General features: G+C 32.0%; 1 protein-coding gene and 1 long non-coding RNA gene across 2 annotated transcripts; both read right to left on the bottom strand.

Moving 5' to 3' along the window:
* Window positions 1-10934: 10934 nt before the first annotated feature.
* On the bottom strand, window positions 10935-12603 carry LOC127702992 (uncharacterized). Its single transcript, XR_007982625.1, has 2 exons — window positions 12146-12603; window positions 10935-11325 (listed from the first exon to the last, which is right to left on the bottom strand). It is a non-coding gene; the product is annotated as an uncharacterized LOC127702992 (long non-coding RNA).
* A 6105-nt stretch (window positions 12604-18708) lies between these two features.
* On the bottom strand, window positions 18709-21129 carry LOC127702989 (forkhead box C1-B-like). The gene has a single exon (XM_052207354.1). It carries the CDS (start codon window positions 20406-20408, stop codon window positions 19020-19022), a length of 1389 nt encoding a protein of 462 aa, XP_052063314.1. The 5' UTR covers window positions 20409-21129; the 3' UTR covers window positions 18709-19019.
* Window positions 21130-72089: the final 50960 nt, after the last annotated feature.

A 72089-nucleotide genomic window follows, 5' to 3' on the forward strand; every position in this document is an offset into this window, starting at 1 on the left:
GACCCCGCCCCCTCATTCATGGTCTATTGACTTTGAAACTTTTTCTTAGTTTTCATGTATTAGTTTGTGATTAGGTCAGTTTAAGGGGAACTGTTAGTGGTAGGTAAATGATAATTGGTATGCAGTTGTATAAGCATTAGCACATCTCATTTCCATGGAGAATATTTGGTCCTTATCCCTCAGTCATGGTTTATTGACTTTGAAACTTTTGCTTAGTTTACATGTGTTAGTTTGTGATTAGGTCAGTTTAAGATGAACCACTAATGTTAAGTCAATGATATTCAGTATGCAAATGTATTGGCATTTGCAAGTTTCATTTCCATGAAGAATATATAGCCCCACCCCTGATCATGGTTCATTGATATTGAAACGTTTACATAGTTTACAAGTTAATGTTTGTGTTTAGGTTTGTTTAAAGGGAACGACTTATAAGTCAATGGTATTTGGTATGCAGTTGTATTAGCATTCAATTTGGCACATCTCATTCCATGGATATTGTTTAGCCATGTACCTTCAGTCATGGTTCATCGACTTTGAATATTTGCATAACTTAAATGTTAAAGTATTGCTATATTGATTTCAACATTTGCATTATCAAAATTACAAAAAGGCGAGACATATCTCTGTGATAACAGTTTATTTTAATTTGCCTTGGAGTTTCTTTTAGGTATTTTTGTTATACTGTTTTACAGCCAATGGAGAAGATTGTATTTTTTCTTCGTTATTCAAAGAATATTTCTAACCGTGTGAAACACCTTAATCACTAAGTTGAATTAAAACAATTTTACCTATGTAATTGTCAGAAAATCTAAATTGTAGAAAATATACTCACAAGTGGTTTGAAAATTATGTTTGCCAAAGTAAAGGTGTCATAAATGTAAATCATACCAAAAACCAATATGGTGTACTCTGTTGAGAAATACGTTTATTTAGATAAACATACGCTTTTTAACAACGAACATTTCTATTTATACGAGTTTGTTCTGAAAAGAAAATTGCATCTGTTTTGTGGTAGTTTTTCATTGAAAAACAAAATCATCATTGACGACATCAAAATTGACCCAAAGTTACATGCTTAGCTTCGATGCATTGCTCGGCGTTGTTTATATTTTTTGTGTTGTAAGGAGTATAAGCTCTTCATTTTTTTAATCAGTTTTTAATTTTCAAATATTTTTACCTCGATCAAACTCTGAAGAGACATTTTACGTCGAAGTACGCATCTTGTACAGTTAAAAAACTGGTACCGCTAATGGTATGACAGTAACGTCTTAATGTTTTACCTGACGAAATAGTTGATACAACTAATTGTGGATAAAAAAAAAAACATTCAAATCAATACGAAAAACAAACCATTCAACATTATGTGAACCTCTAACGCTCGATCGGTGTGTGCTCACTGAAAAAAACAAACATTTTCATGTGAATAGATTTAAAAATTGTACTAGCATCTTTTTATCAAGAGCGTTGGTTTTTTAAAGATGTAGAACCAATTTCCCCTAAATATTTGTCGCGCCAAAGTTAAAATTTCTCAATCTTTAATCAAATTCCCAGTATTATAGATTTGCATGTGTTCTTTAATCTTTCGTAATATTTTTATGTATTTTCTACCAAGATACAAATGCCAAAAGATGGCTAAATTAACATGAACGATTCCAATTTTACTGCATACGATAATAAAGATTTTGGCAAATTTTCGTATTTATATTAAAAAAATTAAACAAGGACATCATAACCAAAACCAAAACTCCGTGAAAAATACCTCATTTTGGTTTGTGTACGTCCTTCGGTGCATTTTTTTTCTCTCAAAAACTTGACACATTAGCATTATTGTCTTCAATAGAAATGGCGTCCTGAACAGGCATGAAATAGTTGCCACTGGACGTAAAGCAACCAACAATCAATCAATAGAAATATGTAGCGCTGAATAACATGTTTTATTAGTTGAAATATGTAAATTTGTTGATAATTTATGTGAGAATATTTTAGTTTCGAAAACAACCTTTGGACCTATAATTTTTAACTGTTTATATACATTGTGACTTGGATGGAGAGTTGTCTCATTGACACTCATACCACATTTGCTTATGTATATATTGTGTGCCACACCGTTATTTACATTCTTAACTCTTTGATGTTTTAAATAGAGTTGCAACAATGTGTTTCCGTAGATATGCACTTAAGGGCTAAATAATGGCAACATTAGTATACTTCTGTTCAATAGTCATAATTCGATTAAGCGAAAAATAAATCCGGGTCTCAAACTAAAACCGAGGGAAACATATCAACTATAAGAGGAAAACAACGGAAAAACAGAAACACTGAACTACAACAAAAGCAAACGCCAACATATATATATATGCATAGAAACGGATAATGATAATAATAATAATAATAATAATAATAATAAATTCTTTATTTAAAGAGGGTAAACACAGTAAGTTACAATTACTAACCTTCCCTGAGGCCCTCATAAACAATACAAGTAAAAAAATAATAAGAGAAAAAAAGCAAACATATGACATATTAACACATAGTCAGTTCACAATGGTATAGTCATGGTAGTTCAGTGTACATGTACCATTAAAACATATAAAACAGTTACAGAGTACATGTAGCAAATAGATATTATATACAAATCAAAATCATACATTCTAAAAAGTAATAGTTGCAATCATTTCAAGACTGCATATTGGGACTGCCTCAAGTATCGTTTTATAATTTGTTTAAAACAAAAAGTGTTTTGCACTTTACGCATTTCATATGGTAGTCTGTTCCATAAAACTGATGCAGAATAAGCAAAAGATTTTGGCTTAGGAACTATCAAATTACCTTGATAAGACATTAGGCACCTGATTTTCTACTATATATTGGTTTTAATATAACATAGTTGCCCAACCTTAAATGTGTCATAAAGACTTGTTTATCCAAGAATATAGAAAAAAAGTAAAATAACAAAAATATCGAACTCCAAGGAATATTCAAAACGGAAAGTCCCTTGTCAAAGGGCAACATCAAAACCTCAAACACATGAAACGAATGGAAAACAACTGTCATATTCCTGTCTTGGTACAGACATTTCCTTATGTTTTGAAACGAACCTGAGTAGGATTTATCTGATACTATGGACTTTTTTCTTTTCTTTCATTAAAATTGTAGAATAACAGGTAACAGAAAATCGAATGTATTGCACAAGATTGCGCATAAAGTAAAAAATCATTATAAGTGAATGACAGTTTGACATAATTCATTTCCACGCAACACGATTTTTCCATTGATTCTTTTAAGAAAAAGATCGGATTTCTTTCTGTTCTGAATTTTTCCCTAAATGAAGTAATACAGTCATAATTTAGTATTAATCCAGCCCCATATCCGGTATGTTAGATATGATTTTAAGCATTTTTTGTGTGTTTTTTTTTTCTTTTAACCTGTTATGAAATATGGTCATCTTTTTCATCTTTATTCACTATGGATAAACTCATCATATATACCAGGATTAAATTTGTATACGCCAGACGTGAGTTTCGTCTACCAAAGACTCATCAGTGACGATCGAATAATAAATGTTAATTAAAAGGTCAAATAAATTACGAGGATGAGGCCACAGACCACAATTAAATTCTCTATTAGTTCTTTATAACGTTTTGTTTCATTAAAAAAAATGCTCCGGTTCTTTTTGTCAAATATTTTGTGTGTGTAAAGTACAGTACTAGTCCAAACAAATATCAAACATTCAGAAATATCGCTCCCCAGCATCTTACAAATTTAGCCAATACACATCCATACCCCTATGGACAAGTCAAGAGATGTTCCGAAAACTGTAAATATCACCTTTTTGCACCTGGCCTAATTACTCTTTCCATATCAAAATCAGTTGAAATACAACATCCAAAAGTTTATTTCACCTCTCTTCTTTCATTTCCATCCAAAAAAATCTAAGAAATGAGTGAGGAAGGGAAAGAAAAAAAATTAAGAAAAAATACACTCTAATTAAAAGGAACTATATTCGTTGAGGACCCAATATTCCGAAAGATTTTGCCAAATACAGTTCAGCTTATCTATTCCTATTGTTTCCTATCACTATCTGTCCTTTGTCAGTCTGTAACCGGTTTTTTGGAAAGAACACAGTTGATGGGATAAAACTTGGCTTAAATGGTCATTTCAATGTCCCGATACTATATGGTTGTCTCTACACCAAGCCAACCATTGAAGGTGGCTCAGTAGTGTGGACTGAAACAAAAACATCTCACCAAATAGGACAGGAAAAAGCATTAGCTGATGCACAAATTGTGTTAATAGTAGTTGGTATAATAAGGCTTTGGTTTGAATGAGATCTGATAGGAAATATAGACTCGGTTTATAAAATTTTACCTGCAGGCTAAACAACATCATTTTACCACTTCGCTCTGTTTTGGTATAGAACCACTAATTAAGGCCCGGTCGGAAAGAACATACAAGAAAGTAGTACATATTTTAAACAAAATAGTTCCTACGCATAGCTGTATCTTTGTCAATAGGTGGAATATTTGGGTAGTTTTGGTATCAAATGAAAGCTTGGGGACTTGGGATTACTGTAGAACCCGTGTTGAAAGTTTCTTTTGAATAATAAAGAAGTATATACAATTTTAATAGGAGGGCACATTTGCCCTGTTGTTCAGATCAGAAGTACCTGTTTTTGTACTATCAAACTTCCGGGAACCAGTACGCTCTAAAATGCAATTAAAGGTATGTTGAATTTTTCAGCACAAGTCAGGATAAGGTATAGTTTTGACATGAAATAACTGCTACTTTATTTGAACTTAAGACAAATTAGCCATTAATGCTTGAAATTGCAGAATTTAACATAGAAAGCAATGGGGATATGAATTAGTGGTTTTATACCTATTACTGAAAGGCATGTGAAATTCTATTTTTAGAAATGACACCCTTTACAATGAAAATTAGTCACATTTGTTGTCAGTAATCATGTTACATTATTTTTTTTTATGTAACAATTATGTTGGTGTCAAATTACAACCCTCAAATTGCTACAATAAGGTATATCAGCCTTTTTTGATCATTTAGCATGCACGCAGTTAAGATTTTACCTGCTGTTTGAATTTTTGCATTACCTAAGACTGAAACCAATGAAACATGTACATTATGACTAGTTAATAGTATAAATATTGCTTTTGGTCAAATTATCTAGTGAGTGTTCATGTTTTATTGGGTTTCTTAGTGAATCATTTATTTCAAATGAAATTGATGTATACTTATATAGGATTTCCCAAATCTCACTTGAAATGCATTTTATAACCAGTTTAGCAAGTTGTCTAACTGGGAGATACATAAATTGCTCTTGTTGATCCATGTTTATACATAAAAGTATGGTTTTTACCAAATCACTCTCCTTTTTCAACATGTAGAAAAAAGGGGGGTCAAAATTAATTATCTATTATTTTTTTATGTTTGGACCACTGTATTTATATTCAAGGAAGAATCTTTGATAAAAATAAGACAGATATGTAAGGACACTGCTATTTGAGTAGATATCAACAAATAAGAACTGGTAAACATTGAAAAAGTGTCATATCTGTCACTATTAGTATCCATATGGAGTTTTCTTTGTATAACGCATATATTACTACCAGTCCAATTTGAGCTTGAATTCAGTGATATTGTGTTTTGACTAAAGCTTTATGTGTTTTTCTATGCTAGAAATAGATCATAGAAAGAAATTAAGTCAAGCAGAAGTCAATATAACAAGTTAGGTGCTGTTATAGGTATAGAACCACTAATTAAGGCCCGGTCGGAAAGAACATACAAGAAAGTAGTACATATTTTAAACAAAATAGTTCCTACGCATAGCTGTATCTTTGTCAATAGGTGGAATATTTGGGTAGTTTTGGTATCAAATGAAAGCTTGGGGACTTGGGATTACTGTAGAACCCGTGTTGAAAGTTTCTTTTGAATAATAAAGAAGTATATACAATTTTAATAGGAGGGCACATTTGCCCTGTTGTTCAGATCAGAAGTACCTGTTTTTGTACTATCAAACTTCCGGGAACCAGTACGCTCTAAAATGCAATTAAAGGTATGTTGAATTTTTCAGCACAAGTCAGGATAAGGTATAGTTTTGACATGAAATAACTGCTACTTTATTTGAACTTAAGACAAATTAGCCATTAATGCTTGAAATTGCAGAATTTAACATAGAAAGCAATGGGGATATGAATTAGTGGTTTTATACCTTTTGCCTTTTTAACTTTGTGATTCGAGCGTCACTGATGAGTCTTTTGTGGACGAAACGCGCATCTGGCGTACAAAATTTTAAGCCTGGTTTTTATGATGAGTTTATTATAACTTGCTTGTATTTCTTGACTTTGGACTTACAGAATTACAGTAACATGTGATTTTAGCACTGGATATAGATTTCACATTGTTGAGTCTCATGTATTGGTATATTCTTATTCGTCTTGACATGATTAATCATTGATATGTTCTTTCATTTTTATTTTACTTACTGTTTATAGAATGTCGAGTTATTAGATATACAAAAGTTTTTTTTCAATTTCCAGACAAAAAATTACCTTTTCCGTGTTATGCACAACTTTTTATTTGGTGTTAGTCCTTGACTACTTGAACCAGGCCTGCTAAATATATTCTTGAAAACTAATAATTTTGTCAACAAATTTTGTCTTCGTGTTGATAGTTATAACTGTCCAAGGATTGTTGATTTCATGCGACGTACACTTTTCCAAAGGCTAAATGTTTGAAATAGATCAGGACGATTTACACGGCATGTAACCTGAAAATCTTATGTTTGGAGGATACTCGCTACCTGTCAAAGAGTTTCTGTAATGAATCTGTAATAAAAGTGACATGTTGTAGGGATATTTCTGGTCAAATCTTTTCAAATCCTGTAATTACAGATTTAAGAATATTGATGTCCAGTTCAAATTGGGAGTACAATGTATCTCCAGAAATGTGTTGAATAATCTAATTGGTAAAGTTGTACTAATTATACTTGTCATTTAATGAATGCAATAAAAAATAAACCATTCGACCTTTGCTCATTCGATATATAAATATATCATTATAACATTGTTTATGACATAAACAAAAGATATCTAAGATAAATCATAAATCGTTCACAGGAAACTCTTGTCAACGTCACCTGCATACATACAGTCATATCTGTCACACAAATGTTGGGAAAATATTTCCAAATAATTTTAAAATGTATTTAATATAAATATAGAAGTCTATAAAAAAAGACCATCCAGCACATTTAATATGCACCAGATCGTCTAGAATTAATATAAATATATATAACATGATGGTGAAATTCGTTACTTCAGATTCTTTAAACATTATTTTACAATTGTTGTCAATTTAAAGCGTACACCAATACTTTGTTATTGTTGGCATTTTAAAAGTATTCACCAATACTTTGTGATTGTTGACATTTTAAAAGTGTACACCAAAATCAAACTTTGTGATCGTTGACACTTTAGAAATGTAAACCAATACTTTGTGATCGATACCATTTTAAAGTGTACACCAATACTTTGTTATCGATGACATTTTAAAAGTGTACAAAAACTTTGTTATCGATGACATTTTAAAGCTGCACAACAATACTTTGTGATTGTTGACATTCAATAAAATTAAGAACACGTACATCAATTCTTCTTGGATACAGACATTTTAAAAGCGTTCACTGATACCTTATGATTGGTTTTCAACTAATTTTACTAAAGCACTATATGCATGCAATGAATTGATGTTACTTTAATTTTGGTGTACGTTTGATAAAATCACCATTTGTTTATAGATTTTCTGACGGCAAGTTACTAGCCTTTTCAGTCAGAGTTATTTTATTAATTGTGCTAAGGTGAGGCATATGTCGTTTGGTCACTGGTAGATAGTTGTCTCATTGGCAATCATACCACAACTTCTTGTTGATTCATTTAAGAGGTTACGTCGACAGAACATTGTGAACTTATTGATGTATTATTTACTTGTGGGAATTAATATTAGTTTGTATATTGCTGGACATAATAATATATCTGTCATCATCAAACTTGTGTAGTCAAAACCAAAATGAGCCTCAATTTTCAGCAGTATTGGAATCCTCAGCAGTACCCGGTTATCTTAGGCGACGACCATTTGATATTCTAGGGGGGGATTATTTTATTTTCATCTGTTGCTACGTAAAACACTCCCAAATCAATTTGTATAGGTCTTTGAAGCAAACTTCTTCCTGATATGTCAAAGTCTATCTATCGTGTAATGACTTTTACTTCACATAATACACTTCCTCTGATAGTTACGATATCCAACAGTATACTCATAAGTGATGTCATTAGTTCTTATAATGTAGTCATTAAAAAGAGTGAGATTAGATTCTGAAAATACCAAGGGGCAAACGAACATCTTTACCTTTTCTCTTATAGCTACGATATTTAACAAAACTTAGCAGTGATATCACGAGTACATGTAATTTAGTCATGAAATGAGAGAAAATACAAATGGGGCAATCGAATACATTAGTCTATAACAACAATGCTGGTTCTGTACTATATAAATCATAAATGTATGCGTATGGCTGTTGGTCAATGGTCGTACCTGAGGAAAGCGATTTGAGAAGCACAAAAATCATCAATATCATTTGCTGAATCAGAATTTACCTAATATGTCAAAAAAGTTGTCGTATTCGACACAAGTTCTTCAAAACTGAAATATATTGAGGCTTATAGAAGAATTGTTTCTCAGAAAATGAAATCACTATTAAGAAATTGAAATTCTCACACAAGTTAAATAATTTGGAGTCTAATCGTCCTTTACTCGGATCAATACACCTTATCGCTATTTAGTCCATTCCGGAAAGAAACAGTCATTTAGACAACTTCCTGTTAGGGTCAATTATCGTAAAACAAAGGTCATCATAAAATGCAACTTCCGAAGCAAGGTTGTCGGCTCTCCGGACTTTCCCGAAGTCCTGCGTTTACAATGGTTTAAACATAACTCTTTGAAACATTTTATGCACAGTACTTTGTTTAAACAGGGCCCCAGATAACTTCAACTGGTTTGAAAGAGTTATGTAATTTCAGAACTTATCCGGAATGGAATAAAACGCGATAAGGTGAATTGATAAGAGATGCAGGTGTTGAGGCATATGAATTCAGACCTTTACATCATTTGGTCTCTGGTGGAGAGTTCTTATTTTTATATTGAGAATCAAATGGAAATATCAAGCCTAAAGAGCATTTTCCTACCGACAGGCAGATGACTATAGGACTAATGATAACATAACAAATGTGTACTTACTTGCAAACAATACATTTATTAATTGGTGAAATATGAATATTTCTAGTTTTTGCCATTTGTTCGTTTGTGAGTTTTAATAGGTGATACAAAACACTTGTTATTTTCGTCAGTCAGATTCTTGACACGCAACAGATCCATGTAGAGTTGCTAATGTCACGTGAAAAAACAGCGGAGCTTTGTGTTTTACCCTCCCAGACGTTTCACATTCTCTGCTATTTTGTTAAACCTGTCAGAATTGAGATTTCTGAGATTTGAAATGATTAAAAATTAACCTTAGATTTCCACAGCCGTCATTGCGAATCTAGAGAATAAAAGAAATTGTCTCACTAGGGGGCGTTCTCAGTCTGGATGAAAAAAAAGCATTTTGCAAAGAAAGAATTCAGGGTCAACACGTGTTTATATGGTTGCTGTAATTTTTAACAACTTTAATGAATATAGCAGAGAAAATGGCACTGAATGGCAGAAATGTTTGGAAATGGACTGGAAATGGCGATCAATCATTTAATGTTGTGCTGATTTATCTTCAAAAACACAAGTGTAATTGTCCATCAACTTTAAGATTTTCTACTTATGCAATACTCCATGAAAATTCATAGTCTACATACTCTTGTATTTAAAAGAATGTCCTATTGTGTGTCTATTTTATGATAGTTTCTCAGACTTCTGTAACACCATCTAAACGACAGTATATTATGTCTGTTGTTTCTTTTCTAAGAGCTGCATTTTTATTTTCATTATCTATAATATATATATTTTTTTAAAAACTGCAGAGATGATGAGACTGTAAATATAAAAATAAGATGATGTGGTATACCTGCCAATGAGACAACTCTCCACCAGTGACCAAATGATGTAAAAGTTTAGCAACTATAGGTCACCGTACGGCCTTCAACAATGAGCAAAACACATACCGCATATACAGCTATAAAAGACCCCAAAATGACAAATCAAAACAATTTCAAACGAGAAATCTAACGGCATGATTTATCTAAAAATAATTAATGAAAACAAAAATGATATACACCAACAAACGACAAGTACACCAAACAACACAATAACACAATGAAAGTAATTCGGTCTTCAAAATAGACTTGTGTACGGTTTGATATCACATGGAAGACTCTATCTCACACGACGGATGATACTAGTTGTGCAGGATATGCATACCCTTCCAAAGAACATTTGGTCAACTCGTTTTTTTGTTGGGTACGTATTGCTCTATATTTAGTTTTCTAAGTATAGTGTTTCGTAGACTATATATATAGTGTTTGTCTTTTCGATAGATTCTTTTTGGAGATGTTACTGTCTGGGTTTTTTTCGAGTAATATTTTTGGTCGTCCCTTTGGTATATTGAGTCAATGAAACAGTGTTAATCATCTAAAAGTTACTGAAAGGCATAAAACACTATATATAGAAACTTCGGCAATCCCGTTAGGTAAACGTGTTAAGAGTATAACCAGTATGTTAAGTATTCGACCATCCTTTTTTTTTCTTCATGAAGAAATGACAATAAAAGAACTTTAATACACCAATAATGACGGTATTAAAAATCGTCAAATACGGCTATACATTAAAGTAGAATTAAGTAACATTGTAACAATATGACAGTTACAAGTAAAACAATATCTAAAATAATATTTATTGAGAGCTACAGTTACATACAATACAATCTGGACTAATCATGTTTTGTTCTTCAAGAAGTTAACCTGTTTATCTGTTCGTATACGAGCGTTACTTCTAAATTACCCAAAATTTCATCGAGGTGGAAATGTTTAGAAACTTTAACGTTCAACCCATACATATGTGTACATTGTTTCCCCTTTGAAGTCTTTACACCAAGCCAGTTTTCTTAAATTAATTAGAACCGAATCAGTCAGTCAGTTATAATTACGTGTAAAGCGAAAAGTAAATTTGTCAGAAGCTCTCACTGATCTGTTACTCTCGTTTCCACAATTTGCTAATCCTTTGACGGCTGATATCCCCATAGTGAGTATGCATCACATCTGTAACGACCTGCTAGATGCATAAAATGAAGCTAATAGACTGAACAAAGACTTCGGTGATATATATAGCCCTCTTATTATACACAGGATGGTCACAAGTTCTACAGGTACTATTTTTCTTGTTCTGAGGACTTTTATCTTTATTCAAATTAATGCAGTTATACCCCAATTGAGTTGATGGCTTATCAGAGCATTAATCGTACAGTAACTGTAAATTTATCATGCATGTGGATGATATCTTGCTGCCCATCAAGGGCCCTTAATATAAATATAAATAAATATTCGTATTCTTTATTCTTAAAAACATACATGAACTAGAATGTGTCCATAGTACACGGATGCCCCACTCGCACTATCATTTTCTATGTTCAGTGGACCGTGAAATTGGCGTCAAAACTCTAATTTGGTATTACAATTAGAAAGATCATATCATATGGAACATGTGTACTAAATGTCAAGTTGATCGGACTTCAACTTCATCAAAAACTACCTTGACCAAAAACTTTAACCTGAAGTGGGACGGACAGACGGACGGACGGACGAACGAACGGACGCACAGACCACAAAAACATAATGCCCCTACTACTATCGTAGGTGGGGCAAAAAATATTGAGGGGGGAGTATATTTTATCTTAACTGCGAACATAACACAATGCATTTTTTTCGTTTTTCATGATACTCTAAGATTTAAAAAAAACCCATAAATTTATTTTTTCTATTGGTTTATAAATCAATCAATTTTCTATGGTGATTATACCAAATAATGTGTATTTGTGTGTTTGTTTTCACCTATAAAACAATTTTGTCTGTCATATAAATCCTTGTAAACCAACCTGTTCTGTGGTAATTTATTTCTGCCGTATTATGTGTTTTCCATGTGTTGTTCTATCGTTTGTACATCAACACTTCCCCATAATTTCTATCTCTACATCTATATATTATTCTAAATGTTTGCCATCAGTTTCAGAACATCGGATCACTTAACGTCTAAAATTATATAACTTTATGATTCGTTATAATTTAAGGTGAGGAACTTGATGCCAACACTGCAAAGTTGGCCATATAAAAATTTCGTCCTATTGGTGGTCTATGATTTTCTGATTTCTTATTTGGAAGAAAAAAGTATGGTTCGAAAGTCAAATAAACTTCTAGTGACTTTTTGACAAAGATTCTATAAGTTGTTCTTTGTAGCCAGCTTGATCGGTTTGATGTTTTATTGTACATTTTTAATAAACCAGACGTAAACCGGTGCTAGGGGTCGTCATAAAACTTGAAGTGAGGCGAGAGGTTTTTTTTTATTTTTTTTGCTCCGTGTAGAAGGCCTTACTGTGACTTTGAGATCAAGAACAGCAATTAAAGCGCTGTTCCTTTGCTTTTTGTGTGTTTTTTGCTGTGCATGTACTGGTTTTTTATATCATGGATGGATACCCCATATCCTAGCTTTGTTTTTCTATTATGGATTAAAATCCCGAATTTTGCAATGTTGATGCTAAAAACAATTTCAAATAAGGGTTTTTATAATATTTTGGTAAGAAAACTTTCGGGTAACTTCTCTGATGGTGAATGCTGTCCATATTCAAACAGCAGCGGTCATATTTTACATTGAATATCATTAACGATAGCAATTCTACAGTATCACCTAAAAAAGAAATACCTTATAATGATTAATTAAAAACAACTGGCAACTGATACAATAGTATTCTAAGTTGAAAATGCTCTTCACTGAGCAGAATAAAAAATGATTCACATTGTATATATAAGGGCTTTAAATGGATTTGTATTTAAAAATGGTTCCTTGAGAACTAACTTAGCCCTTCCGCTAGGGCTTTTTTTAAAGAGTTGTATCTTTCTAATCAGATCTTTCTTTTTCATTTAACATCGAAGGATTTAACACGTGATTTGTTTGAATATTCATTAAGAGACCTTATTAAAAAGATCTGTCAATCATTCATAGTCCCTGGACCTTTCGATTCGCACAAGGACGTGCTTCTCTGAATCTGCTTATGAAAGCTTTACAATAAATCCATTGAAGGTTTTTGTTTTAATACTCGAGTTTGGGAAACATGGTTTATTTATAAGACTAATGTGTCGAGTCGACGCAAACTGATTTTTACAGTTTGTTCTTATAATGTGTTTCTACAACACTGCCCCATGCAGGTTAAAATAGAGGTTGAAGTGCAATAATTTTATTAAAAATTCTTTATGTACCTGTCCCAAGCCAGGAGCCTGTAATCAATTGGATGTCGTTGGTTGCTGTTTGCCAAAACTGTTTTAGTATAAATTATGCCGTTTTCTTTCTCTCTTTAAGTGTTTACCAGTTTGTCATCCTTGGAACCTTTACAGCTAACTATATACGTGTATACAGTATGGATTTTGCTCATTGTTGCAGGCCGTACGGTGACCTGTGTACTTTGGTCCTCATTTTTATAGATTTCTATGATGGATACTACAATGTATAGAGTGTCGGACAACATAAACATCCGTATTTCTCGGTTACAGAGCATTTATGAATCTAAAAAAGGTACTTAACCACGGCACATTCTGTATGTGCATTCCTTCCCACGTCAGGAATTCAGGGGTAGTAGTCCTGTGTCGCTGTATATCATTTTTGTTCTTTGTTTTGTTAACATTAACCAGACCGTTAGTTTTCTCGTTTGCACTGTTTTACATTTGTAATTTCTGGTCCATTTATAACTTGTTATGCGGTATGAGCTTTGTTCATTGTTGAATAACGTCGGTGATTTAGTTCCTAACTTCTACGTCATTTTAGTCTATTTTGAGTTTTCTAATCGGCAATCTAGCTACATCTTCTTATTTTTATATATTGATGCTTATACAGACTTTCAGAACAGTACCAAAATAAAAGAATATTCTTTAAAACTTAAATTTTCCAAATTACAATCCAAGATGAACAAAACTAGTTTGTTTTATGAAACACCTTACCACGGTAAATACCATGATGCAAAAATAAAACCGACAGAAAATCGGAAGAATGTAACTTTCCTATAATTTCAGACCATCGGAAAAGAACTAAAAAAATAATTATGATAAAATGTAATACTGGTAATGTATCGAAAGTATCCTCCTATATATATGGGACTTTTGTTTTTCAAGTCCCATTCTCTTTTCAATGAATCCGTTAATAGGTCTATGGTGACTGATTTTGTATGGAAAGCCTCGTCAACCATCGAAACGAGATATTTACGTCAATGAAATAGCAACACGACTTCAAGAAAATGAATATTTAAAAGCCAGAGAGCATAGTTATCGCCGGGGAGATATTATTGCACTTGAATACTTTATTTGTTTGTGATGCATTACTTTACTTTCATGGTCAGATTTGGGATTTACTTATTATCTATCATTTCCAAGTTTAATTCTAAATTATGACAAACCTTTCTTGGATAAAAAAAATGGCGATAATTGCTACTCGACTAGAACTAGTCTGAAATGACCAGAAAGCGCCCATATCGTACGACATGCTCATCACTAAAATTGTCAAGACATCAAGAAGATCAGCGATGACCTGACCAACACCAGACAAAGTACATCAGAATATGTCATTAACCCTGGCGTAGGATAGGAATCAAATTACAGGGTACTTAACCATTCACCCTCATCCTGTTATTACCTCTGGTATGCAATTAAATATGCATCTGGCCTTTGTTAGTCTTGTATGTTTTATTATTTTAGTTTATTTATGTTTTGGAGTTTAGTGTGACGTCCATTTTCACTGAGCTAGTACACAATTTTATTTAGGGGCCAGCTGAGGACCACCTCCGGGTGCCGGATTTTCTCGCTCGCTGCGTTGAAGACCCATTGGTGGCATTATGCTGTTGTCTGCTCTTTGGTCGCGTTGTTGTCTCTTTGACATATTCCCAATTTCCATTCTCAATTTTACATTAAAAAATAGATATAGGAAAAAATAACTAAATTATAACTGCGTGTATTGAGAAATTCGAAACACAGCTACATATTCTTAAAAACAAAATCACAAAAAGCAAACCAACAATAGAGGAGGATTGAGGGGATCAAACTACAAATGCATGTGCCTGTTCCAAGAAGGGGTTGTTTTGTGTCATATCTTAATGATTTTTTGTTCTTTTGAGAATTTGATGGTAATGGCAGTTCTTTGATAATTTGTTTTCTGCAACACGACGGGTGCCACATGAGGAGCAGGATCTGCTTACCCTTCCGGAGCACATGAGATCACCCCCAGTTTTAGGTGGGGTTTGTGTTGCTGTTGTACCCCTGTTTGTGACATTTTTACCCATTGTGTCTGTTTGTTTTGTTCACACATCGTTGTCAATATAATGGAATTTGATGCGACTGTCATACAAGTGAGAGGTTTAGCTAGCTTTAAAACCAGGTTTAATCCACCATTTTCTACATAAGAAAATGCCTGTACCAAGTCAGGAATATGACAGTTGTTATCCATTCGTTTGATGTGTTTGAACTTGATTTTGATTTTGCCATTTGATCGGGGACTTTCCTTTTTGAATTTTCCTCGGAGTTCAGTATTTTTGTGATTTTACTTTTTATGTATTCACAACGTCTAGCAGGACGAGTTTGACATATATGTACAGACATCAGTCCATTGTTGAAGACTATATGTTGCTCTCGACATTGGTCTGTAAATTATTGCAAAATAACAACTCCCATTCTTATATCTGATACACATATCTGTCTGCAGATTTGCTTGAAATAACAATAATTATTCTCGCATTTTTGTCCATTCTTCAAAAACCGCAAAAAAAAAATGCACACAATAATTTCTGAATTTACATATTTAGTGGATTGTAGTCTTATTGGCGTATAGTATATATGTTGTGTACAAGTTGTAATGTTGTACAAATTATAATTTGTACAGATTTTTTGTACAAGTTATCAGTGTTTTATGAACCGCTTAACACAAATGGATGATGCAAGCACACAGTCTTTTGTTTCGCATATTTCTGTCATATTTCCACAACTACATGATACAATCTAATACTGAGCATTGATACAAAAACATTATAAGAACACAAAAAGACTTTTTATGGATATGATTTTGGTATAAGGAGAAAAATAAAATTAGAATATAGACCATTCAGGTATCCTCATTTCCAGTTTGAGGACAAAGAGAATAGCAGTAAATGTTAGGTTGAAGTATATAAATTTGAATTTAAGACATTAAACTGATACATTTTAGAAGATAAACTTTTATCACCTGGTGCAAGAAGGTATGTGTCAAAAAACTTATAACTTGTACAAAAACCCTGTACAAATTATAATTTGTACAAACTTACATCTTGTACACAACATATATATCACAGATCAACTTTTGTTCATGAGAATACCTTTTTGTTAATAAAATCATTTCTCCTGCTATTTTACCTGAATATTTTTCTATGTGCAGTCTACATTAACGCTCTATCTATTTATTTAAATGATTGAACTTACTGTCCGCGTTAGCATTATATAATTTCCTATCATTTTACGGTCGAAAAATTATGAATCATGTACGAGTATAGTATAAACCACTGAGTAGCATGGACCAGTCTTAAAGTTTTAAATATCGCGAGTATAAAATTATCATTACATCGGGTACTTTTTCTTGCACAGCTTAGCCAATACACGTCTTTGAAATTTTTCGATTAAAAATAAAATAATCCATTAAAAATAAGGTAATTATAAATTTAAAAAAAAATCAAAGAAAATTTCAACCAAATACATTTTATCAATAATTGTTTTCCAAAGTTGTAAAATTGCTGTTATTTTTTCTAATGACGAATGCACTACAATTAATAATTGTTCTTTCTTATTATTTACTTATTTGTTTATTTATCTTAATTTTGTTTATTTATTTATTATCAAAATTCTTCAGATTGAATAGTTAAAGTGAGAAAATTATTAAATTTAACAAATTTGAAAAACCATTCAATTCTTTAATTCAATTCAATTAACCAGAATACAAATATATCTTAACTTAACGAATTCTTTATTTTGTATAAATAATCCGATCTGCTTTAATTGATTAATTTGTATTTTGAACTGGAAATTATCTGAAAGCACATTACTAAGAAAATATTTGATTAAAAATCAAGTTAAAGTATTTTGAAAGCAAATCAGATATGTACCTTTTTGCACTAAAATTGAGAAATAAATATAATTTGTACCAATAAAATGCCTTGCAAAACTAAATGCAATACATAAGAAGCAAATATTTTTTTTTAATAATAACTTGTGGGTGTAAAGACAAATCTGAACACAGAAAGTAAAAAAAAAATCAATTTTACATGTTACAGAAAACTTTGTGAAACCATCTGTTTTAACGAAGGAAAAATAAACTAAATGTAACTTTGTAACTTAACAATTTTCTACTGACGGTCCAATTTAAAGTTTTGTCAACAAAAAGTATAATCTTATTTGATGTAATAATAGTTTGTCCGATCAGTTTACACAACATTTCCTGTCAAGTGTAAAATGGCCATCAAATCGACTTCAAAAAATAACGGGGAAAAAAATAGATCAAAGTTTCCATAAAAATTGGAACTCAAAACTGTTGTTAATGGGAAAAAAAAGATTAAATTCATTATTGTTTTTTTTTCAAAAGAAATGAATATGTGATTTTTATAATATACTGAAGCTAAGTTTATATAATACTTATTTCGTTTCGGAATATGAAATGAACTCCAATCGAGTAGTTCTTCAAAACATTTGACCTACGACATTTCAAAACCTATTTTACACGTACGTCTTCCCCAAGAAGCGTGAATTTCGTGTTATTTGTAATAATATTGGTTTATATTTGAGTATAAATTCTTCCGAGTCCAGTTGTTGGAGAAAAGCTATCCAATGAAATTAAAAGAGCGATGTAAAAATGTTTTGCTTTTAGCTACAGATTGTATCGTGTTCTTAAATCAATATTTGATTTTAATTTGTTTTCTCTGAAATTAAATTTCAATGACATTTAAATATTTAGTTGTAATTATAATTTACTATAAATAATTTGAATTTGTTATTATGATTACCACATCAAATCAAACTTAATCTGTATGAAGAATATTAATAAACTTAAATATGGCTTTAAATATTTTAGTAAACATTGTTTTTCCGTCTTAATAATTACACGTGTAGAGAAATTCGATTGTAAATGAAAATGACAATTAAAATATTTTTTCCTTAGTTGATTTGATGTCAAACATCTTTAACAAATTCAGATCACGAAAATATAGTATTTTCTTGAATATATTTTCGATTGAATTTTTTTATTTACAAATAATTTCAAATTTCTTCTCTGTTGCAACAACTTCGTATAACTGAAAAAAGAACAGTTATTGATATGAATACAAACGTAAATTTAAAATTGATGTTTTTGCACAAAAACAAATTGAGCAAGGAAATACATGAAAACTTTGGTTGAATATCATTTTAATTTTACACAAATATGCGTGGATTCCTACATACCTCAAAACTGACATATTAAATTTTAAATTGTCTTTCTGTTATCTGCCTGAATATAAAATTAATTGGAATGTTCGCAAATTACACAATCGACAGAAACCTGTTGACAAACATCTTTCAGCACGAGAGAAATACAGGTCATTGTAAATGTTAAACAAGCACTGCACTTATGAAAACTTTGTGAGAATAACCTCACAGTCAAGTACATTTCCAGAACAAAGAACAAAATTATACATACGGTAAATGAATCTAGACAAGTCATTAAAATTTGCTGTATTCGCATGCATACGATTTGTATGGGTTCCTAAATGCGGCAAGTTGGCAGCTGGATTGAGGAGTTGTTTGACTCCCTTGCCCTAAAAGTCTTTGACTTTCAAAAACGTCCCGAACACTTCCAAAAGTTCCTCCAGGAAAATCGGCACCATGATGTGAAAAGTCAGCTGCACTTGAAACATACCATCCATTGGGTCTCCCATACGTTTGGAACATGCTTGAGTTGACACTGTTAGCAGACGATAGTGTCGCGTGCGCGTGAGCTGGTGACGGCGGGTCAATATTGTCCTCGTTATTGACACCAGATAGAGAATTGTTATGTTGAATGATAGAAGAGGTCGGATATGGGTACCCTGGTCCTTGAGGTGATGTCTGACCACACGATCCAATGTTCCGGTAAATATCAGTAGGTCTTGAGTAAGGAATTGGCGGATTGATACTTTGTCGTCCAGATAAAAAGTTACATCCACTCATATCACAATTTACGGAATTTTGCACTAAGTTCTCCACTGTAAAACTAGAAGGTTGGCTTGGTTCCAAAGGATCAGCTGGAATTGGTAGGGTATTTGGGCTCGGTCTTGATTCTAGCTGCGAATCTTGTAGGTTGTTCGAATTTTGAAGTTCAACGGGCTCCAACTTTGTTGAGACACTAGTTTCTAAAGGAGGAGATTTTCTACAAATGTCATACTTATGAGGACTACACGAATTGTCAGAATACTCAGAATTTCCGCACTCACCGTTTCTTGCACTTTCATTGTCGCTGCTGTCGCCGTGTTTCAAATTAATATCCGTTTTGTCACCATCTGAAGGTCGTTCGGCATCCTTCTTCTTTTTGAATCGCCTTCTCCTGCGTAAATAACTACCATTGTCAAACATATTGTAACTGTCCGGGTCCAAAGACCAGTAACTTCCTTTACCAGGTTTTTTATCGTCTCGGGGAACTTTTAAAAAACATTCATTTAGCGAAAGATTATGACGGATACTGTTTTGCCATCCTTGTTTGTTTTCACGGTAGAAAGGAAAACGATCCATAATAAATTGATAAATTCCATTTAATGTTACTTTCTTGTCCGGAGTACTCTGAATAGCCATTGCTATCAGCGCAATATAACTGTACGGTGGCTTAACCATGTCCTTAGCACTTTGGTGATGTCCGTAGGGGGAGTATGGAGACGGTCTACCCATCGCTGAATACTGGTCACCATACATTGCCGCCATGCTGTTCACGTTCATAGGTATGTACCCTCCATGCCTGTAGTAATTCTGGTCTCCAAACAGAGCTGGCATCATACTTGTTAGACTTGGTCCATTCGGCAAACTAGAAACACCAGGGCTGTGATGGAATCTTTGTAGGGTTCCAGGCTGCATATTCACCATTTACGAACTCAAACGGCAAATGTTTCGTGTTTTTCTCAAGAACGATCAGAATTCTTGTCGTTTTTTACAATCACTTATAAAATGTTTATATTGAAATGTCTGTTTTACACTTATTCTATACTTTGTGATCGAGTGACTGTTATTATAAGCAAAGATAGATTTGATCCTTTTACCCTTATAATCAACATCTCAAACCATTTCATGATGCCTTTCCAAATAAGGATATAAGCTCCGCCCATCCAATCAACGAGTCCAATCAGACCGCTGTTCTTGTTTATCAATTATGAAAATGGCCACACACATTGGTTAAACAGACAGATGAAAAGTTTACAAAATAATTGACAATTTCCAACGAATTTTTCAATGATGGTATACATTTAATGAATACAAAATTAATTTTCTAATAAGTGGATGTGAATGAAAGATAGATTTCTTTAACCTAAGCTGACAAGCGAAAAATAACAATTCACCTTTAATCTAAATCTCTCCATGCGCTTATAGAATAAAATAAAAGAAGTTTCAATTTTTATTAAAAATTAAGTGTTAAAACGATACCTTTTTCGTTAGACTGAATTATGCAAAGGTTGCAGCTGAAAATTCGTACGACAGGAAAAAAAGGAAGAATGTACGATAAAACTTGTAAAAATCAACTTCTTTGAAGTACTCGCTTATTTGAATAAAGGTTTCAGGTTATTTTTGTTAAAATGATATTGGATATACAAATTAAAAGTCGACCATTGTCAAATAATCTGAAATAATTTATCAAAGGTAAAAAATAAACTCAGGAAAACATACAACGAAAAAAATGCTTATGAAAAATACTGTCGAAAATATTACTTAAAGTAAGAAGAGGGAACTTGGGTATTCATACCGTTGGCTATTTTCCACGCAGTTACTCAAATTTCAGACAAATTATGACAATAATGTTGTTAATTATTCCCACAGCAAGAGTTAGAATTATCACACTGAATGTATATCCGTTAGTAAGATAAGTAATAACAAGCAGAAATCATACACAGATGGGTTCCGTTAACTGACGAAGATACCAAATAAATTGCTTACACATTTTGACAACTTAAAAAATGGCATAGTTGGCAAAATGTGCTTTTTACATACCTCTAACCGAGAAGTGAAATTATTGATCTTTCTTCATTTTTTTACAAAGTGCTGAAAAAAGTGTTAATGCAATTTCTATACAGCCGAGAAAAATCAGAGAAAAATGAAAATCTGACATTTTCGATTTTAGGATCCTATTTTTTTTAATTTCCTTTTGCTTCTGATTTTCGCGTTTTTGAATATTTTTTTTTCTCTAAATTATTTAAAATGATAAACAGTATGATAATGAATATTTCTCTATAATTCGAAAGTAACTATGTTGCAATTTCCCGTCAGTTTGTCGAGAAAAAATAATTACTTCATTGTTATTCTATTTGTTCATTTAATGCAAAAGAGAAATATTCTAACAAAGCATAATAATATGATATTTACACGGTTTTTTTTTTATATATAAAACGATTTCTTACATATAATGTAAGGGAAATACTTTCACCACGGGTTGCGTAAATCATTTTAATTGAAATTATCGGGGTATGCTGAGCTGGACAAAATCTTCATTTTAAGTGTCAAAACGTAATAGTGAGACCGACGACTGAATACGGTGGTTCGTCATTTTAATTCAAAATGAAAGGTTTTGAAAAGTTGATGTGGCTATACATACTGTAACTTGTACGCGCCGTACGGGTCCGTTATCGTATCTCTCGGTTTATGCTCGGGTAATTTGATTCGGTTGTTTAGCTGTTCTCTCACCCATCCCGAAACTGACAGGGGATCCATGTACGTGTCAGTCAATCGGTGTCAAATTGACAATAACTTTGCCCTTCGCGCTCTAAGTATTAAATTTTATGATTTTAATATTTAATTTAATTTACAAAAGTACACCTTAATATCACTGCGTCCATCTAGTTCTTGGTTTACAATGATTACTTTCTGTACTGAAACGAGACTTACTATGAGTCGCAGCAATGTTTTAAGCTGGCAACATTATATTTTTTTTTTAAATAAACGGGGAGAAAATTGAGCGTTTAGACAGAAAAAGACAAACCAAATTTCATAGACTGTTTGTAGGACTTTTTTCGTGGGAGGGGGGTGGTCGATATTCATGTCCATACTCTACGCAGGACGAAGAATAAACGAATATATTTGGTAGGGTTGATGTCAATGTAATAGGAACCCAAAATTTGGTCAAATAAACAAGTTGTCAGTAAATTCAGTGATATATCATTAACACCAAATTCCATAATGGTAAAAAATTATGTGCAAACCATTGCTTCATATTTGTTAAAAAGATTAAAGACATTATGGCTTTTCGTCTGAATGTTACAATTTGGTATTTTTGATGACAGAGATATTTTAAATAAGAAGAAATGCGGGGTCGTGGTCAATGGTCAGTCCAAGAGAAATAGGCTACACGATTTTTCTTTTGAAAAGAAAAAAGTAAGATGAACTAAAATAAAGGATATATTGTGAAAAGATATAACGCAGCAATTCTATTACATAACCATATACCGAAACAACGGCTCATGATATTGCTGTTTCTCATCTTGACGTATTTTAAATGTCTTCAGCGATGGACCAGAGAGATAGCATCTTATATCATGAATAATTTATATTTTACAGGAGGTTTATTTTTTGTATCATGTTAAGCCATCAAGGTAAATAATACAGTAAATGATAATTCAAAAAGTATGTGGTCACCTGAAAACAAGACTGACCAGAAAAATGTCCGAAATTTTGTCATGTCATCTATGTGAGTGGCATTCTCAATTAACCAAATGTCCACTAAACCATTTGTGTATTGTATTGAAAAATTAACAATTATCTCGAATGAAACACATGGACAAATTTCAATTATTATTTATTTTCAATTTCAGTAGATTTTAATCAATTCGCCTCGAAGACATACAGATACGATTAGGACTGTTTATATAAGGCGGAGTGAAACGGACGAAAATTTTCTACTCGGATGAATTTCTTTGGAAATTATAGTCTAAATATCTCACAAAAGAATCAGTCCTGCTTTATTTTGTTAAGAGGATACGGTAGCTCAACGTGGCAGAATACGATATTTTTGTGTCAACATAAATATTTTCCATTTCCACATAATTTGAATGAATAAAAATACATTCGACTATTATCATAAATGAACAGCTATAAAAATTCATTGGGTACAAATATTGTTCTAGACTTGTAAATAGTGATCAAATTGACTCTGTTCACCCAATATGTTTTCAGAAACAATATATAATGTTTAAAGTCAACAAGTAAATTCAGTTTTCAAACAAGCATAGTTTATAAATCAATTTGGTGCTCATTCATACCACTTAGTGCCTCGTTAATGCGTCTTAGGTACAATGTTTAAAGATGAAAAAGATTTCCAAGCAACAGATTTTATTTTGTATATACAAGAAATTTCTTGCTCTTTATCAAGATGGGATAAAAATGTTATCTCTAAACGGTGTTCTATCATTCCTGAAACACGGCACACAATATGTCAGAAGCAGCAAGAACTATAGCATCGTACAAACAACTTCATATCTGGACATTATCAGTTCATTCCATCAAAATCGAGAAAAAAGAAAAAAATTCAAAGCCTTCTGTTTTAACATTTTTCAAAACCAACGAGGAAAGTATATATATAAAGATATACATCTGTAATTGTCGTGTGGGGATAGTCTTTTCGTGGGAGGTAACTGAAAGATTGTTTTCAATTGCTGAAAGATCTTATAATTTTGGAGTATAAAGGGAACCACCTGGTGTTGGAACTTCAGACGTAAATCCTGTGTTTGCAAACATAACAAAAAAAACCTCTCTTATACACATTCTAGATGGGAAAAAACTAATACCCACAATAATTGTCTCTCAATTTTACTTTAGTGCAGCCACTGAAAAAAAAAGTTTGATAATTACCCTTATACGACGAAAGCATGGTGAACTTCTGAAACGCATATATAGATGATTTTTACCTCACGGATGATAATTCACTAAAAACAAAATGACAAAACACGTTAAATGACTGTCGCTTTATCTTCACCCTAAATCTAAAATGAAAAACTCAAATTTTATTCAGTTCAGACTAACAAATAAAAAAATGTTGGTTAAATTGAAAATTGAAATTATTTTTTCTCTGTCTTTTTCTTTATCTCATATTTTTTGTATCTCGTGCAAATAATTCTTTCCTTTTTATTCAGTTACATTAATAGCGATAAAAGCAATTTAAAAAAACAAAACAAAACAAAAACAAGAGCTGTTAATCTGACTATGTTCCTTTTTGATATATTTTTCACTTATTTAAAAAGAAGGGAAAAAATGTGTTTCCAAGCAAATTGTTTTGTCCTTGTATGTTTTCAGATAATGTAAATGATTTTTAGTTTAATTCTATTTTACAAATAGTGAGTATAATGTCTTCTCCTTCAAATAAACGTGCAATTATCGAGGCAAAAATTTTGAATATTCAGCAACGAATCCCAAAGGATGTGCTCGTTTCTTACTTGACGATGTATGAAAGTATCAATTTGTTTTATGTTCTCGCCTTCAAAAGGTGCTCATCATCGCCATGGCGCGCTCGATTAATAATCTCTTATTTATCAGAATAGATCAAGTCCCGAACGTATTTAATTTTATTCTTATTAACATTGAAGCATCACGTCTTAACAACCTAATGGGAGCTGTATGTAAGTCATTAAATGGTTCACCCAGAAATTAAGAAACACAAAGAACTGAAAGTTACTGAAGATCTCATCTGTTCAAAGAGATCAAAGGATTTAAAAATTACAGAGTAGATGCTGTTTAGAAATCTATATTAGTTGATTGTAAAGTTTTTGAAATATTTCATGAATATCAATTTCTAAGAACGTCATCTTATTTTAACTAATTAAAACTTCAATATAAACAAAATAAAAATTTCAAAGTGTGTGGTGCAAAGCGAGAAAATTCATCAGTCTTTACAAACTATCAGCACTTTAGGGGGTACTGCTATTTTGCATGTTGCGTGTTGCATGTTGCGTGTTGCGAGTTGCGTGTTGCGTGTTGCGTGTTGCGTGTTGCGTGTTGTATATTGACTTAAAGGATAAAGTTAAATGACATTTTTTTGTTTGTTGTTGTTTGATTTCTGTTTCAATGATGTCATTCAAAATTATATTACAATACCTTCATTACATGTTAGATGAATGGTGGGTTGATTTTTAAGGGTGGTTAATTAATTATCATGAGAACAAATGTATGTATTTTATGTTTTTACCAGTGTCTGTAAATTTCAAAAGTAACAGAATCTGAAAAATAAAGGCTAAAAATTTTGGATATTCATTTGTTAAATTTACATGAGGTTCAATGTTTAGGTTTATGTTATAACTAAATGTATATGAGTCAAACTTATTCTGCACTATATTATTTTTGGTAATAAATGGATCAAACATGAAACTATCTATTGACATAGTGTATCCTTCAATTTATTTGAAATTTATAATTAACCTATCAACAAAAGTCATCAAAACTTGGATTCTGGAGATTGATCTATAGTATTAATTAGATGATATGGGATAATTTGATAGAATTTTATGACCTGTTAATTATTTTCAATGACAGAGATTTTCTCTCAACATAGAGATTTTTATATTCCTGCTAAAATAAATAAACAATCAAGCTAAAGGTACATAGGTTTGCTCGAATTAACCCCAGATTTAACTTGTGTTTTAAATTACCTGTTGCTTAAATCATGAGAATACCAACCTTAATGTCTCTTATTTTTGTAATATTGGTACATATCAGATCATTTATAATATCAGAAGTATTATTCGTTTATACAAATATAAAAAAAAAAGATTTTAAGAATGCAGTCTGGATTCAAACACAGCTGATATATATTTTCAAACATGTATGTTTGAACAAATGCTTTACAATTAAAAAGTCTACTTTATACGATTTATTTGTCCATTTGGGTATCTCCTGCCAGTTCCTTCTTATTTGGTAGATATTCTAATAGATAATTAGCAATGTTTAATAGTTATTTTTGGAAAATTCAAATTTGCTTACAACAAGGATTTTATTCTGAATGATGGAAAACTGTATAAAAATAGTTATTTTATTAAGTATATCCTTCAGAAAGCAATAAGTTGCCACTCATTATAATGATTTCATAAAAAGAATACATATTTACGTATCTATGTTAACATATATTTACAGTAATTTTTATTGAATTTTTTGTTTATATCTTAAATTCCTTAATTTCTTTTTCAAAAATGGTATAAAAAGATGAAGCACTGTGAACATTCAATAAACATCAATAGTTTTGATTTGTTTTAATGTATATTATACTCACAATTTGATGCTGCATTGTTAGTTTTATAACTGTATTATACTTGTTGAGAGAGATGAGACTTAACTAAAATATGGAATTGAATTGATTCAAATTTCATATATACATATTTGTTATCTACAAGTTTGATCATATATACAAATTCATAGTTAAAAAGAGACACATTCATTAGCATAGGCGTATCAAACGGGAATAGCTTATCAGAGGCGGATTCAATTTTTCCGAAAGGAGGACAGGCCTGCTTCATTTTTCTAACCTGTATTTCAATAAATCGTTGTCAAATCCTATCCCAGCACCCCAACTCCATAGATCACAAGGTGTTTCGAACATCTATTTAGACCAATTAGAATTAACTAATTGACCATGGCCATGTCCATCGTCAGGAGCCCAAGCCATTGCATAGTGACACTTATCATAAAAATACTGTAATTTTTATTAGGGGCTCCACACCTTGTGATCTGTTTGAATAATACTTTTCTATACTCTTTTTCTTTTTAACCATGTTTATCAATTTAACAAATATTGTATAGAATCTATTTTCATAATCTGCAACATGTTAATTACCCAGAGTTGCTGATGTTACTGTTTCTTTCAAGTTTTTATGCCTACGGAAAGCAAAAAGAGGTCTTTTATAAAATAAAAGTTTTGCCTCTTCGTCATTCTTTAATTTATCCCAGTGTTTTAAGATATTGTTCTTTATGTGTAATTTCTGTCTTGAAAACACTGTAGAGAATATCAAGGGAAGGGACTGTAATACAGATTTGGGTTTTACCATTAATGTGTCATTTCTTTGTTTTGCAGTCACTTCCTGCATAACAGTTTTGATTTCATTTTTTGGATATCCCCTTTTAATAAGGCGTTCAGAAAATAACGCATATTTTGTTTGCAAATCTACTGGATCGTTCGTACATCTCTTAAAGCGAAGCATTTCAAAAGAATGACCTTTAATTATGCTTCTGAAAGTAGAGGATGGGTGGCATGAGGACCTCTCTAAGTACTGATAATTTTCAGTCTTTAATTAATTAGTTATCTCAACACTCCTGAAAATAGCAAATTATTGTCAGCAATTAAATACATATTAGAGATAAGATATAGTTTACAAACTTAAGCTCAATGACAGTATTTTAAACTTTAATTAAAAAAAAAGATATTGATAAAAGTGCAGACTCCATGATGTATGTCAAAGACATAAGGGTGAAAATACGATGACTGATAATTTTTTTTTTACATATTTTGTATATCCAAATTTAAAATTCTTCCAATTTTACAAAAAATGTAAAAGAAATAATCGAAGATCATGCAACACGCAACACGCAACATGCAACATGCAACACGCAACACGCAACATGCGTACTAGTCAATTTCCACTTTAGGTGGATTAAGATGTCAAAAGTTTCCTGGGAAATTTTCCTCGTCGCTTCATAGTTTTCTTGGCATGTTCACATCATGTTCCAGATCAGATATTGATCATCCTTTACAGATAGATCAAGATAGTTTCCGAATGTCAATCATTTCACGGTTTTATCATTTAGTTGTCACTTCGTATTGTAAAACCACACTTCACATGTTTTATAATATATGAGATGAATTAATTATTATGTGATAAGTTAGAAACTTACTAAGATCTTTATCATTTCAATGTCACACTTTATTATGTCAAATATTTTAAAATTTTCCTATGTCTAAAATATTTTAAAATTGTCCTTGGACTTTTAGTCTATAAATGTTTTTTTTTTTTTTTTTTTTTTTCATTCAAATTCAAATTCATGATGGGGACTTAACAATGTTTTGTAATGATAATTACTCTATACTGAATAAAATATATAACAGTACAGTATGAAAATTGGAGTAGAGGGCTGCATATATAAACTACTTCCAATGTAAGATTGTGTTTTATGAACAAGAACACGTTTCAATAAAGAAAAATAATCTAAAATAATGGGTGAAAAACTTTATTGAAATAACTTAAAATAGAAAATATAAAAAAAAAGCAAGTCTTATATTTCATCCCGTCTCTAAAAAAAAATCAGAAATAGTCCATGTTTTGGTATTGGAAGCAACCAAAATCACTCAGTTCAAAATTTCAAGACAACAAGTGCATGACTTTATAGCACGGGATAAATTATAGAAGTTATGTGGAATTCAATCAAGCCATATTTTAGGAGTTTCGGAATAACAAAATCATCAGAAAGGCTAAGTCTATTTTTGCAAAGGAAAACCAAAAACAAACACTGTTCGTAACTCAAAATAGAAGAAGCACAACTTTATGCCTGTCGTTTTGAGGAACTTGTGAAAGTTTGGTAGAATTCAGTCAAGCCGTTAACGAACTGTGACGTAGAAAACGACTACACAAGAAGAGTGATCCATAAAAAATGAATTAATTATGGAACTTTACATTCCGTTTATTACGACCACTTAATCTCTAAACAGTGCCAAACTAGTATTATAGTTACTTTTGAAGTTAACTAGATACCTTGTAAATGTAGAATTATATCACATATGACACAAAAAAAAAGGAAAATTCACGATTGAGAAAATTACAGTTTTCAGTAGAGTTATCAGTTTTGTCATAAAATTTCGTTTTTACACGAAATACGAAACATGGTTTGTTCTTCTATAGGTACACAATGTATCGCTTTCACGTCTTCCATGACAATTAAGTCCAGGATTTGACAGCCATATTGATTTACAAACATCATTGTTTTCTCTTTTTTTTTGTTTGTTGCATGTTGCTTATGGTTTCCAGTTTTACTACTACCAAATTGTGTTAAGTATACATTTGATTTTATATTCTTGCATACAAAGGAAATGGTCAATCAAAATACATGAGCTATGTTACTTCCCGAGGTTACCTTTCGATATAAGTAGTATGGTGCTATGTCAAAATCTTAATCAGCAGGATAATTGGCATTTTATGCTTCATTGATTCAAATTATCTAGGTCACACGTCGAATTAGTTCCGCTTCCGGTCACACATGAAATCTGTTGCTTTCACTTCAGTGAGAAACTGACAACCTTAATCCTCTTTAGTATCGCATATCATGTTTTACTGAATCAGATTTTCAAATAAGCACTAAAACAGTTTATAAATTAATTATGTTTGACATTAAATTCAAGAAAATCTCTCAGATTTGTCTGCTGTAATCAATTTTCATAACTTATCAGATTAAAAATAATGAGTACACTAAAACAATAGAATTTCCCATACCGTTACACTGAAATGACATGGTATTTGATATGGCCATGTTATATCTCTAGTTTTTTTGTCAAAAAATGCAAAATGTTTAGAAAAAAATATCCTTTGCTACAATAACACAATCTAGAATGCAGACACTGCTGTGTTAAACAATGTAACGACCTGCCTATTATCTGAGCATAAGAACAAAAATACATGAACACTGTAGAAGAGTAAAATATAAGAAACCTCAACGTTTGCATTACATAAAACTAGTTTATTCACATTTCGCATTACAGGAAAGCACATCTACAAAACACAGAATTTTCGGTTCTAAATCGAAGCAATATCTTTTGACGAACCTTGCAATAAACCATACTCATTGACAAAGACTTAAACAAAAGTATAACAAATTAAGGCGACTGGAATTCAAGTGATTTAAAGACTTATTTTTATTTTATTTTTTAACAATATGATGGAAAATCATCCTATAATTTTGGGGACCGTCATTGTCTTTCAGCCTTCGACCTATACTTAACTACAAATGATAAACTTGTTCGGGTAAAATTATCATTGCTTAGATTCCATATCGTTCTGAATATACACGATGTATTTGCCACTGGACATTAATCTAACAAAGAGCAATCAATTGATCAATCACATCAACAAAGTTGTATCGAACGATACTCTGTTTTAATACATATAAGAAAAACCAGGACCCCCTGTATGCATTCTTGTATAATTTCTCGTATGACTTATTTATTACTATATGGTATTTCAGTGTCTTTCTTCTCTTTTGTGGTTAAAATGAATGACAAGGGTTTAATTATTCTATAATTGTTAGCGAAAAAGACTCTGCCCATTTTTTGCTATCACCAAAACAAAATGCTAAGACACGCTGACAAAAGCCGTTCTCATCTACTCGATTTCCTAAAACAACATTCATCAACGATTTCCTTTTATTTTCAGCGTTAAAGCAAATTTCAAACTGTATTGTTAGATTGTTTATTTTGTATTGCATTACACAAAAACTTGATGAAATTTCCTTAACTAAATTCTGGCTACAATTAGAACGTATGAAAGCCCTGTTTAGACGTAGTAGTTGTAAGAGCGATGAGCTTTTTGTTGGGTTTCACCACGAGCGACGTGTGTTTCAAATTTTGATTGGCATGTATGTCAGTTTCGACTCGAAATCTAAATTTCTCTCTCAAATTGTTCCTTTCAACATTTCTGAAGCTCTTTTGATTATAAACAGGTGCTATCTTGGTAAAAAATCCACTTCTTTATCAAGTTATTTAGTTACCCTCAGGTGCGACTTAGATACCAAGTATAAAGTACTTAGATATAGCAAAGCACTGAAACTCAGAACCAACAAAAATGTTGAACAGCAAAATTTAAATAGCTACCATGACAAGAAAATTAAACAGACATTAGAAATTGATACTTGATGTGAAACATTGGAAAATCGTATTTCAAATATGTTACAAAGTAAATTTTTTCTACTTAGAACTTTCATGAAATTAGCCCAATATCATATTTAATAACCAAAGGACCCAGTCTTGGAGAGACTAAACGGCACCGGATGGTAACAAATAGTTAGCACATATGATTCAATATGTGAAATATCATTTGACTTAAAAAGATGTTTCATATGACGAATGCAAAAAAAAGACACACTATTAGTAAAAACGTACATATTAAGCACATTGGGCAACATCCTCGAAACAAAAATGCGGGAGATACCAAGGGGACATTTAAAAGTCAAAAGTCGAAGGGAAACTGACAAAGCAATGGCAAAAACCGAAAGACAACAAAAAGACAAAACAAGTCCATAAAACGCTATACATAGAAAACTAACGACTGAGAAGCATGAACCCCACTAAAAACTAGGGAAATATCAGGAGCTCTGGAAAGGTTTTATGTACACCAAAAACTAGGCTAATATCAGGGGCTCTGGAAAGGTTTTATGTACAAATAAATATAGATTAAGTATTCAATTGTTAGCCTAAAGTATCAAGAAGTATAAAACACATGCAGGCAGTTCAAAATTCTTCTTGTAAAAAACAATACATGCACATAAACATATAGGCACCATCCACATTTATCTTTGGTTTCTTTGTTGTGTCTCCTTTTATTTGTATACACCAGCGATAAAATGTATAGTTTGGTAATTATGTCATGATTTTTCGTTAGTCAATCTATCCAAAAATCAAGAGCCATTCTCGGCTTTTGGTTGGATTCGTTTTGGTCAATCTTAAGTATTTTTATTCGACTTGTATATAATAGTTTTTTTTTATTACCCATTTGGTTTCTTCTAGTTCTCCATATTTCCCTTCTTCTAGCTCTCCCTATCTCCCAATCATATATCAATTAGCTTTTAATGGTCTATAAAACTTACAAAATGTTAAGGTCCAAGACCAGCTCCCATTTAGATTGTAAGTTGCTTCCCCTATAGTTTAAGTAATTAATATGTATTATATCGCTTCTTAAGGGTTGTTTACGGCCTCTGTTACAATTTGGACTTCATTAAGACATACTTCTTTTGCGGGACTTCTTTTGGTATAAAATAAGCCATGTGTGTGTCTTGCGCTCAAGGCACTTTTATTTTTCTACAAAAAAATATAATACCAATATATGTCGGCTAATACGGCACGTGTTTCCTTAATAAATTGTGTCCTGCAGGTACATCCAAAATCAAACTTTTAGCAAACCAATAAAATATATAGACGTATATAAGGGCGGCAGAACCAAAATCTGTCTGAATCTTCTTATAGGAAAACAAAGGTCATGGGGTATCCCATTGTGCATTAAATAGATGCCAACTTTGCCTGAATGATCGAGATGCAACCTTACATGTTTTTAGTGAAGTTACATACAAATTACAATCAAAATCGTGCCATTACCAAAGCATTGACGAGACACTGCGACTAATGGAAGCATTTTTTTTCTCATTCACATTTCGTAATCCTTTTATTGCTTGCTCATTATTGAGGGCCTTACGTTGACTTTTAGTTGTTTACACAGGTTGATGAATTGTTGTCCTATAGGCGTTCATATATATACCACATCTCTTGACTTACATACGGGTTTTAATGATACAGATTAAATGCACCAAAATCAAAATGCAGGGTTTTTTTTTCCAAACGCAGGCAAATGTAACGTTTGTACTAAATTTAGGAACGAAGTGCATATCAACTATTCAGGCACCGACAATTGTCTTTTATTGGGGAAAGGGCATTGTTTTTTCTCAGAACAAACATTTTTGTTCCGACTTAATTCAAAAACAGAACTTTTTTCAATAACATACAAGAACAAAGATTGTTTTGAAACTTAATTCATGTAGTATTTATTTTTTCCCCCTAATTTTCGATTCTGAAACAAATTATAATTTTCCAAGAAATTTAGAATATTTTTTTCTTAATAAAACAATCATGACACATCGCACATAAAAGATGAATGGTCTTTGCCTAACAAAGTTTATTTCGACATTATTGTAGTACTATTCTTATACTTTGGATATATAAATGAAGTTAAATTAAGATATTAGAATATTAAATGTTAATATGAAAAAGTATATGTAGACAAAATTCTATAAAATTTAATTCAATGTATTCTCTCGCAGATGTTCCTAATATACATAGACATTGCAGCTTTTGAATATAACTCAAGTGAAAAAAACTATCTGTTTAACTTCATTTACACAAAAATGAAAATAAATCTGACACAAAAAGAAAATATAATCATAAAGTGTTGAAAGGATGTTAATTTCTTTATCATTCGGCTTCCATTTTTCCTGATAAATTTGTTTTTCACATGTCCAATTCTTCTTAGTCTTTCATGCTTTTGGAAACGAGAAACGCTTGAAAAATTGCTTTGAACACAACTTTAGTAGTTTTGTTTGTCTTTCTGTTAAAACTTTATAAAACATATGCAAAACTGACGATATACATTGCAAATGGTTCATTGGGCATAGTTTCGTAATAATTTTGTCATTTGTCTGTTTTCTTACGCCGTAAACGATGTTGTATAACAGCTCCTAGCTTCATTTGTTTCTCTAATGATTGCTGGGAAAACATTTTCTTTTCACCAAGTCAAAACAATATTGTCAATACACAAAACATATGGCCGTATTCAAATGTGATTTTAACCGCTAAAACAAACTTTTAACTGTTTACTTCTCGCCGGTACGTGATTTGCACGAGCGCAAACTGGAATTACGAATAGAAGTTCCATTTGGAGTTCAAATATTAAAACTCTGTTTCTGTCCTTAGCCCGCTGGGAATATTAGTGTGTTGTACTTGTTATATCTTTTTATGTAATCTTTGAAAGTGGTCATGAAAACTAGATTTGCACGTTGGATTAATCAAGCATACCATGTTTCAGTGCATTTACATAAGTTTTATGTACGATACAGATTATACAAACAAATTAATTCTTTAGAAAATAAACGTTTTATTATGATCACTTTAGCAGGCTTCACATTTCACTTATTTCTGTCATCATAGCACAACTATTCTCTTCTAAAAAGACAGTCGGGTCCGTGTAAATTTTTAAAAGTATCAGAATTAACAAAGAAGTATAAAACAGACCACACCAACCGCCGACATCAGACTCTTATTGGACATAAAATAGACCACACCAACCGCCGACATCAGACTCTTATTGGACATAAAACAGACCACACCAACAAAAAACAACCCGACTTCCCCGTCATATACATTATGCATACTTAATCCAATGTATAATGTTTTATAATTTGAGCCAGTGGTGTAAGTCTCGATCCTTTCAATTTATGATATTTTAAATGTATGATATAAAAATTAAATAAGGAGATGTGTTATGATTTCTAATGAGACAACTAACCACCAGATACCAAAGGACGAGGACAACTGCAGGTCATCGAGCGGCCATCAACAATATGGTATACTTAAAAAAACTGTTCGTTTATAAGCTATTGACATACAATGTTAACAAGCTTCAAAACTAAAAAAAACCTAAGAGAGCAACAAAAAAATTTAAACGATTACTTTGCAATGGTGTATTTTTTTTACAACACAATTTGTTGTGCTTTATTAAATCTTAATCGTTTGTAATTTAGACCCCCGGCCCCCATTTTTCCCGATCTCCGGAATTTCTTTACCAATTGACCGTGATATTTTCAAGGTGACATTTGGTTGAATTATTTTATGTAGCATTTTAAATTTTATTCAATATCATTAATTTTAGCCAGTAGTGTAAGTCTCCATACCAGGGAATAAGCTATAAAAGCAATACGCAATTAATAAAATTGCTATGATATATTGTTTCCAGGAGCATGGAAAAATAAAGTCTTACTTTTTTAATATCATTTTTTTTTTCATTTAATGTGATTTTTTAAAATTAATCTATTTTCTCTTTTTTGCTTAAATACAAACTGGATTAAAATGAATTCTAACTAAGAAGAAATTGCGATATAAATTTTAAGAAGATATTGAAACTATAATCTAAATAATATCATGTTTTGGCGTTGAATAAAGTAGCCATTTAGCCTTAATAATAAGTTAGAAAAAAAAATTACAAATAGAAATCGGAATTGCACTATTTTCCAGTTTGTATTATTGCCTCATTTTTTTACATGGTACAAGTGATGATTCTCTCTTCATGGACCTGGTTATTAATGAAGACAGAGTAATTCTGTTAATCAATCGTATAATTATCATCATGATTGTTTGACATTCTCTCAGTATATCAAATTAATCTGCTAGCAATAGATTTTGCCTCCCGAGGGGTTCCGAACTTGTAGGTGTGACAATTAAGTGGTTCTCGGTTGGAAATCTTACATTTGTTTACATTTGTTTTATATACAACCTGCAGCTGCAAGCGTATCAAGTTAACATGTCAGCTAAGGTACGGTAATTCAGGAGATCTCGCATACATTTTTTTTCAAACTTTTATAATTTCAATGAAATAATTGCATTCATGAGCTCCGCATTCCGTGTTTCATATCATTTCGATTTCTTAAAAAAGACTCCTACACACACAGCTGATCTTTACTTGATTCTTTTGAACTTACTTTTCATTCGGGTTTTTAATAATGCTTTGAACGAATGAGTATATGAGTGTCATTGGGGATTTATAGTAATATAAACAGTTTGATATATTTTTGTAGGTTTTTTTTATTTTATCTTTTATAAAAACTTCTTTTTTTTTGTAGAAAGTCTACTTTTCACAGTTCTTTTGACTGTTGGTTTGTTGGAACTTGAAACATTGGTAGGACATTTTTCGTTAACAAAATCGGACGATTCAGCGTCAAAGTATTACCCATTTTAATTCCAGATTTTTAGCCCATTTTAGCGAAAGTATCTTTTTACAACTTACATTTAAACCATCCGTTTCTTCTCTCAATAATAACAAAACTGTTCTAGCTTGGCGTACATAATGTGATCTTAATGATATAGTCCCTCTAAAGACCATAGAATTGTAGTGAAAACTGTTCTCTTTTTCTTACTGGATTTCTTACTTTGTCGATCCGATAACAGAATCCGTCACAAAATGTATACCCTCCTTTCCTTGTTTTGTTTCAACAACTTATGTTTTCATGTTGAACCAAACCAGCATAAGAATTGTTAGATTTATAAGTATTCGCTAAAATGGACCATGACCATCGAAAATACAGGATAACATATAATCCGGTGGTAAGTGGGCTATAATGTCGAAGCTAAAATGTCCTCTAGTAATATTGTTTTTGATTTTTCGCAATATTTATATCTTTATTCTAAATAAACCGCCGATATACATAGGTATAGAGAATAAATTTATGTACAATATTTTCTATAAAAGGTCCTGTCCCGTTTTATTAAGACAATGAAACACAGAGCTCGTTTGAATGGTTGGATAGTTCTATTCCTTTTTTTTTTTCTTTATCAGAAATTAAAACCGTTTTCAGTGTCTATATAAAAAGGGCTGTCTAAAATCTGCATTAGTTTTACAATTAAAAAAGAAATGATTTTCATCATCTTCGGTTTTACAACGTTGACTTAATTCTTAAATATTTGAGTGCATCTGTACCCCAATTTTTGACATTTTTACCTATTATATCTATTTGTTTTGCTCACACATTGTTGTCAATGTAATGGAATGCTATATGACTGTCATACAAGTGAGAGATTAAGCTAGCTATAAAACCAGGTTTAATCCACCATTTTCCACAGAAGGAAATGCCTGTACCAAGCTAGGAGTATGACAGTTGTTTTCCATTCGTTTGAAGTGTTTGAGCTTTTGATTTTGCCACTTGATAAGGGACTTTCCGTTTTGAATTTTCCTTGGAGTTCGGTATTTTTGTCATTTTACTTTCTATACTGATTGTTAACTTGTTCTATATTTTGTAAATATTCCTTTCTATATTTTAATTTCATGGTTTTAAAATACAATGCAAGAAACATTATTGTCTTGATATGTAAAACATCTACTGAAAATTGTTGAACTTGTAGTTTACCTGAAATGACCAGAACATTTTTTGAAAATCTGATATAAGTTCAGAGTCATCAACAAGAGTCTCTATATCATCTAACATCTATTAATTTTGAATTCATTGCAGAAACATATTTTGCATATGTATAAACATGGAAGTAAAATGAAAACTCCCATGGTAAAACAAATTCAAAATGCAATCTTCAAAGACTGTATAAAAATAAATAAAATTCCTTTGCAAAGCAGATTCTCACAGTTGAAGATATTTAATTATAATAATCTTATTAAAAAAATAGCTTCCAATAAGATCTCTACAAGATTGAACTAAAGTCATAAAGTTATAATTGCAAATACTTAAAAGTTTTCGAAACATTATTACAAATGTAAGATGATTTTTTTTTAATTACAAATAAAGAGGTATACTTTACCATTATATTTACATAATCTTCTTTTTTGCACTTTTTGCTATGGTATTTTAAATGTGACTTCATTAACCAAATTCCGAATTATATATGCATGTAGTCAGCCATATTTTTAATTGTAGAAAAACATGATTTAGTAAGAAATATAAGAGTTCTGTTTATGTTTCATTAGCACAAATTTCAATCTATTAAAAAAACGACATTTTTGTATATTTCAGCATATTCTGAGAAAAAAGATTGTGTATTATTTCAAATTGCAAAAAAGAAGATTATGTAAATATAACGGTAAAGTATACAATCTTTATTTTTAATTGAAAAAAAAAACAAATATCGAATAAATAGTTTTAAACCTTTCTTTGGAAGGAGGGAAACTGTTTTAATGTACTTGTTGTTCAGTTAGATATAAATTATGTGCTCCAAATACCATTTTGAAATACAACACCGAAAAGGATTTAGGAATATAAAAAACATATATACTTCGATGTGATATTTTAAATGAAATGAGATAATATGAAATTCTTAATATCTGTGATTTGTAGAGAGTTTTATCTCAAATATTTTGAGAAAAGTTATCTTAAGTCCAACTTTTTCAACTGTAATTTATCTTTCAATATTAAAAATTTTTGGGTACACAAATTTTGAACTGTCAATTTTCAAGTATACGTCATATAAAATCATTTGCGTAATTTCTGAAAAGAAAATCGCAAACGATATTTTTCTTCGGCATATCCTTTAATATATCACATTTCATCCATCTGTTTATAAAACAATTAAAATATAGATTGTATCAGCATTTTCTTTTCTCCTATCAAGTAATCTTTCTTGCTTACAAAGCACGCCTCTATTACAAAATAATAACAGAAATTTTATATTTTGTGCCGAAAAGAAAAATAAAAGGTGTTTATGTTCGCCATCCTTACCTCGTAAACCATTTAATATTCTCCGTGATAGGTTTAAGAAAACAAACAAAAGTTCGTCCCCCGGGACAATATCAAAGTGGTTGTATCATGTCTTAATAATAAACAAAATAACGATTAAACTTTCATCGCTCTTTTCACATGGAATTGTATGAAAATAAACATAAAGATCTCTTTGATTAAGAACGAACATTTCAATCAAATTTGGATAATTGATTTGTTAAAAATTGTCCTGGGACCAAAGGTAGCGTTGTTTAAATGTGCACAAAATCTTTTATGTGTCCCAGAGTCATGCGTACAAAGATATTAATGCCATTTGATATGGAGAAAATCTTAATTAATTATAGAATAAAAAAATCTATGATAAGTTTCCTTTAAAAAAAACTGAGGTTAATGTATATCTTATAGCATTCCCGTCTTGTACGTATTTTCTTTATTCTTTGTATGATATTAAGTTAAGAAATAAATAATCATGAAGATTATATTAGTAACATCAAATAATAAATGCAGTTATGTGTAAATTAAAAAAATGTATACAATGGTAAAGTATATAGAAGTAACATATTTAAACATTTTGATATTACAACAAAATGAATTGCAAAATTTTAATTTATAAATTCGATGTAAAGTTTTTTCTCTTACTTACACACATGTGTTTAACGTATTTATTTATGAATTCATTTATCAACATTCTACACTGAAACAATGCAACATTTCTCTTTTTCCTTAAGAAAACGACATTCTAATTTTGTTGCCTCTTTTTGTGCTTCTATATCTAAGTATCAAACCTCTTTTTCCTTATTATAAGGTACATCATCAGTGTTATACTCGCCCGGACACCAGACGGCTTGAACTCTATTTTAATCTTCAATCTTTACAAAACGTGCCAAGAAAACAGACAGAAACAACTGCGATGTTTCTATAAATTGAATGGCAATAAATAAATAAAAACAAAATAAATCTTTCGAAAATATACATTTTGGTTATTTTATTGGATGTGTCTGAAGACAAAGAAAAATAATCGATTTAAGGACTAATCCAGAATCTTGTATGGTTTCCATCAAGATAGATTGTTTTTCTTCACACATATGAAACCTATTGGTAATTTGCAGCCAACTGGAAATACTAATATTATATTGGCTTGGCTCTACAAACTTGATCATCTGGAAACTGATTCTTTTCACCATGTACTACATGTATAATGATTGAGAGCTATCACACATCTATTGCTATATAGCTGTTTATAAAATATATACATGTATTCTTAAAATTTACGCAGTAAATCTATATCCGCGTTAGACATGTTATATTCAATTATTGTTTTAAAAAATTTGAAACAATAAGATTTGTATATTAAAAAAAGTATTAAAATGGTACTGGAGCTATGTAACAATCATTTTAACGTAACAATATATTTACTATGGAATATCACCAATTCTCTTGGAAAATTCAAATTGATTTGTAACTAAATAATAGAACAAGGCTATTGCAATGTATCAAAGAATGAATTTTCAATCTTATATATGTATTTTTTGTTAAAAAAAAAAGCCAGTTCATTTCATATACTAAATAACTTTGTATCCCTGTAAAGAAACGAGAAGTTTGTGATATCGTTCAGTTTTGCAGACATATGAACCTACCTATATAGTCCTGTTCCCTTCTATAAAATATTAAATCCAATTTGATAAATCCTAATATTAATTAATAATTCTTAAAAACGACATAAAAAAAAAACACTTTCATTCAAGAAAGACTTTAACCAAAATTGTAACAACTGACGGTCATCGGGACTTTATACCCCTTTCTTTAATTAATTACCATCTTTACAAATATTGACTCAAGTTTGAATTTGTTGATCATAAATAGTCAGTATATTTGTGTTCTATTTTAGGTTTGTTTATTTTATTACAAAATAAGTGTTTGTTTGTATGTTTCGCGCCCGATCCTATATACAGATTCGGTTCCCTTGGTGACAAACTCTTCTCTTTTCAGCACAGTCTTGCGTAATTCTCTTACAACACATATTGTTTTAGTTGTTCAGCGAAAACAACAAGGAGTCATGAAATATACAAGTATTGTTTATTGAAACATCAATCCGAATGCTTCCGATCATTATAAAAACATTATGTCTGTCTTCGACAGGTTTCAGATGTGGCAGAAATGATATACCAAGAAAAACAATTTGGTCCGTTTGTTGACAAAACACATTCGGAATGCCTCTATTAACAATTCTAGACGTTAAATTTACCAAAATATATTTTTCTTTCTACATCATTAAGAAAAAGAGCTTGAATAAATCTTAAACAACGATATTGAATGGCAAAATAATGATTAATAAGGAACCTTATACAACAGAAAAATAGAAAATATAACATTTCAAAACGATAAAATTCTCTCAAAAATGCATTCGTAACCAGGCTTTAGTATACCTTATTCTATAATGAAAATTTAGCTTTGAAATAGTTTTTGCTTTAACATATTTTTATAAATACCCGAACTCCGAACAAAACCGCATATATATATATATATATATATATATATATACTTATACAATAGATTCTTTTGCGTTATGGAACCTATAGTTGTAGTTACATTCCATTCTAATACGGAAGCAGCATATAAATAAAAGACTAATAGTTTTTTGTGTCTTTATCTTATGTTAAACTAATATTTACTTTTACATCGAAACACTAAGTGTAAAACATCAAATTGCGCGCTTTTTCAGACCACCGAAATACTATTCAGGTGTATTTCGTCTTTTCACGTTTGAAGTGGGTATATTGACAGAGTTTATATACATTTCCCGTCCTCTTTAAGGAGAACGTGAGACATCTGTGGAATTTATAAAACTAGCAATCAACGACCACTAATCTGTACTGAAACCATGAGTGTTATGGGTATATATTGCATTGAAACCCAGAGTAAATATCATTGTAATAGCCCCACCCCTTTCCGGATTTTACAATATGGCATATATTGTTGTGGTCATTGTAAATAAATATCTTATGCAATGTCTATAGTACACAAATATTTATGCTTCGATGGAAATCAATCGTAAAAATTCCAATGTTAATGATTGAATACCAAAAGTAAATTATTCTCCCCGAAACCGTACAACATTCTCTCATTCCATTCACAAAATTCCGTTTTATTGTATAGCAACAAAATATTTCATGTAAAACTTAACTGAAAGTTGGCGTGCAATAATATACTATATTGCACGCGAGTGCAAATAAAGCTTCAATTTAGAGATGTCATCAGTGACAAAGTTATGTTTTACAGTCTTTCCAGCTTTGCTATACAATAACCGGGTTATTGCATGAATATTCGTGAAAACTATCCCTCGCAGAAAACGTATATCGCTCTCGCAAGTTCATACAATAAAAAATAAATCTACTCTGGACAATATTCTGAGCCTGGTTTCTTTGATATGGTTTAAGGCACATTTCATCTATTAAGTGTCTTCTTCGCAGGTCGCGTACAAGCAATGTCGAATTTGTTTCAAAATCAGAGACAATGTCAAAGTACTATAAGGAATGCTACAACACTTTATGACAGAGTACCAATATTGATTTTACAAGTAAATTTAAATATCAATTTATAGAATTGAAAAAGGAAATGGGGAATGTGTCAAAGAGACAATAACTCGACCAAAGAGCTGAAAACAGCCTAGGCCACCAATCTTTTGTTTGGTTTTTGTTGTGTTTCATGCATGCCGATCTAAAGATTCAATGATTTTTACGGTTTGTTCTTATATATTGTGCTGTCACACCAGTGTCTCATTTTATTCTTAACTATACATGTATACATATCAAAACAATATAAAAATAAGGGGATGCGGTGTGATTGATAATGAGACAACTATATCCATGCCCGAGTTCAAATGACGAAGATATATAGGTAACAGTACAGCCTTAAACAATCAGCAAAAACAAAAATGACAACAACCAACGAAAACCAATAAAGATCGATGAAGCGGGGTTAAACATGTTTGTGGGGATGTGATGAAGCGGGTTAAACATGTTTGTGGGGATGTGATGAAGCGGGTTAAACATGTTTGTGGGGATGTGATGAAGCGGGTTAAACATGTTTGTGGGGATGTGAAGAAGCGGGTTAAACATGTTTGTGGGGATGTGATGAAGCGGGGTTAAACATGTTTGTGGTGATGTGATGAAGCGGGGTTAAACATGTTTGTGGGAAGGAGATGAAGCGGGGTTAAACATGTTTGTGGGGATGTGATCAAGCGGGTTAAACATGTTTGTGGGGATGTGATGAAGCGGGGTTAAACATGTTTGTGGGGATGTGATGAAGCGGGGTTAAACATGTTTGTGGGGATATGATAAAGCGGGGTTAAACATGTTTGTGGGAAGGAGATGAAGCGGGGTTAAACATGTTTGTGGGGATGTGATCAAGCGGGTTAAACATGTTTGTGGGGATGTGATGAAGCGGGGTTAAACATGTTTGTGGGGATGTGATGAAGCGGGGTTAAACATGTTTGTGGGAAGGAGATGAAGCGGGGTTAAACATGTTTGTGGGGATGTGATGAAGAGGGGTTAAACATGTTTGTGGGAAGGAGATGAAGCGGGGTTAAACATGTTTGTGGGGATGTGATGAAGCGGGGTTAAACATGTTTGTTGGAATGTGATGAAGCGGGGTTAAACATGTTTGTAGGGATGTTATGAAGCGGGGTTAAACATGTTTGTAGGGATGTTATGAAGCGGGGTTAAACATGTGTGTGGGGATGTGATGAAGCGGGGTTAAACATGTTTGTGGGGATGTGATGAAGCGGGGTTAGACATTTTTGTGGGGATGTTATGAAGCGGGGTTAAACATGTTTGTGGGGATGTATAAGAACATAAGTGATCATAACTGTATAGAAATACATTTTTAGATATGTTTTAATTTATTAAGAACTTTGGCACAAAGGAATTATTAAGAAAAGAGACTTGTTTTATTATTAATATTATTATTATACAGGACACCCAAAACAAAGACAAATTTAGACCGACGTCCTTTTAAACATCACATTGATCTATTTATACGGCATTACGTATACCAAACGTTAGTTCCAAGGATCGTAAGCATAGCATGTATAAAATGACGTGATTTCTTTAACTGACTCAATTAAAGTGTTTTAAACTTGCTTATAGATAGAGAAGTTTCAAAAACCAATTTTCAAGGTTTGGTTTGACCCTCCAGGAATATTTCAAAAACCAATTTTCAAGGTTTGGTTTGACCCTCCAGGAATAGAACACACCTACCCCGGCTCGAGGCGAGCAGACTCGATCAGTGCCACGACACCACAGAGTCTGTTAGTAAACTTAGAATTTCAGTACTTAAATATCTATATGATTAAAGTAATGGTATCATAAGCATGTTAAACAGACATAGTTCTCAACATTTTCTGCATTTAATGTACACTTTTCAATAAAATTAAACAAGAAAAATATACTCTACAAAATGGATTCGATATCTGCAAAAATCAAGTCTATATTGGTAAAAATAAAAAAATAACTTTTGTGAAAGGCTGCGTTTAATACATGAACATGAATGAGCAAATAACCAAACGAAAAAACTTTATTTGCGTTTTGTATTCTTTAACAAATGCAAAAAAAGTTGATAGCCGACGGCAAACGTGCGAGATTAAAGTCGAATATGTCTTATGTGTGTATATCTGTCTTGTGAGTATATATTTTATCATTTTTTATATTGTATGATGACTTGCGGTTATACATAATGCATTCATCAGTATTTATCATTTATAATACTCTTTTATTTCTAAAGCGATCTAAGGAAAAAATGTAACTCTTGTTGTTACCGATCATTTGATTGGCAGTTACAGCTGATACTTTACAAGATATCCAAAAGCAGAAAAGACTGTTGAATTACTTGTATGGCCTTATTTATTTGAACGATCAACTGAGATAGCCGTGCCGTCCGGTAAAGCAGGACGACTGAAAATGAAAGGCGAATTTATATATTGTATATAAACTATAAACTATAAAATATGCATGTATTCATAATACAATATTTAAGAATGTTGTTTCGATGTTTAAAATGATTTCTTTTATAGAATGGATCATTCATACTTTCTCAAAAATATGAAATTTTAAACTGACCACATTTACCAAAAAACTGGACAAAACAAAATATGACAAAATATGTGATTTATATCTCAAGGTTGAATATCTGATTAACCGAAAAGGTATTATGTATCCGTCATCTGTTTATGATTTAAAATGACCACGTCAAAATATGTAAATTGACAACCATGTAACCTTCCCAAAACTTCCGATTGTGTGGGGTCTATCATATTGTTAATCTACCCATAAGTTCTTGAGAATGGGAAGAGAAAATGAAATATTTCAGAAAATGGACACGACTTTCATTAAAATTGGTCTGCCCACGTTGTGTATTAGCAGTTTTTTGACAGAAAATGATGTTGCTGGACTGTGTCCACCTTGAGTGACACTGACAATCTAATATGGCCTTAGCCACGATCAGTAATAAGTTCTTTTTGTTTCCAAAGAATGACCATGCCAAAATCACATTGTCCGTGTAATGTCCACTGACGGTTACAGATCCTACAACAATGGGAACTATTTTTCCGCGGGGAATGACATAGTGTTTACTCCGCCTTGAGACTCGAGGGTGATCAAGGGTTTTGTTCATCCGTGAACATCTCGATTACACCATGATAAAATTTCTAAAGGTGTTTGATGAAGAATCTTAAATTCTAATTACCTGTAATGGATCAGATCATCGAGATATTTCATCTATTGTTAAATTAATACATAACAAATTACTACGTAAACGTGGCTGAGAGTAATGTTGACAAATTATTTCATAAGAGATAACTGCTTCCGGGTAAAGAAACTGACAAATATAAAAGTTCTTCAAAAGAGCATTTGGGTACTAGTATAATATTTATATCGTATAGAGGAGTGCAGGTTTGACACACATGTGAAATTACAAAAAATTGCAATTTAACTTCATTCATACAAAGTTGAAAAGTGAATGTGAGAAAGTGGCTTCTGCATTGCTAATAGTCTGGTTGTTAGTATCAAGTAGAGATATAAGACTACGATTTTATGTAGATATTACTTGTACGTCCTAAAGCAACCCAACAAAAAGTAAAAATCTTAAAAGACATAGTGGTTGACATACGAACCTGAATTAGAAAGGTTGATATACCATTGGTCTCCAAACTAATAACTGGTATTAGCTGCTAGCAGCTTAGCGGTTAACTGGGGTATGGAAAGTGATCGGTTGGAATCATCCCGTCCGCGGCAGTTAAACCCTTGCTAAAGTGAAGCGTCCATTTGACTGTGCTGGATGTATGAATATGCAGCCACGACCGGTCGAAATGGGGACGTTAAAACTAAAGCCTCGTGTCTCGCTCTCTGCAAGTAAAAAATCCTTCAAACAACTCTCTGAGGGGTCTGCATAGGTGGCCTGTTGAAAGACATACCCGTATATTCGGTGGTATTCTATATTGCATGCCCTTCATACGGGTCCACCTACCCTGCAGAACATACTTTATTCAACCGTTAATTTGTTCTCGTCTTGAAGATGCATGAAAATTTTTGGCTTTGGAATTTAAGCAGGAAACAATTTATCAATCTCTGCTAAGCACGTAGCATTTGAAACAAAACAAATGACAGTAAGCTTGATATCCAGGTAGGGTTGCATCTGGTTCAACAGTGATGGGTATTCTACGTAAAATTACAGGATAAACAGCTATCTGTATTTTATGTATAATTACACTCAGGATAAACCGCGTTCTGGGTTCTACGCACAATAACAAATAAACAGCGATCGGTATTCTACGTAAAATTACAGGATAAACAGCTATCTGTATTCTAAGTATAATTACACTCGGGATAAACCGCGTTCTGTGTTCTACGCACAATAACAAATAAACGGCGATCTGTATTCTATGTACAATTATAGGATAGACCACGTTCTGTGTTCTACGCACAATAACAAACAGCGATCTGTATTCTACGTAAAATTATAGGATAAACCGCGTTCTGTGTTCTACGCACAATAACAAACAGCGATCTGTATTCTACGTAAAATTATATATAGGATAAACCGCGTTCTGTGTTCTACGCACAATACCAAATAAACAGCGATCTGTAGTCTATGTACAATTATAGGATAAACCACGTTCTGTATTCTTCGTACAATAACAAATAAACAGCGACTTGTATTTTATGTACAATTATAGGATAAACCACTTTCTGTATTATATGTACAAAAAAAAAAAGAATATACAGCGATGTGTATTCTATGTTAAAGCACAGTATATCAACTATCTGTTCAATTTACTAGATAAAAAGCGTTTTGTATTTTTTGTACAATTAGAAGATAAACAGTTATTCGAATTCTTCGTACAATTACAGGATAAACCGCGTTTTGTATTCTATGTACAATTACAAGATAAACAGTGATATGTATTGTGTGTACAATTACAGAATAAACCGCGTTCTGTATTATATGAACAATTACAAGATAAACATCGTTCTGTATTATATGTGCAATTAAAGGAAAACCGTGTTAATTACTATCAGTGCAATTACAGGATAAATAGCGAACAGTATTCTACGTATTTTATGTACAATTACAGGATTAACCGCGTTCTGAATTATATGTACAAGAAAAAAAAAGCGATCTTTATTCTATGTAAAAGAACAGAATAAACAGCGATCAATATTTTATGTAAAAGTACAGTATTAGCAACTTTCTGCATTCGATGTACAATTACAGGATATACAGCGATTTGTATTATTTCACGGTACAATAACCGGATATACAGCGTTCTGCATTATATGTACACGAACAGGATACACAGCGATCTTTATCATATGTATAATTACAGAAAACACATCGAACTGTATCTATGTACAATTACAGGATAAACCGCGTTCTGTATTGTGTGTACAATTACAGGATAAACAGCCATCTGTATTCTACGTAAAATTACAGGATAAAAAGCCATCCGTATTCTATGGTATTTTTTAACAATTGATTCTTTATTGCACTGTTTAGTTGTAAACAACTGCCCTATATAGTAAAACTTTTCTATATAGGTTTATTCTATGCACAATTGTAGGATAAACCACGTTCTTTATTCTACGTACAAAAACAGATAAAAAGCAATATGTATTCCATGTACAATTACATCATAAACCGCGTTCTGTATAATATCTAAAAAAAAAACCGGAATAAACAACGAACTGTATTCTACGTAATAGTACAAGTTAAACAGCTATATGTATTCTATGTACAATTACAGGATAAACAGCGTTCTGTATCTTATGTTCAATCACAAGATAAACAGCGATCTGTTTTATATGTACAATAACAGGATAATCCGCGATCTGTATCATATGTACAAGAACAGGATATACAGAGACCTATATTATATGTACAAATACATGCAGAATAAACCATGTTCTGTATTATCTGTACAAGTACATTATAGACAGTGATCTGTATTTTATGTACAAGAGCAGGATAAACAGAGTTCAGTGTTATATGTACACGAACAGTGATCTGTATTCTATGTACAAGAACAGGATAAACCGCGTTCAGTATTATATGTACACGAACAGCGATCTGTATTCTATGTACAAGATCAGGATAAACAGAGTTCAGTATTATATGTACACGAACAGTGATCTGTATTCTATGTACAAGAACAGGATAAACCGCGTTCAGTATTATATGTACACGAACAGCGATCTGTATTCTATGTACAAGAACAGGATAAACCGTGTTCAGTATTATATGTACACGAACAGCGATCTGTATTCTATGTACAAGATCAGGATAAACAGAGTTCAGTATTATATGTACACGAACAGCGATCTGTATTCTATGTACAAGAACAGGATAAACAGAGTTCAGTGTTATATGTACACGAACAGCGATCTGTATTATATGTACAAGAACAAGATAAACCGTGTTCAGTATCATATGTACACGAACAGCGATCTGTATTGTATGTACAAGAACAAGATAAACCGTGTTCAGTATTATTTATATGTACACGAACAGCGATCTGTATTCTATGTACAAGAACATGATAAATAGAGTTCAGTACATATGTACACGAACAGCGATCTGTATTGTATGTACAAGAACAAGATAAACCGTGTTCAGTATTATTTATATGTACACGAACAGCGATCTGTATTCTATGTACAAGAACATGATAAATAGAGTTCAGTACATATGTACACGAACAGCGATCTGTATTCTATGTACAAGAACAGGATAAACACGGCTCAGTATTATTTATATGTACACGAACAGCGATCTGTATTCTATGTACAAGAACAGTATAACCGCGTTCTATATTCTACGTTCATTTACATGATAAAGCGCGTTCTGTTTCAGCAAAAGGAGGTGGGGTATATTTTGCCTTTCCAAGTTTCTTCAGATAGTAATAAAATTCAGTATTTTCATAAATCGTGGCTAAATTTATTTAGACAGGAAATGTATTTCGTCATACAACACAATGAATCAATTATTAAAGAAATAAGCGAATACTTTGTTTTATCAAACCTGTAGATAAGTATGTCCGTATGATGGTGGCACGTTTATCTTTTTGACAGTACCTGATTCAGCAGTTTAGTGATATACGAAATATTTTCTCACAACTCCTATGTGACGACGGCAAACAAACGTCTTGCTCCACTGGTATTTTCATGGGTTGTGTCACAAGATCAAGAATCTTATTGTCATGCTGGAAACACATTTACAAAACTCTGAAACAAGAACTAGTTATTGGCCGAAAGATAAATGCAATTATTTTTCCACGTTTGCTTGTAAACTTGAAGTGTCAATGAACTTTGATCTCCGAAAACTTTTAAACTTTTAGAAGATACCAGACATAAATTTAGTTTGATGAAATCAACCCCAATTATTTCTTAGCATTAAAACCTGAAACATTAAACGAATGTTAATTAAATGATCTAAGGACTTAATGCTATTTCTGGAAGAGAAACCCTGTCGACTTTCTTTCCGCACTTTGATTAAACTGCGTCGTGATTAATTACGATTGTATAACGCTTTTCATCTAAAAGTCGCGTATCTCTCGTCGATTGCATTAGACTATAGTGTTAGTTTGTTTTTCAAGTAAACAAAATAGGTGTAAGAAAACATATGTTTTGTCATCTATCCTAAATTACCCAGTTCAACGAATTTTTAAGATGAAGAAAAAACAAATCTGCGACATACATCTGTTTTATTCCATTCGGAAGCTGTGACTAGATGTAAGGTTTGTTTTCACTCCATTCGGAAGCTGCGACTAGATGTAAAGAGGTTTGTTTTGATTGGTGGAAAGCAGGCGTTCACTTGATTGTGAAGAACGATAAAGGTACAACAAATGTAAACTAAAAAGGTTTATTCAGAAAACAATTTCTTCAATTTGATGCTATAAAATATCCTGTTTACTAATGTTGACAGAATTATATACCCATTAACGAGAGAACGGGCTATAAAAGACATAATAAAATTCATAAAACCTTCAGATACGCGTGTTCTGAACATAAAGCTGTTTCAATAATTTGATTTAAGAGGATAGTTGTATAATTTTTAAAGAGCATTGAATACGATATCCTATGAAAGGGTTATAAACATAATGAGAGTTGAGACGTCTCATTGGCAGTCATACCACAACTTCTTATTTTTTTTATATAAAGTATTCACATTTGTTCTGATTTTTGTAAGTTTACTCTTAATAAAATGTACTTTTAAAAAATTGGTGGGAAAATTATAAAAGTATTCGCTTTAATTGTATATTTAAAATATATACACTAAATATATATTAGTGGGGCAAACTGACTGTATGAACATGTTGCAGGATAAAAGGAAAATGATCAAACTTTTTCCAGGATTGCCTTTCTCGGCAGGCTTCGCCTATTTATGTTGTTGCTTTACTTAAATTATGCAAGGTGCATGTTGGTTTGCTATTTACATTATTCTAAAGTTGAATTCATGGCGTTGGCAGATATAGGCTTAAACTGTGGCTTGAGATGAAGAACTGCAATAAAAGTGCTGTTCCTTTGCTTTTTGTGTTTTTTGCTGTGCATATATTGATTCTGTGTCATGGATGTATACCCCATATCCTTTCTTTTCTATTTAAACACAGTTATTGAGGAATGTCATTTTACAATAAATGCAAATTTAAAATAAATCAATTTGTTTAACGACTTTATCAATACGATTCCACAGTATATTGTATATTGCTAATGGAGTAAATTAATTACATTTTTTAAAATCCGCCGCTCTTGTTCAAAACATGGACAAGTGTATGCTGTGGGGGGTTTCAGTGGATATCAGCTTCAGACGTACCAATTTTTACTGTTTTAAACTAGTCCAAATCACTTGTTTACCATAAAATTCCCGACCCTTTTAACAGTGTAAATTTATCTCACTCATGTCTTGCTATTTTACCCATAAACATGTATAAAATATGAGGAAATAAAGTTGGGAGATGTATAAAAATATAGAAAGCAATAAACTATCCAAACTAGACCGAATATCGTGTCCTCGGACCTGCTGATCTTATAGATATTTGGCAACTGTACTGACTGTCTATAACAAGACTCTAAGTCGACTTAATTATTGATTATATAACAGTCTTCTATACAGTCTTCTATATATATATATATATAAAAGTCTATAAAAAGGACCAACCAGCAAATTTACTATGTACCGGATCGTCTAGAATAGACGATACTGTGCAGATAAGGAAAACAATATATAAGTCTAGAGATTTGCACAACGATACTAATATAAGATGGTTTTATACGAAGATGTTGTTATTAAATCTTGATTTAATAACAACATCTTCGTATAATACCATCTTATATTAGTATCGTTGTGCAAATCTCTAGACTTGTATATATATATATACACACACAATTGAAGACATTAAATATGTTTTCAATATAATTTTAAAATATTATCAGTTTTAACTGCTCTCTCTCTCTCTGAGTAAAAAAATGAAAACGGATACGACTGGACAGATGCATGAAGCATTGTACAAAGTGTTAAAGAGAACAAATCTGCTAATTTCAAAAGATTTTTTTCGAGAGTTCTGTTCTCTCTTAATCAAATACTAACATAATTAGCTTAAATTTTAGATATATATTGGACATTTCCTCAAGTTTGTAAAATGTTTATCTACGGGGGTCTGAAGAATAAATACTATCAAATATCTCAGAAATTATTAAAATCTGGTTTTGCTGATCAGAAATTTCTTCTATAGGAACTTGAATAAATATGAACACGTGCACGCTATGTAGGTTCATGTCAAGTAGAGAGGGTCATTCCCATGAGGGTGACTTAGTTCGCCTGATTTTTTTTTCACGTGACCTTGAGATTTCAACGGCATAATCGTTAAATAGTTGTCAAAACATAATTATAACCGAAGAGAAAAATTTAACAAATTTTGTGTCATGAGAAAATTGGCACCATTAAATAGTTCATAATTAGCAGTCGTGATTTTAATTGGCAAAAAAACGGCATAAAAATTTCTAATTGATTAAGTAACAAAAGGCGTAACTAAATTTTCCCAGAAATGTTTGTTCAAACAAACCTGAGAAGGTATGAATCCGAAAACCACAACACAGCATGCCGTTTGTAAAAAAAATACATTCGGCTTACAATTCTTTTTTTTCAGGAATAACTTTCTTCATGTAGGCTCGTGGCCAAATAGTTAGAAAATTAAAGACGTTTGAAAGAATAAAACCAAAGGACCTCAACATAAATCTCCTGACTAGTGAAAAAGGTTGTAAAGTATATAGAAGTCGCAATAACCGAGGACATATTTGTCCATACATATACTACAAGTTCTAAAGTATATAGAGGTCGAAATAAAAGAGGATATATAAGTCCATACATATACTACTAAATATAGTTTTAAAGTAAAGAAGTCGTGATAAAAGCGAATAGTTAAAGGAAGAACCATTGCACTTTCGGAAAGGGGGAGCAGGGAAGCAGGGTATGGTTTTTTACTGAAAAAATATTCTGATTCTAACTTTGAAGAAAACAATATTTTAATGAAGCTGAAGTGGAAAAAAAATCTGACAGAGTTTTTGCCATTAAGTTAACAGTTCTTAAAAATAAATAATTGGATGCTTGCGTGGTAAGACAAACAAAAGAATAAAGAACAACCCCCACCCCTTCCTTCATAGTTAAGGATTGTTCCCTTATGTTTAAACCTTACAATTATTGAGCAGAAAGTGCACAGCTGTATCAGTGAAATGAAATGTTTTATCATTCCTTATTATACAGATTAATTTTATTCACAAATTTTCTATTTGAAAGATTAAAGAAACTCCAATGACAGAAGCATACGTAATATGTACTGCATAATGAATTTTCGATTTTGCATGTTTTGTTAAAATCTATTTTAATTCTGATAGGTTTCTATTTTAAAGTGTTAATTTCAGTTATTTAAGTGTGAACTCGGACAAATTGAATCAAACTGATTTCAATCAATTCGCCCTTTGATTCAATGATAGTTTTCATTAATTGCCTGAATACCACCCAAATTGCCAGTATTTCTATATTAAACTGATTAGCACATTCTTAGGGTATAAGTAATTCTGTTTTTCTTTTCCCAGTTTTGCTTTGAGTTTGCGTAGAAATGTAATCTAAGATTCCTGCAGGTGTGAAACGGAGTCGGAAAGGATATGTGTGGGGTCCGTAATACATCGCTTGATAAAGACAAAACAAAATAGACATGATACAGGTCATATCATTGTTTGAAACATAACTCTATATATATGTAATTCTTAAAAGAAGAAATGAAGGCAGAACGGTGTTATTCATATTATGTTTTATCTACATTAGTATGTATTCCAGTTCAAAATATGAAAGCAATATAGAAAGATATCGCAGGTCTCTGTTTCTTTTTTCTTTCTTTCTGTTTTCTAAAGAAAACGTGTGGCTAAGTCCAGCCTTCATCATTTCGGTGCCTTTTATCGCTGGTATAGGACAGAAAGCTTTTAAAAAGTTAGCAAGTCAGGTATTTGATATATTTTATTCGTCTTCATCAATATTGGACAAAATTTATTATAGAAATTGTCCTGCTCCTTGGTGTCAGATTACTGTATGAAATGTCTTGAAAAAAAAAAGATTCAGCTTGAATTATTTAAGGAAAACACAATGGATTTTTTTTTTAGGAAAAGGCATGGAAATTTTCAGAGATGTCGGTTTTTTTTTCAGTATTTTTAAAATTGTACCTTTTCCTGAATTTATGAAGTCCTATAGATTTTTAAAAACAAATCCAGAAGATACATATGCTTCTCATTCGGCTTTGAAAGGTTATTTTTTATCTGGCATTAGTCGGTTTTTTAACTACATTTATTTCCGCGCGGACATTTATTTGAAACATTGCAAGGAAAAGATATTTCTTTTGATACAATACTTACTGGCACAATTGTTTCATATATCATTAACGTTAAGTGAAATTATCGCGTCTACCTGAACATGCAGTATTGAACTTATTCAAATAAATATTTCGTAAAGGCAGTTTGTAATGAAAATAAGGTTGCTTACAATAATAATTGCTTACATCCACTTTATTTGAATTTTAGCATATAATTGACTCATTGGCAATCATACCTCATCTCCTTATTTTTATATTGCTTATTTTATCAATAAACATTTTTTTTTTAATTATTAAAGTTTGATTCTTATTTTGATTAATTTAAACTGATTACAAACACACTGCGGCAAAAGACTGAACGGAAAATTTTAAATTAAGCGACGGACACAGACATTTATTAATGGATTTAAAAAAAAATAGTTCAGCGGCAAATATTAAATGCATATTCAAACATTTACAAGTATAAATAAATGAGTGGTAGTTGTTTGTTTAATGCTATAGCAAATACTGATAAATGAATAAAGCTATATAGACCAACATGATGGTTTAGATTTTTTGAGTCATATACTACCGTCTCACTGACCCGGTATCTCCCTTTATTAACACCTTGAGTCTGATCTTACTCTTTTTATTAGCAGAGAGCGAACACAAAATTTGTGAGTGATTCCGGGCCCCGTACAATACAACAAGACCATCGAGGCTTTTCGGACGCAAATTGAAAATAACTCTTTATATTTTTAACATACCATCATGTTCGTGTGACATTCCAAATTGACCGCCATTTATCCTGATCTAGCTACTTCGTAGAACCTACCTATTGTATTGATTGCTAAATTTTTCTCGTCCTGAAAATGTTTGAAGTGTTTGCCACTGGACGTTAGGCAAGTATAACGATTTTTAATCAATCTTGTAGAAAAGCACAAAAAGAGAAGGAAAGACAAACCAATATTTGTGTTTAAAGGCAGATCAATGATCATTTCCTTCGATATATAGCCGGTCATTTCCAGTACAATTATTAATAATAAATTAATTGAAAATTACATAACGAACAATTAAGAACCATGGTATGACACTTGGAAATGATTAATACAGTGTAAGTTTACAGTTCAAATGAAGTCTTCAAAAAACAGTAGACTCAAGCTTTGTAAAATATACCTGTGTATACTTTATTTAATTTTTTGATATATGTAGTGTAACCTGTTAATATATAGGACGACCATTTGATTATTACAGGAGTACGGGCAGGGAATTTTGGAGATGAATATATACATGACTGCCAAGAACTTTGGACCTAGATCGGATGAAAATGAATATTCTAGTCACAAAATACCGGAAAATTGTGTACAAAAGTGAAAATAAATAAGCCAGCCTAGCAACAGTTGAAAATGTATATCCCGTCTGTAAAACAAAACCTGCTTCCCTTCCCCCGAAAATCAAATGGCCTAACCTTTGGTATTTGTACTTCCTTGACTTTGTCAAATTAGCAAACACTTTTTTCCTGGCCTTTTCACTTTTTCTTCAGAGACAGTTTTGAGAGGTAAATGTAAAAATAAGAAGATGTGGTATGATTGCCAATGAGACCATTCTCCATCAAATACCAAATGACATAGAAGTTAGTTAATAACTATAGGTCACCGTACGGCCTTCAATAATGAGAACCCATACCGCATATATAGTTAGTTATGAAAAGCCCCGAAATGACAAATATAAAACAATTCAAACGAGAAAACTAACGGTCAGATATATGTATAAAACAATAAACAAAAAACAAATATGATATACAGCAACTAACGAAAACCACTGAATGACAGGCTCCTGACTTGGGACAGGCACATACAGAATGTTTGCTGGTACGTGCCAAACCCTCCCCTAACCTGGGACAGTGGTGTAACAGTACAACATAAGAACAAACTATAAAAAAATCCGTTGAAAACGGCTTAATTCATCAGATCGAAACAATGCACATAAAAATCTCTAACAAAAACACAAAAGACACTAATACAGATCTGAGAGTACTCGCAGTTACTAAAATAATACTTTTTTGCAAAAAGTAAAACCCTGACGGGTTAAAATGCAAACATAATATACACAAGAAACATACATTACATGAAAAAAGTGGTAAACAAGTCAAGTTGATATTAATGATATATATATAGGTATATATTTATTTGACCAATGTGAACCTTATTTTCTCAATTCCATGGATTGCTTTATATAGCCTACACGTTACTGAAAGATAATTCAATAGATATAAGAGGATGTAGTATGAGTGCCAATGAGACAACTCTCCATCCAAGTCACAATTTGTAAAAGTAAACCATTATAGGCAACCAATGATTACTAACATGGTATTAGCTTTTCGCCAATGAACATGGTTTTAGCTTTTCTCCAATGTATATGGTTTTAGCTGATTTGTTATGATTATACAAATCAAAAATATAAAAAAAAGAACAATTACTCTGCAAGTCTGTTTTGCAAAAAAATACATCAAATAAATGTAAAATTGTATATCAGACAATATCGAATATTCGAAAGGTGTCTTTTGTTCTGATAATTATTACACGAATCTTATATAAAAAAAACATTTCAAAATGTATACGGCTACTATAGAAAGCATCTCCAATACATATCATGCTAAAACACGATGAAATAAAGCCAATAAGAATTCTCAAGAGATTTTATCTTTTTAGTAAGAACAGATAACAACACTCTATGACACAAATTTGTATATTTATTTTACTCAAGATTCCCGCCAAGTTACTGCAAGCTCTTTAGCAAAGTTTCTGACAGTTCGACATGGCATTTAATGGTCAATCTCACTACTGACACGTCATGTCCATTTTAAATAGGGTATCTCAGATTTCTTTTTAATCTGACCAATCAATTTCAATGAAAGCAGTTTATAACGTTGTTTGCTCACTTTAGGCAGGCCGCAGCTATAGAAAAGATTTTTTTTTTTTTTTTTTTTTTTTTTATTGGTTTAAAATCCAAAATTATAGGATTGTTACCAAGACAATAAACATTGGCTATACATAAACATACAAACATATATCTGACCACATTTATAAACATAGTATATATATGATTCAAGGGGAAATAACTCTGACACGTTAACACGTTAAAATAATCTTATTGCCTAAAGCTTCTTTTGAAATTAATAATTACTTTAACGTTGTCAGTTTATTTTCGACTTATGAGTTTGAATGTCCTTTTGATATCTTCGCCTCTCTTTCAACCAAAGTTTTACATAGTTCTTTCATATACAGTATTGGACAAGATAAACAAAAGCAGGAAAATAAGCAGACATTTAATCTTAGCCCAATCATAAAGTGTCAAATTTGTGTTTTTCCCCATTTTCCTCTCGATCCTTTTCTCATTAGATAAATAATTGCTAATGAATGAATGAATGAAACTTAAACCGGGTAGACGACATGGCTAAAAAAAACTAGAGGCTGTAAAGAGCTTGTGTCACTCACCTTGGTCTATGTGCATATCAAACAAAGGACACTCTCCAACATTGTAGACAAGAAAAGACTTTATGATAAAAATTTCTTGTATTACTGATCTTTTAGTCTGTTTAGTTTCTCTATATCTTCTTTAGTTTTTGCTCAAAACACAAAAGAGGGTAAAAAAAATCCTCATTTAAGGGCAATCACTCCTATGAAGAGTGACAGTCTACTAACTATATCGGCAAAATTTGACTTTTTAATAGATCTTGCCTTGCTGACCATTTTTGTGATTAAAAGTGTTTATTTATCTATTATAATTTAAATCATATAAGGCATAACGAAAAAAAAATGTTTCTCTCTAAATATCATAGTTTTCATGATAATAGGCAAAAATGAACAAAAAATGGTAAAATTTGTCATTTATAGGCAATAACTCCTATAAGATTTTGTCTAATAGTTTTGACATATATAGACAATTGGTAGAGCTCATTATTCTGAACATTTTTGCTCCTTTAAGATTTTCTCTGTTTATAACGGTTCAAAAAATAATAGACAAAACTTGCATTTTACCCCAATGTTTTATTTTTAGCCATGGCGGCCATGTTGGTTGGTAGGCGGGGTCATCGGACACATTTTTTTAAAACTAGATACTCTAATGATGATTGTGGCCAAGTTTGGTTAAATTTGGGTCAGTAGTTTCAGAGGAGAAGATTTTTGTCAAAGTTAACGACGAAGACGTCAAACGACGGACGACGGACGCCAAGTGATGAGAAAAGCTCACTTGGCCTTTTAGGCCAGGTGAGCTTATAAAAGACAAACATACAAACAACAGTACACAAAACACAACATGTATAGAAAACAAAAACTGGGGGTGATCTCAGGTGCTCCGGAAGGGTAAGCAGATCCTGCTCCACATGTGGCACCCGTTGTGTTGCTCATGATAGTACAAACCCGGTGATAAGTCTAATCCAGTCGAATTCCCCAAGCTACAATTTAGGAAGTCAAATTTAGTGCCAACACAAAGTTGTCCGTCTTTAGAAGGAAATGGGCTGTCACAACTTCTATATCGAAATATAAAACCATTTCCACAGGTAACGGAACATGGCGTAGCCGACCAGGATCCCCATTCGCCGTCAACTTAAAAAAAAAACACAAACAAAAAACAAATCAATTATTATCAAATTCTTCTGTGTATTAAATTGAACATTTATTTATGATAATCAATACCCTATTTTAAGGGCATAACCGTAGTTATGACAATTGGAACATATCCGTTGTCATTAACAGGTAGATAACTCTAAAGAGCCTACTAGTATTCTAATAATTTATTCTTATTACCTCCCTTTGAACATACATATATCTAGACAGGATCCTTATTGCAATTTTATTTTTACATTCAACATTGAATAAAAGTTTTATATAAGAATTGAATGTTAATTTTTATAATTTTAAAAGCGTTGACCAAAGCACATTTTGGAAGCACTTCATAATAAAAATGTGCGCACGATCAATGCTTTTTCAGCCCAGTACAATTAAGCATTCAATTCTTATGACTACATTTTATGCTACAATAATGAAAATAAGAGTTAAATCAAGCTTTTCTTTGTTTTTCAATGCATTATTTTAACATTGTCACCGATAGCACGTGCAGTCATAGCTGTTGTATTTTATACGGAAATAAAAATTTGATATTGGCCGTGCTTCGCGATTGTTGTCCGGCAACAAAAATTAATTCACGTGCACTTTTCCCCCCATATTATTGTCTAAAGAGCGCGAACTAAGCTTGTCTGACAGCCTCTTGCTCAGTGTATTGTTCTATGGTATTCAGATTAACTTAAATTGATTGATAGATTGATGTTGTTTGCTTAACGTCCATCAGCAAATATTGCATGCATGTCGGAAGAAACTTGAACAATATGTGGGGATATATATAATAAGAAAATTAACAATCAAACAAAATGAAAAAAGGTATTGAGAGATTAAAAGAGTCTTCGATGGTTTATCAACGACACATTCTGTTTACGTCTGTCAACATGAAAATGAAAAAAAAATGAACGAATTAATAACGGGCATATTTTTGGTCCTCATTTATTTTGTTTTGTTTTTTGTTTTGTTTTTTGTTTTTTGTTTTCTTTTTGTGACGTGGTTTAGATTGTAGTGTTGCTTTTATATTCGATTGTGTTCAAGAATGTTTTGTTTTTGCGTCCGTAATGTTTCTTTGTATGATTATTTATCATTTATTTTAATATTTTTTTATATTTAAGTTCTTTGTTTGCGGGACATCCAAAATGATGTTTGATTTCCAGTTTTGCTCGGTAATGAACTTTTGTCATTTGACAAAGTCGGTTGTTTTTTTCATATGAGACGTCAGATAACTAACGGAACCATAATAGATCATGGTATAGGTTAAAAAAACAAGAGAGACAAATCGTTCTCAATAAACAGTGAACATTTCTAAATTTAAAATACGAAGTTTGTACATTAGCAGAAGCGTATCAATTCCGGAAATGATGTTTGTTAGAGTTATGCCTCTTTTAATATTGACTAACGTGCAATCGTAAGAACCATCTTCATCGACGATCCTCTTGTGATATACGTTTTTAAACAATATAAAGATTAAGAGATGTGTTATACAGATAAAGAAAAGATAAGAGAAAGATATTTTAATTTTTCCAAATTAGGTCCTCAGGGGGTTGTATGATTGCTTGTGAGACAACTATCACGCAATAACGAGAATGTCACCACCTGAAGGTTACAGTACGGTTTTCAACAATGAGCAAAACCCATACTGTATAGTAAGCTATAAGGGATTCGAAATGACAAAATATAACACACTCTAAACGCTAAAACCAACGACCTTATTTAGATTGAACAAAAAAAGCGAAACGAAAAAAAACCAATATGGCGAACATATTTTGAATTTAAAAAACTATAACTGGCTATATTTTTTTAAATATTCACACCCGCTCTCCAAAAGTACTTCCGGTCAAGAGAAGTATATAGAAACCGTACTGTATATATAGTTGTACATCTGATACTGTAAAAAAACTGAGAAATGTTACATCTGGTTGACAAAAATACTTAAAACCCGTATATTGTTATTATTATCAAAGCATACGCCTTAGAAAGAAACCGGGAAAATCTTCTTTTTAAGCCTTTAACAATTAGTTGTATTTTATTTTATTTTCATATACATTTTATATCTTGTTTCATTTTCCTATGTTTGTTTTTCTGTTGGTATGTTTTTGATTATTTTTTTGTGTTGGATGTTGCTTTTGGGCATTCTTTCGAGGAGTCGATTGTTGTTGGTTTATTTTTTGTAGGATGAGTGGCAGGTTCTGGTGTTTGTTGTTTATCCACTTATTTTTAGGAGCGCTGTTGTCTTTATCAAAGAGGGGCGAAAGATACCAGAGGGACAGTCAAACTCATAGATCGAAAATAAACTGACAACGCCATGGCTAAAAAATAAAAAGACAAACAGACAAATAATAGTACACAAGACACAACATAGAAAACTAAAGACTAAGCAACAAGAACCCCACCAAAAACTGGGGGTGATTTCAGGTGCTCCGGAAGGATAAGCAGATCCTGCTCCACGTGTGGCACTCGTCGTGTTGCTCATGTTATTACAAATCCGGTAAATAGTCTAATTCGGTAGGTCACATTCGTGGTGAAAAAGGAAGTGGATTGTAATTACGACATAAGGAACATATCCGATATCATCTGTGAAACGGATATTCCATAACGGTCAACCAACTCGTGATGGCGTCCGTAAAATTTACGAAGGGATGATTTCAACTTCACCATTTGGAACTCTTGGTTTAATAGCTTCCTTGTGAGCAGCAACATTCTATCAAGGAAATTATGATAGGAAATACAAGCCCGGGAATATCGTATGAATTGGGAGATATATACTCCGTATGTTGCTACATAGAAATGGAAAGTTTACAATTTAGAAGCTGAAATCATCTCTTTTGTCGTAAAGTTTTGTTTTCAACCGACCCTCATTGTCAATTTCTAGATGTAAGTCAAGGTATGAGGCAGACTTAACTGTATCTGTTGTAACCTTTATCTCTAGTTCTTCGATGGGATACATGCGTTTGAATTATTTATTGAGAGAAAATCATCTATATATATAGCGGAAAGTAAAGTTAAAGGATATTGCTAACTTCGTATCTTTCTTCCTAAGAAGTTCCTGTATGAAGTCAGCCCCATAATAATAAAGAAACAAGTCGGCAAGAAGAGGGGCACAATTGGTTCCCATTGGAATGCCGACAGTCTGTTGAAAAAAAGCGTCCTCCAAACATAACAAATATGTTGTCAATCAAGAAATCAAGCATCTTGATAATGTCAGTTTCAGAGAATTTTTTGTTTGAATCAGAGTGATTCTCTACAAAGTAGGATTTATCCATCCCCAAGACAAGATACTTGTATCTACGTTCGCCATTCTTTTTTATGAAACAAAGCAATACCAACTCTTTCAATTTGTCTTTTAGTTTGGAATTGGGAATACTTGTGTAAAGTGTAGAAAAGTCAAATGTTTTAATACTATTGCAAGATGAGAAAGTCTTAGATTGTATGTACTCTAAAAGATCTTTGGAATTTTTTAGTATCCACATCTGATTCCCGCCACCTCTAGAATAGGCAGTTTCACAATAACTTTGAAGCCCAGCTTTGATTGGTGATAAAACAGATGTTAATAATTTAGAAAGAGGTTTCGTGGAGCACTTGAAAGACCTAGTAATATACCGTTGTTTGTAAGGACACTTATGTAGTTTAAGTATCCAATACAGTGATGGAAGATCCAGTTCTTCATCTTTGGTTGAAATTCCAAAGGAACATAGAACAGACCTATGATGATCCAGGATTTCCTCTTTGGTAAGTGTCGTGAGGGTATATGTTGAGTTTCCAAGTGAATTGTCAATACCTAATTCATTTATCAAGCAGTTTATGTAATGAGATTTACACACAAAAACGATGTTGTTTGGGGCTTTATCTGCGGGGACAACAACATATTTGTCATGGAGGTAGGACAAGTGTTTTGCAACATTTGGGTCTTTAAAGATTGACGTAGCATGGGTATTGATAGACCCATTTAGTTTCTTAATTCTGATTTGTGTCAACGACCTCACAGCCTTAATTCATTCGGAAAGAGTATCTACGTCTTCTTTCTCGCGTTTAGCCCATTGCCTGGCATAATCCCCGACCGAATCCATCAGTATTTTTAAGTTGTACTTCCAATTGATGGATTTAGGCTCACGATATTTCGGACCTTTGGATAACACATTTCGCAGGGAAGTGTTATTGACAATGTTGAGGTCTCCGGTAATAACGTGGCCAGCCGGATTATATGTGAATTGGGAACTAGCACAGGTGCAATCAGGAGGTTTAGACTTGAAGTCGTCAATATTGAGATCCTGCAAAACGTGTTTGTAATTGAAAATTTTACTTGAGTTGCAATTGGTTTGGTATAGGTATAAGAAATTATTGGTACAGACTGATCTTTAAAATAAGTAGGTATTTTCGACTGAACTAATTTATGATGAAGGATATTGCCTAAGTTGACGCAATCGAGACCTTTTGTAAAGTTTAAGAGTAGATCTTTTCTCTTTTTCATCTTTTCCAATGCGAACTGATTTGAAAAGTCTGTGACTTGCAATATCCGAAATGATAGCTGTAAGTTTGTATTGGTTTGAATGAGGGTTTGTAACCTTTTATCAAGGTGGTAAACAATTTGATTTCCCGAAAAGGTCTCATTAAGGTGGTACCTAACACTACAGGGAGATAACTCTGTAAAAATCAGCTAGACGTTTTAATCACGTTGTATTGTTAAGGAAATATAAAGCTTCTCAATGATCAAATTTAGTGTTTGTCAAACTGCTATATAACCAATGAAATTTTTCTGATAAAGTGGTTCGTTCAAATTTTTTGAAATTTTTATATTTTTGTCAAAGGGTCAAAGTAAACATTTTGTCAAAATTTTATGAAAATTAAACGAACCAAATTAATATTAGTCAAGGTGTTGGGTACCACCTTAAATTTCAAATTTCGTAATTTCATAATAAAAGATATACATATCATGACATTGTTTAGATACATGTTCCTCAAAGATCATCAGCTTTCAAAAGAAATTAAATTGTAATTTTTCAAAGCCAAACAACACCTGTTACTTTTCGGAGATTTCAACAATACTGCAACGTATTACTTAAACACTTGTGAAAATTTACTTTCTATTAGATTATTTGATGTACATGGATTTTCTATATCAAATAACACGCTGCAGGTTGTTTTGTGGCTGATTAAAGATTTGTAAACATCCTTTGTGTAATCCCATGTAAACATTTTATAAAGAGAAAAGTAAACATGATGAACTACACAAATCAAGTAGATAAATTCTTCTGTTTGAAACTTGTTGATTTTGCATACCATTATAACATGTATATTTATTAAGATATTGTCGTAAAATTAACTTCTCAACTTAGTGTTAACATCTTTTTTACATCAGCATCCATTTAAGTGATTGATTGATTGATTGTTGAGAGCTTAACGTGCAGTGGCAAATATTTCATGCATATACCGGACAAGTACAAAATCAAAATAAATGTAATATTAAGGTTCTCTAAAGTGGGTAGACCGGTATAAAGAATGGATTTACGACCAACACTAAAAAAATAATTTGGTAGAAATTTTGTCTTGAAAAAGGCCATATAAGAAAATATAAGAAAATGGGCGTCTTACTTAATATAAAAATAAGATGTGGTATGATTGCCAATGAGACAACTCTCCACAAGAGACCAAATGACACAGAAATTAAGAACTATAGGTCACCGTACGGCCTTCAACAATGAGTAAAACCCATACCAAATAGTCAGCTATAACAGTCCCCGAAATGACAAATGTAAAACAATTCAAACGAGAAAACTAACGGCCTGATTTATGTACAAAATAATGAACGAAAAACAAAAATGATATCCCTTGGGATGGCAGTAATTAAGAAGTACTCATCTGTTCTGCCACAGAACTGAATACCTTCGTTACAATCATTACAAAATTTTCTAAGACGGTATTTATTTTATTCTTGATTCAATTTTTTAAAGTTCACTGTGTTTCTGTACAAATCAGCTTGTCTTAATTCTAAGTTAGTTTCGATACAACCATTTATATTATATAACTAGCCTGCAAATGTAGATGTGACATTCATCCTTCTTATTAAAAATATAGTTAATATGAATATTAGCTGGAGATGAGCTAATCAAAGTTGTTGAATATGATGTTGTGTATATATCGATGGCACATGGGTACAACATGTGTATTTAATCCACAGGCACTAGTCTCTGAAAAAAAATTTCATACAAACTTTTTTTATATTAAGGTATATATGCCTTTTTTTCAGAGACAAGTGCATGTGATTTAAGGGCATACGATACAGTTTTGATTCCACGATGAATTTTTGACGAAAGTTTGCATACAAGCTATTTTTCACCTAGTCAATTCAGATATGTAATTTAAAATATACCTCTCGATACAACGAACAATGGGGTCAGTTTTGTTTATAATATGTCTGTATAATTGCAAACCCAAGCGATTTCCATACGTACCAAAGTGAACCGAAATAGTACAAGCGTTTTGAGTTGGCACGCCCTGACAAAGCAGCCAACAATGTTGTCGAATTTGACGTAAGTATTATTATATTAAAGTATTTTAGTAATCAAAACTGAGATAATAAAGTCGAGGAATTTCATATATACCTACGACTTCTAATGAAATAAAATCGAAGATGAACATCACGATTAAATTGAAAGTTGTCACGGGCTGAGTATTACAATGTTCCTATTGTGTACTGGCTTCCAAAATTACATACGAAACATTTTATTTAATCTACATCCAGTAAATGTTCAACTATACACATGTTTTGGTTTTTCTTACTTATACCTTTACAAAATTTAAGCAACTGTTAATGACATACTACAACCAATTGTATGTCAATAGTGGTATTACTATTTCTTGAATGTGAAAATTCTTTGGAGATCTTGGATAAATTACAATCTTTTGATGGTCAATTTGCCTCCTATCACAGTAATGATCTCTCTTTAAATAATTATTTCTTAAAAAATTAGTTTGGGCCAACCTGAACTCAATCTTACTGAATCAAACATCCATGTACCGAACAGTGTGATTGATATTAGAATTGGCATGTGGTAATAGCCTTACCAAACTTTGTTGTAAACAGACGACTCTTCCTTTCCTATTACCAATTTTCCTTTCCTTGATGGCGATGTTTCTTTGGCTCCTTCTTATGGACTGGATATTTCATAAGTGGTTCGACAGACGAGTGTTTCCAGTAAAGTCACGGATTATGTGAAAAACTTTTACAGCAGGGATATAGATATCATAAATTGGTCAAAACATTTATTTCAGATATATGGATTTATTGTGGAAGTATGCATTTCACATCCAACTTTTATCGGTACAATTGCCTAAAAGAATTATAGTTGTTTGTTTTTTTTAATTTTTATTCATTTATTTATGTAAATGTTTTAATCTATTTTCGAGATTAAAAAGAGGGAGAATGGCTCAAAACAATAGTTCTGACAATGCCACATTTTCATGTATGAAGCTTATTTAAGAGACATAATTTAAGCAAGTCATAGATTTGTTTTTAAAATTTTCACTTGTTCTGGGTCGTTATAATCGAGTTTTATCCCGAGCTTTAGCCAGGCCCAGGCCATGTGAAAATGATAACAAATCTATTGTTTGCATGAACAAATATGGTAGTTTAAAAAGACTGAATCGTTACCTGTGCCGTGTGTGTGGCTGTTCTGTTTTATTTCCTGCATGATAAAGATAAAAATTTCAAATAAATCTCTCATTAAATTTCTTTTATAAAGTGTTTAATCCTCATAATTCTCAACCCAAAAAAATTGCAATTCTTGATTTACATTTTTTTCCATATGCTTTATCATTTAACGTCAAATCCACAGATGACATGTAGTAACTAAGGAGTGAACATGTAGTAACTAAGGAGTGAACCGCCAATGTTGTCTTGCTGAAATCCATAAATGTGCGAATAATGCAATAGAATAGAAAATAAAACAACACCTACATAAAAAATAATGGGATATTATCCGAAGTTGGAGCATATAAGTAACGAAATAAACTTCGGCTTGACTGATTTGTTTCGTATGACGTTACTTGCGCCAAGGTCATTCGTGGAATTTTTGAGGAATTGTACTCTATTTTAATTTTATACATTTTTCCAGGCTCTAAAGCATTAATTATTTGTGTTATGCATTAGAATAGGAATGACAATTCTGTGTTTTTTTTTCCAATCTAAATTTTAACTCAGCGAAATCGACATTGTGTTTGCATATAGGTTACAATACATGTCGTTTCACGTTGGAGGAAAACTGTAACAGCCATGAATTTATATGTCCATCTATCAGTTTGCGCTAAGTTAAGATAACTAAAATTTGAAGTACATCTGATGAAAGATTTTTGACATTTTTCAAACACTAAAGTATCTACTTCATTCGATTCAATTAGTTTATGTACAAGATTTGAACTGATTTGGTCATTAAAGACGCTCAAATTCAAGCTGCAATATTAAAAATCTATCACATATGCCATAAAACGTCATTTTTCAGATGGTTTTTGTCTAAGATGTAAGTAGCCACATTTGTGTCCAGTTTCAACCTTTATATATGTTATGTATAATCATTAAATACAATATGTATATAAATATTATGACTGAACACAGGTGCGGCCACTTCCATTTTAGAGAAAACCCGTCTAATAATTAGCACAAATGCTAAAATTGTGAATATTTCAGTAATTTTACATGAATTATTGATGCTAGTACTTGATGAAGTACTTGATGAAGTTGCATTGATTGTCAAAAACAGCCTATATTTATGAAACTAAAGTATTCTACCTTCCAATAAATAGCTAAAAGTTTACATTATAAACAAATTGTAAAAATGCTATATTTTTGGGCTAAAAAGGGGTCTTAACGGGCCTACTCATTTTATCACGCTGTAGTTTACAAAGCGAAAGGAGCACGTCATATTAGAAGGACTGTTATTCTTAATCAGTTGCAAACTAGAACAACACAAGGAATGGGTTATTGCTTTTTGTCTAATGATGTAGCATGTAAGTGTTCACCTCTTTGTTATTTGGTCTTTGCGGATTGTTATCTCATCATTGGCAGTCATACCACATCTTCCTATTTTTATATCGGTGTCGAAAACTAACTGTCACATACGCGTATATACCATGTCTCGTTTCGTTATCTCAAATGGCCTTTGCCATTTTGAGCTTTTGTCATCACATGGCGTCCGTCGTCGTCGGCAAACTGCCCTATCCGTCCGTCTGTCCGTCGTCGTAAACTTTTTAAAAGATTATGTTCTATGAAACTATTTGGCCAAATGTTACCAATCTTTACCTGAATATTTATAAGGGTATTTAGTTTAAAAGTGAATCCGGGGATTTGATCCATCTTCAAAAATGGTGGTGATTGCTAAAAATGGATCAAAGTGGTAAAATGCAGTTTTTTGCTTATATCTCATAAGCATCTATTGGACAAATCTGTCAGGGTAAGAATGATCAGCAGGTCATGGCTAATCTCCTGCTGAATTTTCAGAAAAAAAACAAGACAGTTCAATTTGGAGTTCTTGCCCTGAAATGTCAATTTTTAGTAAATTTTTTTATTGTTTTTGGCTCATAAGTCGTCAGAAACTGAATCAGTTAGAGAAAATCTGACAGGTCAAGTACTATCTTTTGGGAAATTTTCTGAAAATCGGACAACCATCTTTGGATCATTTGTCCCTGAAATATCAAGTTTTTGCCAATTTCGCAGCTTTGGTTATCGTTTTTTAAACCATATCAGATAGAGGGAGAAATTCAACAGCAAAATTGCCAGAACAATAAGATCTACGTTCAAGTCAAACTTCACAGAAATCGTCAAATAAGCTCTAAAGGAGTTTTATTGGCTTTAAATAATGATTTTACTCTGTTTTCATTTTTTAGGAACTATAGATGTTATACAGAATCTTTTGATAGTAAATATGTTCAACAAAATAGGATTTTCAACAAAGTCAACATGAAAGAATCATCAATTGACCCATTATAGGAGTTATTGCCCTTAAAAGAATAATTTTTCTCATTTTTTGCATTTTTTCGGGGACTATGATAGATAGAGAGATATTGCAAAACGAATAAAGTGTGCAGTAAAATAAGATCTACAAATAAGTCAACATGGTCGAAATTGCCAATTGATCGTGTATAGGAGTCATTGCCCTTGAATAAGTATGTGCACTTGAACAGATGAGTATGTTTACCCATTTTATGATTTTTGGCAGAAACAAAGGTAGACAGAGGGCAACAATATATAGCCAAATTGTTAAGCAGAATAAGAAATACATATCAGCAAACAAAACTGATTACAATAAAGGAAAAAGTATAAATATCAAAATGGAATATTTTTCCAGGTTAGCTATTCAGCTAATCAGGCTCTTGGAAGCCTCGTGTTCCTATTAAACCTAAATGTCTTATCAAAAGAGGAGATACTTATCTAGCAGATAAATATTTTATAAAAATGTGAACCCAATGTGTACCAATGTTGTGAAAAGACAAACAACCGTTTTTTTTAAAACTAAAGACTGTCATGAGCAACACGAACACCTCTCTAAGGGGGTGTAGTTTTAAAATTCTACCTGCCAACCAACATGACCGCCAATTCTAAACGTAGAACACAGGGGTAGAATTCAGGTATGGTCTGTTAATTTGAAAACCGTTAGATTGTGGTTTACAACAATTCGAAAGTATTCGTCGTCATCTGTGAAACGGTCAACCAACTCGTGATGGAGTCCGTAAAATTTTCGAAGGGATGATTTCAACTTCACCAGTTGGAATTCTTGGTTTAATATCTTACTTGTGAGTAGTAACCCTCTATATAAAGGAAATAATGATAGGAAATGCAAGCTCTGTAATATAGTATCAATTATCGCACCGCCGGTAAGTTATCACGTTGTGATTGGTTTAACGCCATCACGTGGTGACCCCCTATGGATCCGTAGGGGGTTAGTAAATTTCATAGGGGGTTTATGACGTCACGTCTACTGTTAATAGTGACGTCATCTATTAATGTTGTTGTGTTTAATTGTTTATTTCTCTACAAAACACAGCGGAAAAAAGTCTCGCGGGCGATAAATTCGTTATACGGTTAACTACTGACCCCCTACGGACCATAGAGGGTGAATAAAATCCATAGGAGATTCGGCCTTCTGCCTCATACCCTATGGATTTTAATAACCCTCTATGGATCCGTAGGGGGCCAGTAGCGAACCATATAACTTATACTGGAAGATATATATGCAGGCACTGCTGGAATGATGCTGCATAGAAATGGAAAGTTCACAATTTTAAACTTTAAAACTAGAGAAACTTTAAACAGCAAACCTGATCAGCAAGACAAGATCTATAAATGTGTTTATATAGCCGAAATTTTTAGTCGTCTCCTTCCCCTTGAATGACGATTTTTACCTCTCTTTTTTTGTTTTGATCTAAAAAAATTAGATGATAGAGAAAATGTAAGCAGAAAAAATACAACAATACAAGATCATCAAAAAAATGATTTTGAATTATATTATAGTCTATAATGTAGGAGAGTTACCCTTGTTTAAGATGTACATTGATCCAGGTGAACGACACATGAGCCTCTAGTTTATTTGTTGCTCGGCCACATTTGTCGGTGAAAGCAAGGATATTCTTTTTTTAACTATCCTAAAATATTTTTTTTTTAAATGGAATTAGCTTCATTTACAAAAATTTTCTTTCTTAGTTCGTTGACCCTGTTAGCAGTTACCTGCCTTATAAAATAAAGTGAATAATTGTATAGTTAAAATTAAAAGAAACACTTGTTTGATTTCATGTTAGCCCTGAGAATTTTTACCGGAAGGTGACAACTTTGTTAAAATTTCAACATTTCACTGTCTCCAGTTGTGACTTACAGTAATAAACCAGTCTGTCTGAGGACCCTGCTTTAATCTGCATACTTATTTTGATAACAAAATCTTAATTTTCCAACAGCAGTGAATTATACTTCAATTTATCTAGTTATATATTCTATTTTATTTATTTATTTTTATACGAGAGTGAGACACCAAAACAACGACACAAAAAAAAAACTTAAGAATCACGGTCACACAAGTTTCTATAAAAAATATAAAACTATTTTACCCAAAAATTAAAAACCTGTTTAGGAAAAGTACTTAACTCTTTAATACCAGTGTGAGAGATAACAAATGCAAAATTGCAGTTAAATACAGTCCAAGAATCCTCGCAATAACTTATATCAAGCTCAGAGTACATTATAAAATCAATCCGTTCTATATTCACAAATACGAATGGTTATATTATGGAGTAGATTTTACATTATTGTTTTGGGGCCAGCCGAATCACGCCTCCGGGTGCTAGATTTTCTCGCTGCGTTGAAGACCCATTGGATGCCTTGGGCTCATTTCTGTTCTTTGGTCCGGTTGTTGTCGCTCTGACGCATTCCCAGTTTCCATTCTCTCTTTCTATTTATATAGCAACATTAACATTACTTCAAAAGAAGACACAATCTCTTGCAATGCTATAGAACACTTTTTGTACGGAATTATATTGCTGAAAAAAACATAAACAACAATGTATACAATCCTGTCCCAAATCACCCAATATGAATTAGCAAGTTGCCGTTCTCCTACAAATCTCAATAGGAAAAAAGAAAATTGTATTGCCAATTCCTGCATTGGTAAGTTAGAAAAAAAGCCGTAAAAAGCTCTGTGTGAATTATAACTTTGTTAAATTTCTCCATATGCATGAATTATACTTCCGCAGTGACTACCTATACATTTTTATAAGATTAAGGAAAGGTATAATATCGGCTATGTTCAAAACTTTATTTTCTAATGAAAATATTGAATTTCATTGGGATATCACTGCAAACACGCGCATATCAAACTCATCCTATTTTATGGAGATAAAGGCACATGACTAAAAATGAAAGTTAATATACAAAAATAGAAAATGGAAAGTCTCTCGTTGGTCATATAAAGATTATCATGAGATGAATTTCTAATAGGGAGGTCTTAAAAAGTCTTAATTAACATTGGATTCCGTAAGAATAAGTTCAGTTGAAAAGACTTAAGATAGAGAATGATTGATTGTTGATGTTGAACGCCACTTTTAACACTCTTGTCCATAGATATAAGAAGATGTTTATTATTGGTTGAGGAAGCCGAAGTGTGCGGACACATCTACAGAGCATCAACAAGAAAACTGACAATCCTAGTTAATTAAAATTGGAGTCGATATATAGCACCACGAGCTAGGAAGGAACTCACAACCTTAGAGTCACTGTTGACAGACTGTTGGGTACTGTAGATGAACCACTTAGACCACTCGGCCACCGAGTACCAAAATTAAGATGGAGAAGATCAAATATAA

The sequence above is a fragment of the Mytilus californianus genome, unplaced genomic scaffold (genome assembly GCF_021869535.1).
Source record: "Mytilus californianus isolate M0D057914Y unplaced genomic scaffold, xbMytCali1.0.p SCAF_5, whole genome shotgun sequence".
Taxonomy (NCBI): domain Eukaryota; kingdom Metazoa; phylum Mollusca; class Bivalvia; order Mytilida; family Mytilidae; genus Mytilus; species Mytilus californianus.

Excerpts from the sequence above, each read along its gene's own strand:
- LOC127702989 (XM_052207354.1), bottom strand. The coding sequence starts at position 20,408 with ATGGTGAATATGCAGCCTGGAACCCTACAAAGATTCCATCACAGCCCT.